The sequence below is a fragment of the Helianthus annuus genome, chromosome 4 (genome assembly GCF_002127325.2).
Source record: "Helianthus annuus cultivar XRQ/B chromosome 4, HanXRQr2.0-SUNRISE, whole genome shotgun sequence".
Lineage (NCBI taxonomy): Eukaryota > Viridiplantae > Streptophyta > Magnoliopsida > Asterales > Asteraceae > Helianthus > Helianthus annuus.
The window spans coordinates 35,668,833-35,740,921 of NC_035436.2; the positions used below are offsets into that span (position 1 = coordinate 35,668,833).

A 72,089-nucleotide genomic window follows, 5' to 3' on the forward strand; every position below is an offset into this window, starting at 1 on the left:
GTAACAGAACACCATGATGTAACCTGACATCTGTTCATGCAGTAACTTCCATCGTGCGATCCATTCGGCCTTAGAGAAACAAAAATGGTATTTTTTGGATTCAACAACACGTACCAGTAACACATGAACCACCTAAGAATTTATACACACGTACCAGTAACACATGAACCACCAAATATCCCCTGGAAGTCATTGTCCATCGAAGGAAAAATTACTGCGTTTCATTTTATTTATTCCCAAGTTACCTATACATGTGTTACCATACATGGTCCGCTATTCATATTTCACGTTACCTGCCATCCTCCTGCTGTCTGTACATGTTAACACACGTTATACACATGAACCACTAACACAAGAGCCACCAACTATCCCCTGGTACTACTGGGGAAAGTCATTTTTCCATTGAAGGAATAAATACGGCGTTTCATTTTATTTATTCCCAAGCTACCTATAAATGTGTTACAATACGTGATCCGCTAATCATATTGCACATTTATATGCCATCCTCCTGCTGGCTGCACATGTTAACACACGTTATATTTCGTGTATATCGGGAACTTAACCCATGTTAATGAAAACACGTATGTTACACACGTTATATTTTTGTTTGTGTGTACCATGTGCCATTCTCAAATGTTGCTGCTTTTGCACTCGTACTCAGTCATCCCCTACGTAATTTCGTCATTGTTGTACACTCAGCAAAATAGAAAACAAATGCAGGAATCTCTGTTTGGAAAACTACAAATAAAAGTTTTGTGTGTTTGTACCATGTTGGCGCCATGGTTCAGGATGTTTGCTTTTGAACTACTGGTTTATTTAAATGTTATAAATATACCAATTAAATGACAACCATAGATCTAGTTAATAAAACATAATCAATGGTTGATCTTTGGCTTCATAAAATTTCACAATGATTTCGAATGTCAATCTAGTCAAATGAAATAAAATACATGGTCTACATTTATCCACATGGTCAAAGAAGTAATCATGTTCTTTTTGTCCTTTGTACATACTTTTTAAATTAACAAAGGTTAACACACGCTATATATCATTCTATCAGGGGCTTAACACATGTTATACATGAACACATGTCAGGTTACATCATGGAGTTCTGTTACAGCATGAACCACTAACACATGTTATAAATGAACGAAGAGTTCCTTCCCAAAAAATGTGACCTATTGAATATCTTTTTTTTAATACATGCCCCCGCATTAGCGTCGCCTACATCCATCCAGCTTGTCGATTGAATATCTTTATTGGTCTGTTTCTGTAAATCAACACACGTTATATATCATTCTAACAGGGGATTAACACATGTTATGGGTCTGTTTCTGTACTGTAACGCAAAAAAACAGTTACTATTCAGATCAAAAGCCCAAAACAAAGCAACCTAACCAACAAAAAACAGTTACTATTCAGATCAAAAAGCACCAAACAAGGCAACCAAACCAACAAAAAAACAGTTACTGTTCAGATCAAAATCCCCAAACCAACAAACACATATTTTTAACACAAAAATAACTAATCCATGGATCAAAATCAAACGAGTTTGAAACCAAAACAAGTAATCCATGAATCAAAATCAAAATTTATAAACACCAGAAGAATGAAAACCAAACTAAAATCAATAGTATTGAAATTTATTACCTATAAACGTCATTCTTTTTTTTTTTTTGAAACAATAATCAATGGTATTGCAAAATAATTAATCTTTTGGCAACATTCTTAATTCTGGAAAAAATAAAACCAATTGTGAAGAACGAAAATCAAAGTAAATGACAATTAAAAATCAAAACCAACTTATTATTGACAGGATCTTGATTCTTCGACAGTATCTTGGTTCTTCGATTTCTTTTATTTCATTAACATGTAAAGTTGAATTAGGGGTGTAAAAAAGAAAAAAAACTCGAACCCATAAAAAAAAAGGATGATAAACCTTGATCATTCTTGTCCTCGTCAGTAGGGAGCTCGTTGCGAATGACGTTCCCGTCAGTGGGGATCTTGAAATGGAGGTTTTGAAATGGTGGATCTTGAAACCGAAATGAAGTTCATGGAAATGGATCTTGGGTAGAACTTGAAACAGATATGAAGTTAATGGAAAATGGAGGTTTTGAAAGGGTGGATCTTGAAACACAGAGATGAAGTTAATGAAAAAATGGAGGTTTTGACTGGTGGATCTTGGGTTTTGAAAGTAGATTTGGATGTGATGGGTATTAATTATTGTCAAATCAAATAGGGGAAGATATCTAAGATAGATGTGAAAATACCATAATGCCCTCAAGGACAAAAAGAATATGATATTTACTATAGACACGTGGCAAAATCTAGACCATGCATTGGGTTTGCAAAGTTTTCTTAAATTCAAGGGGTTTTTATAGAGCATTGCCCTATATATATATATATCATATAGGGTTTAGATATACACACACACATATATATAGGTACTGGATCAGGGGAAAATGCCCTAAAGTGTGAGAACGGTGAAAATGCATCCTGATGGAATACGTGACGCGGGTATAATTAGGGTGTGAGGGGCTTTTTTGTCTTTTAAATACTCTTTTTTTCCCAATTTTGTGTGTCACATGCTGCTTCATTTTTGGCGCCTAAGATTATTTTGGCGTTAATTAGATTCATTAACTACAGGGCGTTTTACTGTTTTTTTGGATCCGTCTCGTTGAATTAACTGTTTTTGTGTCACATAGATAGTTTTTTTTTGGCGTTATGGTGTTTCCCAGGTCATTTTTTGGCGTTCGTGGAGTTGTTAATAATTCATTACCATTCATTAATATTTTATAGGATTACAATAATACGAAATCAAAATAAACTAATAGTCTTCTGTGGATAGGATTACATCAGAGTTGTACCCATCGCTTTGTTCCTCACTTTCTTCAGATTCATCATTATCATATTTTAGATTGGCGTATAACGCCATCATCTCGTCTCTTCTTTGTCGCAGCTTATACTTGAATATCATTGCAACCCTGGATCTTGCATCGTTCGAAGGTGCTAAATCACAAAGTTGTTCAAGGAGATATAGCCTCTCTGTCTTCAACATTTCCTCCATCGGCAATGAATATTTCACCCCGTGTTGATAAGTCACTTCAACCGTTCCTGCTTCTTCATGCACCACCTAACTGCTAACTGTTGGTAGAGGAGTATCGTCAATATCATCATCATGTTCTTCTAATTGAAATGTTCTCTCCAATCTTCTTATTACCGTTCGAGTTCTTTCACAATCGTTGGCCATTGAAACCCCAAAAACCAGAATATCCCTCTGAACCCCTTCATCCATACTAAGTATGGCGTTGATTGTCTTGACTTTCACCCTTCTCCTATCAGAGAACTTTAGGATGAAACATCTCTCCGACCTTTCAAACCTCCATGCAATAACCTTGGCCATTTTTTAAGTTTTATGGCATTTTGGACAATATGTGGAGTTTTAGATAATGTGTAGAGTGTTTAAGTTGTGTTTACATGTTCTACTTTTATAATGATTTTTTTCCCGCGCCTGTAGGATGCAGTCTATAAAGTGACAGGTAATTATAGTGTTTTGAAAAGATATACAAATTCAACAGGTAATTATGGCATTTTGAAAAGATAAATAAATTCAATTTCCCATGCAGTGGCTGTTAATATAATAAATGTTAATAATAAAGTTTATGTCGCTTCAGTTTACCGTTTTTGTAGTTACTGTTTGTTCAGTTTCATCTGTTTATCGTCTCAGTTTACTGTTTGTAGTTACCTTTTTGAGATTTTGGCGTTTTGTATTTTTAATGGGGTTTAGATAAAGATGACACTTTGTTCTATTCTCTTGTACCTTGTTTTATACTTTTTTTGAGTTTTTAATAATACTTATCCAAAGTAATTTTATTATAGTTTGGGAGTTTTGGGCGTTTTATGGCATGAGGACGTTTCACAAGCATTTGTCTGTGTGGCGTTTTATTATATTTTTTAGAGAAATAATGTATTTTGTTCTTAGCGGAAAATTACATAACAAATAACAGAAAAAGAAAATTAAAAAAAATAGAAACAATTCATCTTCCAAATCTTCATTGTCACTAGTCTCTTTCTTCTTAGAATATCTTCACTGGCGGTTTAACTTTGGGTATGATTCATTTGTTTTTTTTTTGTTGTTGAAGTAGCTTTTTTTGTGGCCGTTTGGAAGCACAAAATGACATGGGTTTTTTGTTTGAATTTCATCTTTATCTTATCTTTATCTTTATCCCACTCTTCAGTGTCATCCGTGTCTTCATGCCATTCAAATATTCATCAAGAACAAAGCACAGAAAATGACATAAGTCTGACATCAGCATTTTTTTCTTAAAGATTTGTCAATCTCATGTAGCAAAATGATATTGAGTTACACCTCTCAACTAACAATCCATTTGGCCAAACTTCGCGTAGAACAAATTGAATATCCAAGAAATGATGTTTGCCATTTTTGAGTTTTTAACTTTTTGGCATTTTACTGAGAAAATGGTGTATCTCAAAGAAACGTCGATTTTGTAATCTTTGATGTTTAGGTTTTTTGGCGTTTCTAAAATGAATGGTATATAGTAAAATATGGCATTTTGGGTTTGGTGTGTGTAATGGAAGGTCTGAGATGTTGTTTATATAGGATGTTTAGGCGCGTATTTTAGGCGGAATTTAATTATAATAAATTCTAGTAATTAAGTTCCAACGTTTCAGTTACTGTTTGTTAAGCCAGGGAATTTAATAGCGTTTTATTCATGAGTTTGGCGTTTTGTGTCGAGAAGTCAAAAGACCTTTTTACCCTTAATGAAGCCCATCCACGTAATAAAATTGATGTTATTTACGAAAACGCCACCGGGCCAATCTAGTCCATAGATTGTTTTGATCTGACGATCCATAAGCGTTCTCACTGTTCTCACACTTTCCCACCGATATCTCATCGCGATAAACAATATCTCAAATATCGGTCCTTGACCGATAACCGATAATTTTCCGCATTAACTGCATAGATCTCTCTACAATACAATTACATCTTATCCACTGAGCTGAGCTGCTAACCTACTAAGCTCACGAGTTCCAGATGTACTACACCAGCAACTTCCAGCCTCGAGCTATGGACCTTATCACAACTACTAGCTAACCGCTGGGTCTTGACCACAACCTCCTTAAACATTCTCTATCTCCCTTATACACATATTATAGTTAATGTTTATACACTCTTATGGATAAATCACTAATGTTGAGCATTAGAGGGTGGTCCAGAGACCTCGGTCTCTGGCCCCTTCTAATGGATTCTTTCATGTTACTGGTATAGGGTAGGAGGTCACAAGGATGACCCGAGGAACGTTTATACCTGCTCCCGACCTTATCCTTGTTGTTCCAACAATCCTATTCATATTGGCATTTAACTATTCAACTTGGCAGGTATGTCACTTTGTCCAGTTGATTATTGGTTAGATTAAATGAATAGGTATTTAGCTTACTTTAAATTAGCTATTTTGCTACTATAACTTATTACAATGATCGTCCTGGAATATTGTTTATGGGTTAGGATCAAATACAAATGATAAAATAAATAAGAAGTGTAAGAAGGATTTTAGTCCATTAATCTTAGATTTGGAGGGTTGATATTAGTTGTAGGGAAAAGAAGATAATAGAAGGGCATAAAGGGAATCTTATATTTATGGATTTTCTCTCTCCACATGCAAGGCATATGCCAATTCCCCCATCGATTTAAAACGTCCATAACTTTTTCATACGACATTTTTTTTTAAAAAAATTCACCATAATAACGAGCGTTTTTTATCTTTAATATGACTACCATATTATCATATAAAAATCAAATAAAAAATTTCACTTTTACTGGTTTTTTTTTTTTTTTTTTGCATTGTGTTAAAGGTTCAGGTCATTGTGTCTTTTAGCTGAGTTTCGGTCAGTAGAGTTTCTATATATTGTGTTATTATCAAAATCTATAACATAATGTTAATTTGGGTTATATCCATTGCGTTTTTATAAGAACCTATAACACAATATATGACACAATGAAGATGATGTTATATCTGGGTTTTCTATAAATTATGTTATTAGTTCAGGTCATTGTGTTTAAGATGTTATTCATTGTGTTTTAATATGTTGTCTATTGTGTTTTAATAATTTGTTCAATTTTTTTATTATCTTTGTTCATTGTGTTTTAGTTTGTTGTGTATTGTGTTTTTAGTTTGTTTTACATTGTGTCTTCATCTGCTCTCCATTGTGTCTTTTATCTGTTGTCATTAATTGTGTCTTTTATCTGTTGTCATCAATTGTGTTTTTATTTAGTCTGATACTTATGGTGTAATATGTTATCGCCATTGTGTTATACGTTATGGTTATTGTGTTTTAGTATGTTGTCCATTGTGTCTTTATCTGTTGTCATTGATTGTGTTTTTGATCTACTTTACATTGTGTTTTACATCATGTCCATTGTGTTATAATCAAAACCTATAACACAATGTTAATTTGGGTTCTATCCATTGCGTTTTTATAAGAACCTATAACACAATATATGACACAATGAAGATGGTGTTATATCTGGGTTTTCTATAAATTGTGTTATTAGTTCAGGTCATTGTGTTTAATATGTTATTCATTGTGTTTTAATATGTTGTCCATTGTGTTCTAATTATTTGTTCAATTTTTTATTATCTTTGTTCATTGTGTTTTAGTTTGTTATATATTGTGTTTTTACTTTGTTTTCCATTGTGTATTCATCTGCTCTCCATTGTGTCTTTTATCTGTTGTCATTAATTGTGTCTTTTATCTGTTGTCATCAATTGTGTTTTTATTTAGACTGATACTTATTGTGTTATATGTTATCGCCATTGTGTTATACGTTATGGTCATTGTGTTTTAGTATGTTGTCCATTGTGTCTTTATCTGTTGTCATTGATTGTGTTTTTGATCTACTTTACATTGTGTTTTACATCATGTCCATTGTGTTATTATTAAAACCTATAACACAATGTTAATTTGGGTTCTATCCATTGCATTTTTATAAGAACCTATAACACAATATATGACACAATGAAGATGGTGTTATATCTGGGTTTTCTATAAATTGTGTTATTAGATCAGGTCATTGTGTTTAATATGTTATTCATTGTGTTTTAATATGTTGTCCATTGTGTTTTAATAATTTGTTCAATTTTTTTATTATCTTTGTTCATTGTGTTTTAGTTTGTTGTGTATTGTGTTTTTAGTTTGTTTTCCATTGTGTCTTCATCTGCTCTCCATTGTGTCTTTTATCTGTTGTCATTAATTGTGTCTTTTATCTGTTGTCATCAATTGTGTTTTTATTTAGTCTGACACTTATTGTGTTATATGTTATCGCTATTGTGTTATACGTTATGGTCATTGTGTTTTAGTATGTTGTCCATTGTGTCTTTATCTGTTGTCATTGATTGTGTTTTTGATCTACTTTACATTGTGTTTTACATCATGTCCATTGTGTTATTATCAAAACCTATAACACAATGTTAATTTGGGTTCTATCCATTGCGTTTTTATGAGAACCTATAACACAATATATGACACAATGAAGATGGTGTTTATCTAAGTTTTCTATAAATTGTGTTATTAGTTCAGCTCATTGTGTTTAATATGTTATTCATTGTGTTTTAATATGTTGTCCATTGTGTTTTAATAATTTGTTCAATTTTTTTTATTATCTTTGTTTATTGTGTTTTAGTTTGTTGTGTATTGTGTTTTTAGTTTGTTTGCCATTGTGTCTTCATCTGCTCTTGATTGTGTCTTTTATCTGTTGTCATTAATTGTGTCTGTAGGTCCCTCTCGGAGGATGACGAACCTAAACCTTGTTATACAAACCCACTAGCGAGTGCGGAATCCAAGCTAGCAAGCAAACCGAGATGAAACAAGTATAAACACAAACACACAAAGGTTCACCGATTAACACCACTTGTATTAATACGAATGAAGGTTCCGGTTACAAGCACAATGTTCACAAATGTGTTTTGCAAACTCTCAAAGTGTGTGTGTGTGTTTCGGACAGAATGCTCTCAAAGTGTCTCTCTATCCTTCTGTGTGCATCTATCTATCTTGAACACACTGCATGGGTATTTATATCCATACACAGCAGGTCTGACCGAAGGATCCGATAGATGTCACGAAGGATCATCTATCGATGTTGAACCTATCGAAGGATCAGGAATACTGATCGAAAGATCATCTTTCGATCAGACTTCCATCGAAGGGTTCACAGTGACCTCGAAGGACTATCTATCGAGGTCCATCCATCGAAGGTTCAACTTTCGAGCTCATCGAAGGATCTAACTATCCTTCGATGAGATATCCTTCGAACCAGACATGTTACATTCATAAACTAACTGTTTGGCCAAGTCAAACTAGGAGGATAGTTGACTTGGTCAAACTTACAAGACTAACATAGACACCGTTTTACATCGAGACTGAATACAGACAAAGTACAGACACAAGTGCACCAACAAACTCCCCCTTGGCTGTAGCTTTGTCTCGATCTTCGATGGATGCAGATTTGTCTCGATCTTGATCATCGTTGATCTTCATGTCTTCAAGACTCTGATGTCCTTTTACGTCTTCAATGTCGGAGGATCTTCAAAGTCTTCACGTCTTGAAAGCAGAAAGTGTATCAACAAACTACCCGTATCATGTAGGAAGTGTGTTGACAAACTCCCCCTTAACATAAGCTCCCCCTTGAGTTATGCTCGTGAAATACTTGATCTTTATGAAGTTAGATCCTTGTGGTGTTGATGATGGCCAGCGGCAACTCGATCATCTTCATCATTTGAGTGCCTTCACGTCGTGTCTTCATTCCAAAGCTTGTCATCGACCATGTTCTCCTTGCCGTTAGAATCTGCACATGCAAGAAATCTAAACGCGTAATGAGAACAACTGCTTGGAATAGTTAGCATAAACAACCGACACACGAATGACCATGTCACAATCAAACACCGTCCGACAGTTTGAAAGTTTAATAAATTTCTCAATTTTAGATTTAACTTTCAAAAACTTGCAAATTTCAACCGTTTATGAAGATTTAGTCAATTCGGTTTTCGTTCAGGTTTCAGGTAACGAAGACTCGAGTTCCAACATCGTACGATCGAAAATAAAGTATAAAAGAAAATCTTTTTGGCTTTTACAAAGTTTATATTAAAACATATTTTAGGTGTGTTTTAATATTTCGAAAGACAACAATTTTAATATCCTTTGAGTGTTATCAAGCGACATCACCGCTAATGTCGTGCTGATATGCACCAAACGACGAAACTGTTTAAAAGAAAACAATAAAAGTTAAGCAGTAAATAAATATATACAGACATTCTTTTTGCGAGTTTCGAGGGTAAGAGAATCATATCAGTGTGCGGTCATGTCAAAACACTCTTGTTGTTCAGTTAGTTAACATTAAAATAAGCATCCTATAACAATTATCGGTATTGTTGTCCACTTAAGCTCAACTTATCAGATGTAATCATGGCGAGGGGATACGTTAAGGTATGATTTATACTTACCGACCGGTGTTCATCCACATCACGACACATTCCCGTATCAAGGTATGCACGAGGGTTCATCTTACCGGTGAGTATACCGATTATCATCTGTTTGACCGTATAAAATGTGAGATACTCACTTATTTTGTTTTGAAAACAAGCCCTATGTGATATAATCACTTATTGATGAGGAACTTGATTTTCATATGCATGAGGGCACAGGAGCAAGTCCGTGAACAGGTCAGTACTTCCGTACAGCAGAGAGACGAACTTGACTCCCGGATAAATGTGATATTTTATCACTTATTTGATATGGATATGTGATTGTTTATCACTTATTGAGGTCGAATGCAGTATGTAATATGTACACGTATGTATAGTATCATGGAAGATCTAGACTTGCGTCCCCGTTATTTTTCGGTAAAAGATACAACCATGATACCCAGATGATAAGCAGCATAAAGACCGAATATCTCAGAACCTCGGCAATCTATCAAACGAAATTTCGGTACTAAGACCATATGCCAATGAATGGTTCCCACCTGATCTTCAGTCGATTTAAGATTTATATCACCCTGCACACTTTAAAATGATTGTGAGCCTACCGATACATCTTATATAGAGCTGCTTATCGTTTTTCATTTAAGGTTTAAAGAGGTTTGGATAGACCACTGATGTACTATCAGTTTCTCTTTTGCTCGCCAGGAAACTCATTTTTGTTTTTCTATTGTTTTTGTGTTTTTGAAATTTTTCGATGTTTTTGGATTTTCAGATTTTTGGATTTACTCCCCCTAAAATCAATAAACTAAGATAAATTTAAAACACAAAGGTATTAACAAAAATGATTTTCCGATGTTGGTTTACTCTTGCTTGACCTAAATGCCGTTTACCAATAATAGAAAGTCAAATCTAGATTTGTCAAATGCTTTGGTAAAAAGGTCGGCACGTTGGTCATCGGTGTGGACCTTAACAACATCGATTAGCCTTTTCTCAAAGCAATCACGTATGAAGTGATATTTGATTTCGATGTGTTTGGTCTTTGAGTGCTGCACAGGATTTCTAGTGATCTGTAATGCAGCAGAATTATCAACGTAAATAGGAGTAGTTAGGAATTCAAAACCGTAGTCCCGCAATTGTTGTTGGATCCAAAGAACTTGGGAGCAACAACTTGAGGCAGCAATGTATTCAGCTTCGCATGTTGATGTAGCGACGCACGTCTGCTTCTTGCACTGCCATGTGACTAGGCGATTTCCTAAAAACTGACATCCAGCCGTTGTGGATTTGCCGTCGATTTTGCATCCGCCATGATCAGAATCACTGAATGCGATCAAGTCAAAGTTATTATCCCTAGGGTACCATAGGCCGGTGTCAGGGTAACCCTTCAAATAACGAAAAATCCTTTTTACAGCTGCAAGATGTGAGGCCTTCGGGTTGACTTGATATCTGGCAAGCAGGCACGTTGGGTACATTATGTCTGGCCTTGATGCTGTGAGGTACATAAGAGATCCGATCATTGCGCGATAGTATGAGGGGCTAACAGCTTCACCCTTCAAGTCTGGAGTAATTCCGTGATTTTGTGGCAATGGGGTACCAATGGGCGTTGCATCGGACATCTGGAACCGGCTCAAGATGTCACCAACATATTTAGTCTGATGGATGAATATCCCAGACTCAGTTTGTTGCACTTGTAGGCCCAAGAAGAAGGTCATTTCCCCCATAGCACTCATCTCGAATTTATCCTGCATAATGCGCTCGAAATTCCTACACAAGACATCATTAGTAGAACCAAAAATAATATCATCAACGTATACCTGTACCAGAAGAAGATCTCCATCTTGTTCTTTGATGAAGAGAGTACAATCGATAAGACCTCTTCGAAAACCGTTCTCCAGCAGATATGTAGATAAGGTTGCATACCAAGCTCCTGGTGCTTGATGAAGACCATAGAGAGCTTTGTTGAGCAACCAAACCCGATCGGGATGGACAGGATCTTCAAAACCTGGAGGCTGTTCGACATATACCTCTTCTTCAACCACACCATGTAAGAATGCACTTTTGACGTCCATCTGGTAAACCTTGAATCCTTTGAATGAGGCATAAGCCAGAAAGATCCGAATAGCTTCCAGACGTGCAACAGGTGCATAGACTTCGTTGTAGTCGATTCCTTCTATCTGACGAAAACCTTGAACGACTAAGCATGCTTTGTTTTGAATAACCACTCCACGGTCGTCTTTCTTGCATTTGAAGACCCATCGAGTGCCGATTTTCTTGTAATTCTCAGGTCTTTCAACAAGCTTCCAAACACCAAGCTTTTGAAATTGCTGCAATTCTTCCTGCATGGCTTCAACCCAAGCACTGTCTTTCAACGCTTCTTTCCACGATTTTGGTTCTTCTTGTGACACGTAACACGCGAAGGACCAGTCATTTTGTTGACCAGATTCTCTTATAGCTGAATACAAACCAGCATTTCGGTTGTTTCTCAGCTGATTACGCGTCTGCACACCGCGATGGACATCTCCTATAATATTCTGCTGGGGGTGGGTATCATGAATCCTCATTTCAGGATTTTCTGGCACACGTGCATTGATACCCAAATTGTTAAGATTAAGATCAATAACCAGCTCCACACCAGGAATGTGTGTAGAAGTGGATGCATTCCCTTCAGCAGTGTCTACATTCTGCATATGAGGTGTATCACCAGAGGCACCTTGAACAGGAGCAGCTGGAGCTGAAGATCCTTCAGCTGCATCATGATATTCATCATCTTCAGAAGAATCATTATAATCAGCAGCATCTTCATAAACCTCATTTTGAACCATATTGTTGATAGACGAAGAAGCTTGAGGGTCAACAACAATAGGTCTAACCAAAGGCAAGACAGCAGCGTTGTCACTTTCCAACAACATCCTAGCCGCTGCTGATTCTTCGTCAAAGGTTGGCAGATTGAAGGAGTCAAATAGACCATCATAATCGAACATCCACGGATCACCCGGAGCCCTAACAGGACTCGTGTACCTTTGAACCCTCACTTCGCTCCAAAGCTCAATCTTTTTGGTAGCCAGATTCCAAACACGAAAATTCGGAGTAGCATATCCAAGGAAGAAACCCTCGATAGCTCTTGCTCCAAACTTTCCATCCGGCTCAATCATAGTACATGGAGCACCAAACGGTTCTAGGTAAGAAAGATCCGGTTTCCTTTTCTGAAGGAGTTCGAAGCACGTCTTGCCATGTCTCTTTACTGTAAGAACTCTGTTTAACGTGTAGCATGCAGCCGATACAGCCTCCCCCCAGAATTGAATAGGGAGTTCCGACTCTACTAACATTGTTCTTGCAGTTTCTATAATTGTTTGATTCTTCCTCTCCGCGACACCATTTTGTTGTGGAGTATAATGAGAACTGTACTCATGAAGAATGCCTTTAGAAGTACAAAACTCATCCATAACATGATTCTTGAATTCAGTACCATTGTCGCTTCGGATCCTCTTCACTTTCAACGAATAGAGATTCTCCAACATTGTAAGAAGATCCTTGAGGATGCCAGGAGTTTGCACTCTTGTGTGCCATGAAGGAAACCCAAGAAAATCTAGAATAATCATCAGTAACAACTAGACAATAAGCATCTCCGAATGTTGTCTTGTGCTTCATAGGTCCAAAAAGATCCATATGAAGACGTTCGAGAGGCATGCTGACAGTGTTGATTTTCTTCAAAGGGTGAGACTTCTTTGTTTGCTTCCCTTTTTGGCACGAGACACAGATATCTTGTAAATGAAAACTTCTCACAGGCACACCATTCACAAGATTATTTTTCACCAAATGGTTCATCTTTCTCAAGTGAATGTGTCCCATTCTTCTGTGCCAAGATATAGACTCCTTTTCCGTGGCTTTCGAGACAAAGCAAGTGACTTGTGCAGATGTTGTAATCGCTTGGCTCATGTCGAGAATATAAAGATCATTAACTCTCGGAGCCGATAAGAGAATCCATTCTTGTGGAATTTTGAATCCAGGTTTTAGCACATAACAGCCGGCATCATCAAAATGCACGGTGAACTTCTTATCGCAGATTTGCGACACACTGAGAAGATTATGATCAATTTGACGAACATAATTGATCTTATCGAAGCACACAATACCATTGGAGATACTTCCCTCTCCAGTGATGTATCCGCCTTTGTCTCCCGCAAATGCAACATACCCTCCTCTAATGTTTCTCACGTCATATAGGAGCCGTAAGTCGCCAGTCATGTGCCTGGATGCTCCACTATCAACAATCCAGTGACTATTAATAGTTCCTCCTAGAACATCCTGCACATGTCATTTAAACACATCAGTTGAGAATGGGGACCCAAGCCTTAGTGGTCTTGGGTCGTCCCTGAGCATCACGAAACGTGATATCAATCTCTTGATGGTTTTCAAGAACAACTGCTCCCCCTGAATTGTCACCCGACTTAGGTAACCAAGTTCGTTTTTGCCTACCAGTTTTTGAAGATTCTGGTTTTACAGGTTGTGACACACTTGGTTCCCTTTGAACTGTTTTAACCTCAGATTTTAAAGCTTTTTCAACAGTTTTCACGTTCTTACGCCGTTGCTTAGTTTCTTGTTCTTTTACAGTTCGTTTGTCATGTTTAGGTGAAACTGACCGACGTTGAGGATGAACTATTTCAGGTGGAGCTTTCTCAACAAATTTATTCTTTGGAGCATTTGGGCAGTTTTTGATGATGTGCCCAATTTCTCCACATTTAAAACATGTTCTCCTTTCAACAAATTTTGGAGAACTTGATTGACCACAAGATGTCGAACTCGTGGAACCCGAGGTACTCGCCTTTTCATCACACCCATTTGTGCGTTGAGTGTAATTGTTATCACTGTTACGTTTTAAGATTGTGACTTGTTTTACAAAATCAGTGTTAGATTTGTTTTCAAAAGTTTCAATCTTATCAGTACCCTTGGATGACACGAATTTGACATCTTTTGCTTTCTTTTGAAATCGAGCTCCTTTTGTTTCAGACTTCATCTGAGAAACTTTATGCTTTTGAGCTCGTTTGACTGGTTGTTTACCATTAGAAGCAGTAGGTTGTTGAGTGGTTGAAGATTTTTGATTACCAAACTGTTTTCTAATCTCAGCCTTAGGAATTGGATCACATTGTGTTACAACAATTCCCGGAAGTGTTTTTCCCAAAAATTTGTTTGTGTTGTCTTCAAAGACTTTGTCAATCAAAGATTTATTTACATTTTTAATTGGGAAAACATGATCTGAGTAGATTTTATTATCTCCAACCAATGTATACAACACGTTACTGCTTTTAACAGTAGACACACATGTCTTATCAACTTTGACAGGATCAATCACTTGCTTCTTAACAGATGGGACATCAGGAGTATCAGGATCACAAAGAATGTGATTCTCTCGTGGAATAAATACTCCTTTCATCTTGTTAAGTGATTTATCCTGTTCACATACATCCACTTCTGATTCATCATCCGATGTCTCATAGTCCTCGATAATTGGAGGACTTTGCTTCATGGATGATGAAGTTTCTTGTTCCTTAGAGGATGTGTTTGAAGAATTGTCCGGTTTGAACCCTAGGCCAGCAGCAAATTCCTCAACATCAAGAGGCACACTGGGTTCATACCGAGGCATTTCCTCCTCATCAGGCATCTTGGTATAGTTGTTCATCAAAGGGGGCGGACATTTCTTATACCCTATGCCTTTCTGATTTCCTTTCGGTTGTTGAACATCGATGATGTGATCAAGCACAAATTGGGAGTTAGAATAACTTTCCAATTTTTGTTTGATCGCATCATGCTCGCATTGGGCAATGGCTAATTGCTTCTTAGTTTCTTCCACAATGTTAATGTATTCATTTATACTTACTTGCTTGTGGTAAACTACTTTGTTGACCTCGGTCACATTCTTCTTTAATGTTTCTATTACAGATTTAAATTCTTTTTCATTCCGAGTTAAAGCCATGTTCGCCTCTTTGCATTTCGACAGTTCAATAACCAAATTCTGATTATGACTATGAAGCTTTTCTGATTCAAGCTTCATATCAGCACATGATTTACAAACACTAGGAGCAGGAGGTTCAGAATTTACCTGACTGGAAGAGGCTGAACCGTTTGCCATAAAGGCAGTTTGAAAAGAAAAAGCTCCATCTTCAGAAAATAACTTCTCCATTTCCTTTGATGCAGTAGCCGCCTTCCTAATCAGAATTGATTTCTGACATTTAAGCTCATCAGCTTCATTCAGTAGATCTTGAATATCATCACCTCCTTCCTCCTTCACATCCGACTCTGAGTGATTATCCCCAGAAACAGAGCCTTCTTCATCAGAACTTCCAGAATAACCAGAACTGTCATCACTTCCAGAGGACTCTTCTTTATGAACATTCTCGATGATCTTTGCATAACAAGCTGTTCCACTTCTCTGATCATCATCATCAAACTGCACTGACCAGTCACATCCCTCATCTGCTTGAACAGCCAAAGCCCGATTGGGATTTGAAGTTCCAGACTGGCCTTGATTGTTATTAACTGTCACCATCCTCCTCTCACGGTTTTCTTGTTAGGCATTCACATTTGTCGTACTCGTCTGGTTTCTGAAAGGGTTGTGATTGCCATGTTTTGTTGGTAGAGTGCACTCACGTTTGAAGTGCCCTTTATTACCACAGTTGAAGCATGTAACGGCGTTGATATCAAACCCATACTTCGTATCTTTCTTTCCTTCCAACGAAGTTCTACCAGTACGAGCCATGAAGTCTTTGGCCCTTCTAACTGCACTTGCAAAAGCCCACTTAATATCCATCAACTCCATTTCTTCCTTGTCGATCTGTTGATAATCTTCATTGGTCATGTTGATGTTTCCAAGCTGACCCGCTACCAAACCACAGTAAGCACTGACCATTGTATTGATAATTACCATGTGCTCCTTAGCAACTTCAATGCTGAGGTGTGAAAGGTTTGAATTATCGACTCGGATTGTGTTAGGGTTTTGAGGTTGAGGATTGCTTGTATAGTGAGCCTGCTGTTGTTGTTGTGGAGGTTGGACTTGTGGCTGTGTTGGGACAGGAATGTACGACCTCGGATCAAAAGCTGGAGCAGCAGTTGATTGAGGAAACGGAAGAGAACTTGTGTTGGACACAAATGCAGTTTGCAGTTTAGGTTGCTGTTGCTGAGCTGCAGCGGATCTTGCTAAAGCATCGAAGCCTGGAAGGTACATTTCTGTATTCTGAGGAGCGGGAGCTCGCTTTGCTTTTCTGATTTCTTCATCATTTTTATGTTCCAGCTTCTGAATGAACTCGTAGATGTTAACCGTGTCTAGAGTTCCAGTGTGCTTCAACAGCTCAATAAAAGAACTCCATTTTGGAGGTAAGGCGTCAGCAAACCTATTTACCATATCTTGTTGAGTAGAGACAACCCCGTAAGCACACATTTCACTAATCAGATGGTAGAAACGTGTTGTCATATCATTTAGAGTTTCGTTTTCCAAAAATTGAAACGATTCAAACTCTTTCTTCAACAAATCATGACGAGACTTTCGAGTAGCTGCATTGCCTTCTCCTCTAGCAACTAAGGCATCCCACAATGTTTTCGTGGTCTTGCAGTAGGAGAACTGATGATAGATATCTTTGTTGAGTGCTTGTGTAAGTGTAGCAAAGGCCTTTTTCTCCAATTCATAAGCCTTCTTGTCATTTTCCAGCATGTTGGCATAACCTTCTGAAGTGGACGCAGCAACCTCCAGATTGGCATTGAATGCATTGATGAAACACGTCCAAAGATCGGTGCTTTGCCCTTGAACATACGTGTGAAAGCGGTTTTTCCATGATGGAAAGTCGTTCATATGATTCAACTTTGGCGGACGATTGTTGCTGCCCGTTTCGCTTTCACTAATCAAAAGGTTTTGAATGCTTTGACTTTGATTGGATACCAAAGCCCATTGACTTGGACTGATTGATGGCGGAGGAAACATACTTTTAGCCCAAGCTGCAGCAGAAGTTAGTTCTTGACTAGACTGTGAGTCCAAACTCCAATCCCAAGGACTTGTACAACTCATTTTGATCAAATACTAATAGAAAACCTACACAACCACAAACTGTTAAGTTCAAACAGACAAGAATTGAAAGATACAACCTTGTTCGAAAGATCAAGATTTGTTCGAAGGATCAACAGTGTTCGAAAGATCACTGATGAGTTTCGAGCAAAGACTTCGAAAGATTCACAATTGACAGATCCTTATCTTTCGAGCAGTTATCTCGAAAGATTCATGGTTTGAAAGATCCTTATCTTTCGAGCAATTATTTCGAAAGATTCACAATTTGAAAGATCCTTATCTTTCGAATAACTATCTTTCGAAAGGATTCCCTGGATCGAAGGATAGATCTCTGACTTCGAAGGATGGGTCGAAAGATGATTATCTATCGAGCCTTCCTTGATCGAAAGATGGTCTTTCGACTTCGAAGGGTATCCTTCGATCACACTGACACAACTGACAAAAAGGTGACATGTTGGTGAGAAAGGTGATTGGTTGGTGTACCAACTTTCGGCAGAAGGGATGTTCTGCACACGACTTTTCACCAACTTTTTGACTTTCAAATAAAATTTCCCAAAAGGGCAAACCTTATCCAGAAGGTCCGGTCACCGGAACACACCGGAGATATGGCCGGAAAACACCAAGTTACTTAAAAACAGGTTTTTAAGTTACCCAACCCAACCTTGAACACTCCCGAAAGGTTTAGAACGCGTTTTTCAGTTTAAACATGCAAGAAAACCACCAAAACGGGTGCTAAACCAAGTGTCCAAACACACCAAGAACTTGAACAAACCCGGTTTTAAACAAGGTAAAGAGCCACGGCTCTGATACCGCTTGTAGGTCCCTCTCGGAGGATGACGAACCTAAACCTTGTTATACAAACCCACTAGCGAGTGCGGAATCCAAGCTAGCAAGCAAACCGAGATGAAACAAGTATAAACACAAACACACAAAGGTTCACCGATTAACACCACTTGTATTAATACGAATGAAGGTTCCGGTTACAAGCACAATGTTCACAAATGTGTTTTGCAAACTCTCAAAGTGTGTGTGTGTGTTTCGGACAGAATGCTCTCAAAGTGTCTCTCTATCCTTCTGTGTGCATCTATCTATCTTGAACACACTGCATGGGTATTTATATCCATACACAGCAGGTCTGACCGAAGGATCCGATAGATGTCACGAAGGATCATCTATCGATGTTGAACCTATCGAAGGATCAGGAATACTGATCGAAAGATCATCTTTCGATCAGACTTCCATCGAAGGGTTCACAGTGACCTCGAAGGACTATCTATCGAGGTCCATCCATCGAAGGTTCAACTTTCGAGCTCATCGAAGGATCTAACTATCCTTCGATGAGATATCCTTCGAACCAGACATGTTACATTCATAAACTAACTGTTTGGCCAAGTCAAACTAGGAGGATAGTTGACTTGGTCAAACTTACAAGACTAACATAGACACCGTTTTACATCGAGACTGAATACAGACAAAGTACAGACACAAGTGCACCAACAGTGTCACACCCCCAAATTCCACCTGTGGAGTACCATCCGCTTGAGGGCGTGAGTGACCAGGATCTAGCCACTAATTATACTGAATAATGGAATTAATAACCATAGTAATACTTACTAACCATTCGATCAGTAAATATCATGTTCAGAGTTTAAAGTTTTAAGTTCAAATAGTGGTAAGTAGCGGAAGCATAAATAAAACAGTTTAAAACAGGGTTCATAGTTCATGATTATTTAACACCCAACACAGGGGTGGACGAACACTACACTTCCCCAAGCAGCAAGCTCCTCAGTCACTGGTTACCTGCAAGGCATGCAGTAAGGTGTCAACAATAATGCTGAGTGAGTTCACTAGTTGTCCAGTTTTAGTTACCAAAAACTTGTTTCACCAGTTAATTTACTCGTTTATACATGCCATGGGGAGCTACCCCAAAAGTTAGCGACTAAACTGTTTTTCCAATACCGAACACTAGGTAACCGTTTGCGTTTCCGCAGGATGCCCCGATGTCAATGTTCTATCATCATTGACAGATGCCTGAGTACGTTAGTTCACGACCGATCCCATACCATGGCACGGTGTGAGGTTGGTAAAACCTAAATAGCGCTATCAACTAATAACCCGTTCGCCTGGCCCCGGCGACTAATCGGTATTACGTAGTAGGGACTTGAGTGATAGAGTTTCGTTTAGTGCCGTTTGTTGCATTCCGTATAAACAGCAATTAACTAAAGGTTCCCAATAACAAGGGAAGAAAAGTAAGTTGTATCCCTCATAAGGGGATTGTGTTGTTTGTATTTCCGTTTCCCAAACCACCGGGAATGCATGCTTTAGGTTGTGAACTCACCTTGGGTTGCTCGGTAGATTATTTACTTGGTCAAACACGTTGGTCACCACGTCCTAGCATGGTTACCAAATATAGGTCAAGCTGGGGTACAAGTAATCACGTATAGACACACTGAGCATGCATACAATCAAACAGTTGGGTTATTGGGCCTGCCCTAGCATTTTCACAAACAAACAGTCACAAGAACACATGCAGCCCAGTCAGCAGATATCCCAACAAGTTGTGGCCCAATAACACGTAGGCAGCCCAGTCGAGACAAGGGTGGTCTCGACTCGAGAATACACGGTCTCGAGTCACAACCGGGAGATCTCGAAGAATCATGTTTTGGTCTCGAGTGTGCTGCTTGCGAGTCGCAATCTCAGGAGCCTCGAGCCCAGTCTCGAGTCAAGATCACGTTGTCTCGAGTCGAGACTTAGTCGGTCTCGAGTCCTTGAAGCCCGTCTCGGTTCATCATGCCTTGGTCTCGAGTCGCAACCAAGGGTTCCGACTCACAACCACTGTTACGTGCACCAGAATCCTTCTAGAACCTGCCCAATGTACTAGCCAATAGAATTCTGTTTTCATGTAATTGTGTACTATCCAACCATATTGCACTAACATGTTTCCTTGTCTAATTACCAAGCAAAAAGGATCAAAACAAGCATTTTTGAATGTTCCTAACACCTTCATCTAGTTCATCATGCATATTCAAATATTCAAACAATTCAACTAACATTTAATCCTTGGTTCTTAACACAACTTTGTAACATGAGATAAGACAATCATTAAGCACCAAATTTGCCCTATTTTATCATTATAAATCGGATGGTAATAACCATCAAACATTGATTCATACACACACATGTTCATTCATCACAACCAAGCATTTATGAGCAAAAATTGCTAAGATAGAAGCACTTAACCTAATCCGAATGGTTCTAATTACCAAACCGTTTACATACAAAACATGAAGAAGCATGGTTAATCAAGCAAAACATGTTATTCATATCATCAAACAAGCATCTTTACATAACCATCATACACAACAACAATCTTTAAGCATTCAACCAAAAGAGATACTAACCGGCTAGACTTATGGTGTGAGGATATGATGAATAAGCTTCCAAGCAAGATCCGAAGCTTGAACCGGAATTCCTTGCTATCACCGGTTTTGATCCGAGAGAGAAAGGAGATGAGAGGAGGTTGATGATGATCTAGGGTTTTAGGGTTTTAGTGAAGGAGAGAGTGAGATGAGGGAGAGTGTAAGGGAAGTGTGGTAAAGGTGGATGATGGGTTTTATATCTCATGGTGTGCACTAATGGGCTTTCGGGTGGACCAAGGGGGTTGCGGCCCAACCGATGTGGGTTACTCGAGACCAGGTGGTCTCGAGTCGGGTCTTGCGGTTTCGGCTCACTAGTAATATACACACACATATATATATATATATAGCGTACATACATACAACACATAATAACAGAAAATCCATAGTTTTCATTTAATAATATACGTACACGCAATGTTACATCAAGAAAGTTGCCCGGGAAAATCCGAAGTGTCACATTATCCCCAAGTTTTAAGAACTTTCGTCCCGAAAGTTAAGGCAGCCACTGACAAGCTAGTGTAAATGAGAACGTTTCAACGGGGTGTCACATCATCCTCCCGTTAGTTTGGAATTTCGTCCCGAAATTCGGTTGTAGCTTCAGTGCCGGAGGTTTCGTTTGGGAACAACTGGGGATACTTGTGCTTCATCTGGTCTTCCCGCTCCCAGGTAAACTCTGGGCCACGTCGCGAGTTCCAACGGACTCGTACAAGAGGTATCTGGCTACGTTTGAGGATTTTGATCTCTCGATCCGTGATCTCAATCGGTTCCTCAGTAAAGTGTAGCTGTTCATCAATAGTTAGTTCCTTGAAAGGAATTACGAGCGTTTCATCTGACAGACACTTCTTCAGATTAGATATGTGAAAGACGTTGTGCACCGCACTCAGTTCTTCAGGCAGATTCAATCTATAAGTAACCTTACCGATTTTCTCGGTAATTTCGAATGGTCCAATATATCGTGGATTAAGCTTTCCCCGTTTACCAAAGCGAACCACACCCTTCCAGGGTGAGACTTTTAGTAGAACCCGGTCATCGACCTGGAATTCTAGTGGTTTCCTACGCTTATCAGCGTAGTCTTTCTGACGGTCACGAGCTGCCGCCATGCGCTGTCTGATCTGGGCAATCTTTTCCGTTGTATCTACCACCATCTCTGGGCCCGTGATTTGACTATCACCGATTTCCGCCCAGCAGAGAGGTGATCGGCATTTACGACCGTACAATGCCTCAAAAGGTGCTGCCTGAATGCTAGTGTGGTAGCTGTTATTATAGGAGAATTCCACTAGCAGTAGATGCTTCTCCCAATTCTTGCCAAAATCGATCACACATGCTCTAAGCATGTCTTCTAGGGTTTGGATGGTGCGTTCGGATTCTCCATCCGTTTGCGGGTGATAAGCGGTGCTCATGTCCAAACGTGAGCCAAAGGATTTGTGCATAGCTTGCCACAATTCCGAAGTAAAACAAGCGTCTCGGTCGGAAATAATTGAGGTTGGCACTCCGTGTCTCGAAACTACTTCCTTTAAGTAAATCTCCGCCAAGGTAGAAAACTCGTCTGTTTCCTTAATAGCCAGAAAGTGCGCGGACTTGGTCAATCGATCTACTATTACCCAAATAGTGTCATTTCCGCGTTGAGACCTAGGTAGCCCTGTAACAAAATCCATGGAAATTTGCTCCCATTTCCATTTCGGGATTTCTGGTTGTTGGAGTAGGCCTGCTGGCTTCTGGTACTCTGTCTTGACTCTTGCGCAAGTCAGACATTTGCTGACATATGTTGCTATGTGGGCCTTCATGCCAGGCCACCAGTATGTAGTTCTCAAGTCATGGTACATCTTATCCGAGCCAGGATGTACTGAGTAACGGGACTTATGGGCTTCGTCCATCACGAGTTCACGCAAATCTCCATAGAGTGGAACCCAAATGCGCCCTGTTACATAGTAAGCGCCGTCTTCCCTCTGTTCTAATCGCTGTCTCGATCCTCGCAGGGACTCAGCCCTGATGTTTTCCGGTTTCAATGCCTCAACCTGGGCATTTCGGATCTGAGTCGGGAGGTTAGACTGGATGGTAAGTTGCAATGCTCGCACGCGCCTTGGTATAGTGTCCTTTCGGCTGAGGGCGTCTGCCACGACATTGGCCTTGCCCGGATGGTACCTAATGGCGCATTCGTAATCATTCAAGAGTTCGACCCATCGTCGTTGTCGCATGTTTAATTCCTTTTGCCTAAAGATATGCTCGAGACTCCTGTGATCCGTGTAAATAGTGCACTTGGTACCGTACAGGTAATGTCTCCATATCTTAAGAGCAAAAATCACTGCTCCCAGTTCCAAGTCATGCGTAGTGTAGTTCCTTTCATGCGTCTTAAGTTGTCGAGAAGCGTAGGCAATAACTTTCTCGCGTTGCATCAACACGCAACCGAGCCCATGGATAGACGCATCGCAGTAAACCACAAAGTCGTCAGTGCATTCAGGCAACGAGAGAATAGGAGCACTACAGAGGTTATCCTTTAGCCTTCGAAAGGCCGACTCCTGAGCTTCATTCCACTTGTAAGCAATGCCTTTCTGAGTAAGAGTCGTGAGGGGTTGAGCAATCTTTGAGAATCCTTTGATGAATCTGCGGTAGTATCCTGCTAATCCCAAGAACTGGCGAACTTCGGTTGGAGTCTTGGGCGTAGGCCAATTCTTTATCGAGTCGATCTTAGCGGGGTCGACGTGAATCCCGTCCTTATTGACCACATGCGCAAGGAAATGGACCTCTCGAAGCCAAAAGTCACACTTCGAGAATTTGGCGTACAATTGCTCATTGCGTAAGAGTTCGAGGATAAGGCGTAGGTGTCGCTCATGCTCTTCTTGACTTTTCGAGTAGATCAGGATGTCGTCGATAAACACAATCACGAATTTATCGAGGTAAGGCTTGCACACTCGGTTCATGAGATCCATGAAAACCGCAGGTGCGTTAGTCATTCCAAAAGGCATGACGAGGAACTCGTAATGGCCGTAACGAGTCCTGAACGCAGTCTTAGAGATGTCTTCATTACGAACTCTCAGCTGATGATAGCCTGATCGCAGGTCAATCTTAGAATAGTAGCTCGATCCTTGCAACTGATCGAATAGGTCGTCTATGCACGGGAGAGGGTAACGATTCTTGATGGTAACCTTGTTCAGCTCACGATAGTCGATGCACATTCGGAATGTGCCATCCTTCTTCTTAACAAAGAGTACTGGTGCTCCCCAGGGTGATGAACTAGGACGGATAAATCCTTTATCCAACAGTTCCTGTAATTGCGTAGAGAGTTCCTTCAGTTCTGCAGGGGCTAGTCGATACGGCGCACGAGCTATAGGCGCTGCTCCGGGAGCTAGCTCGATTTGGAATTCGACCTGACGGTGGGGAGGGAGTCCAGGTAGTTCCTCAGGAAATACCTCGGGGTAGTCACGTACTACAGGAAAATCTTCAATCCTCTTTTCCTTTTCGTGGGTGTCGGTGACAAGTGCTAGGATAGCGGTGTGCCCCTTTTGTAAACATTTCTGGGCTTTTAGAAGCGAGATAATGCCTGTGACTTCTCCGACTTTGTTACCTTGAATGATGAGGGGTTTGCCAGAACGGCGAGGAATACAAACCGCTTTCTCTTGACAGAGGATCTCAGCGCGATGTTTGGATAACCAATCCATACCGATGACGACGTCGAAGCTTCCAAGTTTGACAGGGAAAAGGTCGATACTAAACGTCTGACCAGACAGTTCTAGTTCGCAGTCGTGGATCACGTGCGAGGCCTCGATGTTCCTACCATTGGCTATCTCGACGACGTGCTTAGAACTTAATAATGCAGGCGGGTGCTTAAGTTTCTTACTAATACGTAGGGATACATAACTAGCATCGGCTCCGGAATCAAATAACACAGAAACATAACGATCATCAAGTAGGAACTTACCCGCCCCGACGTTGGGGTCGTTCCTTGCCTCTCCAGCTCCAATCACAAAAGCTCTTCCCCTAGCACCATTCCCAGCATTGTTGTTTTGTTCATTGTTCCCAGCTCCCTGGTTGTTGTTGCGATTCTGTTTCAGTTCAGGGCAATCCTTCCGCATGTGCCCCGCTGCCCCACATTTAAAACATCCGCGGTTGTTTCCCTGCTGCTGTTGCTGTTGGGGCTGTTGCTGATTCTGCCTTGCTGGGAACTGACTTCTACAATCCTTGGCTTCATGCCCCATTTTGTTGCATCGCTGACACTGACCTTTGTTACATGCCCCATTGTGGTGCCTGTTACACTTGTTGCACTTAGGGTAGCTTCCCCGGTAGCCACCCTGTTGCTGAGGGCCTTTGTTGTTTTCAGTTTTCCTTTGCTGGGCTGGGGCCTGAGTAGAGTTAGCATCCTTGCCCTGATTTCCATCCCACTTTCGTTTGCCCTCACTAGAAATTCCTTCCGCAACACTGATCCTTTTGGGCAACCTGCCCTCTTCCACAGCCTGGTTGGTGAGTTTGTGGGCAAGACGAACCACGGGCTGTATGGTAGTGAGGTTGGCCGAAGTTACATGGCTCCTGATTTCTGGGACCAAGCCTTTGATGTACACACTATTAACTTGATTAATGATAACAAATCGCTTATTTTTTGCAATCATTTTGTGTTTCGTTCAGATAACTAGATAAGATTGTTCAGTTTGTGTTTATATAGTATGCATAGGTCAATATTGATCGTGTTAAGTTGATAAAATTTTATGCACACCATCTGTTTGATGAAATGCTTGAACCTAAACACACTTTGTTTTCAACGAGATATAGCGATAATTATCACTTGTATTGTTTGAGCCTGTTTTAAGTATGCACATTCTCAACTAAGCAAATAGGTCTAGGTTTTTAATTTTTTTCTGGAATTCTTTTAGAGATAGAAAATATATACCAGCCAAGGATGCAACTGTTTGTTCAATTTCTTACATTTACATATGCTTCTGTTTGAGGTGGGGTTTTGTGTATTCTATTAGCAGCTAATGGGGAGTTGTTTAGATCTACATTTTGAGACTGTTTCTAATCGTTATTGTTATTACTTTAACGTTAGCGACAACCTCGATAAAATCATATAGCTTTGACTCATTCTATTGTAAACATGTCAATTTTGGTGTTGTTTTATCTTAAACGAGTCCAACAAGAGTTTAACGTAAAAAAATTGCTACTAGGGAATAGGTTGAGTGGGGCAAATGGCAATGGTTCAGTCATAATGTTTTTTTTTGGTGTTTTTGTGATGTCTTTTGCAGCAACTGGTAGTATGAATCCAATGATCTGGACAATAGTTCCACCTCCGTTTCAGCAGATGGCACCTGCACCATGGTTTCCACCACTTCGATTTCATCTTAAAGGTATCAACCATTAAATTCAAAACATTAAATATTATTAATCTTGTGTTTCTTGATTTTCACCATATTTGCCCTTTGAATCTAGCGATGGATGTAGAAGACAGCTGTTTTATTACTCATGTTTAAGATAACCTCTTCCGTGTTCATGTGAGCAAGAAGAGAGGAAGACACAAAGGAGGTGTGAAACATAGTTCAGATGATACAGGTTCAGGTGTCAAATCTGTATCATGTGAACTGTGTTTGACACATCCTTTGTGTCTTTCTCTCTTCTTGCTCACATGAACACGAAAGAGGTTATCTTGAACATGATTTTATCTATTAAAGGAGCTTAGATGATGACATAGAATTGGCTACGTGTCAATCTCTCAAGGTAAGTCCAAAGAGCAGTTATTTATATATAAAAATTTTGCCTTCAAATTCTTTCTAACAAAACAATAGAAACCTTGTTGATTATTTGATTTTTTTTCATTTTTTGTAGCTATGACAAGGTTTAAAGCTATTGAATGGATTGAAAGTGTAGTTAGGCCATTGGAGATACCAAAACAGCTATCAAACTTTTTGATAGGTCAAAGCTGCATGTTTCCAACAACTAATGGTTGTTCTATCCTAAAGACTTCTGGTATGTATTTTAAGCATCAACTTTATATTGTCATTCATGGTGTTAAACAATGTGATTAGATTAGAAGTTCAACATTGCTATGTTGTAACTTAGTTTCAGTTTGAATCTGTTTGTGTGTTTCCGAGGCCTTTTTTAAGCAAGCCGCATAGTATAAACTCTAACTTTTGGGTGTTGTAGACTGTTTTAGGTTGATTTCTAGGATTATTTAGGTTGAAGGTAGCCTTTATTAGGGTTTTTATTGTCATCTTTTTACTGTAAATTAGCACGAAAATCATGTTAAATGACTACACGGTTGTTTTTCACATTTTACCTCAACATGGTTTCATAAAATTAGTTTCTTGCCTGTTATACGTCTTTTTCTAATCTCAGTGCTATAAAATTATTTTCGTGTTCACCTTCGTTTATTATCAAAATATGTTGTTAAATAAATGAACATATATTAGAAGATATAAACTTGGCTCTATAAGACTAGCATATTGAGTGCTGCTGTCACTAATGGATCTTTCGACTTTTGCCCTAGAATAATATATACAACTACCAAACAATCTTAACATAATCCAAATTCAGATAAAAGTTACTCGGGTTTGTTGAAACTGTTTGGCTTCGAGAATTGTTAAAGGAGAAAATTAAATAAAGATTAAACATTGTTAAATCGAAAAGTTTAAAAAGAAGTAAAAATAATACGATCATCCATATAAAGTATTTAAAAAGTAACAATTACATATAAAAAATAAAACTAATCAGACACTTAAACTCTAATAGCAAGAATCAAGAAACTTTAACTTTTACTCCATGGAGCACTGAACTTCATGATGTATGTCATTGATCTTTCTCATGAACTCTAGGTCTCTATCTCCACACTCTATATTACTCACAATACATAGGTCACGAACGGAAGTAGTTGGCATCGCCCTCAGTTTCTCGAAACCTGGTCTCTTGTCAGGAGACCAAGTTGTAGTCCGTTAAAACACCTCTTCAACTCTTGAAGAGTAGACCTATCAGCCAAAACTTACTCTTCGATTTGTTTAATAAAGTGTTGCTTGAAATCGTCAGAATATGACTCCATTTTAATGTATTTATAAGAACTAAAGCAAACAATAACAATTGATCTTTGGGTTTCAGTGAATGAATCTGTGTATGATGAAACAACATTTGAATTGTCAATGGTATTATATAGAATCTGTAACAGCCCAAAAGTCATTTTTAAATGCAATCATTAAATAAAAATTTATATTTAAAAACCATGTAAATTTAATGATTTAATGGGAAAACGTGTATAAATTTATATTTAAAAACATGTACATTTAATTATTTAATGGGAAAGCAAGTAAAATTAAATATCTAGAAAACCAAAGAACAAAATTTAAACCTTCAAAAAAGGTTATCATAATTAGGAAATGTCTGTTCATTTACCACATCAAACATTTTACACACTATAAAGGTTCATGATTAGTTTACTTGAAAACATCAACACTTCATTTTTAAAAAAAACCCTTCACCCTTAAACAAACTGTCCAAAAAACACTAACACTCTTTCTAAATGGCAAGCAAAAGCTTCTACCACTGGTCTGAAACTGCTGATCTTAAAATTGAATTTTCAAGATGGTCACTTGAAGAACAAAGAAAAGATGAAGAACTCAACAAAAAAGTTGCTATGGTGAGTGATAAATATTATAAGCAAACCTGGAGTAGCATTGCACTGCTGGATGAAGTGGTATGTTCTCCTCCATCAGAGTTTAAAGAAAAAGCAGAAGAGTTTATCACACATCTGCTGAAACAAGATCAAAAGACCTGTGATATGCTTGCTGATCTGCAAATTAAAACAAACAATGAAATTTCATGGAAGAAGGCGAGAGAACGAGATATCTTATTAAGTGTTAATTGTAATGTATAATTTTTAATTTTTACTATTTTTCAAAATCAGAATTTTGTAATACTAAGTAATATCGAATGAGTTGTATCGTTTTTCTTTGTATTTCTTTTATTTATACATTTAAGTATGTATTAATCATAATTCATAAATAGTTTTTAATATATGGAACTTTCTCGAGCTCGGGAAGGGTCGAGTCGGTCACAGGAAGAAGGTGACCCGTTAAGAGGAAGTGAGAGTGATATGGAAACAGATCCTTTGTGGGTTGGAAACAAATGGAATAACTCAACTTGTGAAGATGAAACAGAAGTGTACATTTTGACTTTTTGGTCATTTTTTTACTTTAGAGCTGATGTGTTTTTTGCTTTTATCAGATTATGGAATTGTAGTTACAGTTTAATATATTACCGTTAAATTACTAGCTTTACCCTTTTTCAGTTCTTAATTATGTATCTTACGTACGTTTAATAACAGGTACAATCAATTTCTCATGGCTTGCTATGATCCTGACACTGATGAATACCAAAGTGTCTGTCGTGTAATGTCCGGCTTCTCTGATGCGTTTTGTATAGAGGTTCGTTGTTTTTGAATGACATGTTTTAAGAAATAATGTATTAATATAATAAAAAAGACTAGCTTATTTAAGTAATGTTTTTATTTCTTATTTTTGGTATTGAAACACTTGAAGATGAGAAATGGTTAAATCTCTTGATGTTGAAGATGGTTATCTCCCGTCAAAGCGTTCGGATTCTTGGTTAAAGGTTTGTTTGTTTTATGAGTCGGTGTTAAATTATTTTTAATACTCAATTGGTATACTATCATTTGCAGGTGAAGTGAAATTATGTCGAAGGTTTAAATGATTTCTTGGGCTTGGTTCCTATTTGTGCTTGGTACGGGAATGGAAGGAATGTTGGATGGTAACAACTTAATATAGTACCATTAAATTAATAGCTTTACCCTTTTTAGTTCTTTATTATGTATGTTATGTATATTTAATAACAGGTACAGTCCATTTCTCATGGCTTGCTATGATCCCGACACTGATGAATATCAAAGTGTCTGTCGTGTAATGTCCGGCTTCAGGAAGGTGAAGATGGCTTCTGGTGGTCAAGATTTGATATGGCCTCTTTCTCTGTCTCCACTCTCAAAACCCTAGCGCCGCACCATATTCTTAAAAAATGAGGGTGGGATGCGACATAGATGATGAGAATCCGAGTCTAGATTCGACTTGCTAGGTTTGTATTCATCTTTTAATCATTATATATGTTTTTAGGGTTCTTACGTGTGCTTTTAATTCAGCGAGTTTATTCATATTAGAAGAAATAATGAAGAAATTGTTCTTGATTGATTTTTGGGAGCCGAAATTCAATGTCAATTTAGGGTTTGTTCTTGTGTAAAATCAACTTTGTTCATCGATCAATCATTTTGTTTTGAAATTAGTTGAAATAAGGGATTGTTTATGTGATAAATCAATGTGTGTGTAGAATATTTTGTGCAGTTGCGTGTTTCAGAAACGAAGATGAAGGAGCGGAGGTGAAATAGAACACAAATAAGATTTTAGCCGTCTTTTTTGCTGAATTTGGTATCACAAGTGATGCAGCATTGAAGGTCTGTACGTTCGAGTTGGGTCGCGTCGGGTCATTTGTTTATTAAATGTATCCCGTGTGGGAATTGAGTTTGGTTAGGATGATAAGTAGTGGAGTTCTGTTTTTCTTTAATTTCTTGATCACTAAGCTGGTTAAATTTTTCGCATTTTTATGTCATTGAATGACACTATTTACTTAAGTTGTTATTGTTAACATCTATGAAGACATTTTTTAATTTATTATTGTATTAACAATTAATCAATGTTGTCTAAAAGTTTAATGAAATAATATGTTACATTTTAACAAAAAAACATGTTTATTAATTAATAAAAATAAACAACCCGGGAAGCATTCCCGGGTGATAACATGTTACTTATTTTTTATCATTTTATTTAAGTATTTATTGCTTATAAGTAATAAGTGACATGTATAACTTTCTCGAGCCCGGGAAGCATTCCCGGGTAATAACCTAGTTGTTTATATACATAAGTTTATATTTCAGAGGTGCATATTTTTCTAGTTTGTAGTGCACGTAAAATTTTTGCAACAGCCCTAAATATTTCCAAGGTTGTAATGGACAAAAAGAAATTTAATTTATAACTTTTTTATAAAAAAAAAAGTGGGTAACATCTTAAATTCTTAACCAACCCTCAAGTTAATGAAAATCGAAATCATATAAATTCTTCCAATATACAAACAAATTGAACATCACCAATCATCTTGTAGGGGTATGGTCCCAGATCTTGCGTCAGAATGACCGCGAGTGACCATTACCCTTATCAAAACCCCCACTAGCTAAAGACTTATCTGTGTCTGTGCGGGCACGCGCGAACATAGAGGTCGAATCCAATCTGCCCAATGATGGAAGAGGACTTAACTGGAGTATGAGAATGGTATAATGATGCGGCGTGGCACCGCATCTGGTGTATGAAAACGGTGTACACATAGCGATGCGGCTTAGCACCGCATCCTGTGAACACTTCTATCAATACAAGGGATCTGAATAACAGCAACAGTCACCACAAGTGGCGATGCGGCCTGGCACCGCATCTCACAGTCTTTGCCAGAAGGACAACGCGGGAACAACGACAGTTACCGTAGGTAGCGATGCGGCGCGGCGCGGCGGGGCACCGCATCCTGCCCACAAGGCAAGTGGGACTGATGACAGTCGCCTGTCAGGCCAAATGTAAGCAACATACTAACACTGCATTAGGACGTGGCTTCACCTCCACACCGACAAGCCTGACACACCTGCATCAGGGCTGCACGTCGTCAGTCCGTCCTTTCAACTCCTCCTTCACTCCTCGGCTATAAATACCAACCCCAAACCAGGTTTGAGGTATCTCTTCACAACTCTCTCACTACTACTACTATCACACTTTGCTTCCCAAGCAAATTACTGATTCTCACGCTGGAGAGTGGTAACAAGGAGCACCCCCCACCCCATCCTCCTTGTTACGAGTCACGGGTTGTTTCCTTGTGCAGGAGACCAACCGGCGGACGACCTAGCCAGCGATCCTCGAGAGGAAGGGATTAACCCTTCTTGACGAGACCGGTGTGTTAACCCTGCCCGGTTAACCATTGTTTCATCATTGGCGCCCACCGCTACTCTTAGCACTTTTTTTAACCATCCCTCTCCCTCTCAAAAGATCATGTCTGATCGTCTAAACAACACTACCGAGGATAACCTAAATCCCGCAAACCCAGGGCCTGTGGGGACCACCCCTCCAGTCCTGAATCCTGGCCATGTTGGCACATCAACGCAAGGGGGCGCATCCCTTACGTTTGGACACAATCTTTCACAGTACGCATCTGTGATCCCCCCGGACATGGACGTTCATGCCTGGTACGACCAGCAAGCAACTCTGCTGGCCGCAACATACAACAGAGCCTGCGCGGAGGCGCAGGTACCGGTTGGTCCAACCCCGACACCACATACCCCTGCAGGTCGTATTTTACAATACGATGGCAGGGCCCCCACACACCCAGCCTCCCGGAGTAGGCGTGAAGACCGCGGATCCTCTTACTGTGAGGTCCGCACAATTGATGAGGATGATTCCTCATATGGGTCTCGTTCCAGAGGCCCAATACATAGCCGCCTGGGCCCTCAGGGCGAAAACAGGCGGCAATCCACAGCCCACAGCGGCTCCGGCATTCAAAGCCGGCTGGGACCGCAGTCCCATCACGAAGGGTATGGTCTTACCGACCCGGATGACCATACATATTACGGGGAATCTCACGCTACAAGCAGTAGACCGGGAGGACGCAATTACGTCCCTCAAAATCAACCCCGCAATACATACCTTCGCGCTGGAAAGCGCCCCCAGAGCCAACCCTAAAGGCCAAAATCTGCGGCCGAAAACTCCAAGTTTGTCCCGGAGATTGCCCACGCCGATGTCACCACCACTAAATTCCCATTAAACGTTGGGAAATATAATGGTTCGTCCGACCCGTACGATCACATGAACATCTTCAGCGGCACAGGGTGCAACGGCAGGTGGGACGAATCCACCTGGTGTCATTTTTCCCCCAGACCCTCACGGGTCTAGCCAGGGCTTGGTTCGATTCTTTGCAGTAGGATCAATGGCCTCATTTGAGGACTTAAATGCAAAGTTCCTTGCACATTTTTGCCAACAACGACGTCACGAGAATGACTCGATGGACGTCATGAACATCTGGCGCGGAGACAACGAATCTCTTGAGTCGTTTGTCGTCCGCTACAACAAAGAATGCCTGGAGAAAGGTGGCGTGGCAGACCAAATGGCACGCAACCATTTCATCGTAGCCGTTAAAGACGAACAAATGGTTATGACTATCTCCGGCAAAGAAGGCTTGCCAAAGAAATGGGAAGATGTCATGGTTGCGGTTAAGACGTATGCCCAGACTCAGCGGTCCCTCAAACCGCATATTGCAAAGGCACAGCCTCAAGCGGAAGGCCAGTCCTCCCGCCAAGAGCCTAAGCGCAATAACAAGTGCAACCGGGACACATGGAATCGCGGCAGCGATCCCAAGCCATATGTCCCGCGTAACAACCACCCGACGCAAGGGCAACAATCAACGCCCAACGTGAAAACTGGGCATCAAAGAAAGAGTCTCGGGACCGCAACTAAACCGAGATTACCCAGTCGCTAAGTGGCGTCCTCCTCACGAACGCGCAATTTCTGCGACCGGCCCAGCCGATGAAGTCCAAGAAAAACCAGGATCTCACACTCTATTGTGAGTACCACAAGGACTCGGGCCACACAACAAACAACTGCATCAGTCTCCGACTGGAGATTGAGCGGGCCCTAAAGGAGGGGAAGCCGCAACACCTGTTGCCCGGCGCGCAAAAACCAACCAAGCGCATCACCCCCCCCACAATGAGGGCACCTCCGCGAGTAAGAGGACCATGTATGTGGCCTGAACCCATATGATCAACGGAGACAAAGGAAGGCCGCGCAAGGCGGAGAGAAGACCGGACAATGACTGGAAAGACGAGCAAGTCGTCTTTCCAAAAGTCCGAGGCGGTCCGCGCGACACCGCGTCGTCGTTATTACAGGCCACCTGGCTCACTACAGCAGCGAGCGATTATTCATCGACCCGGGCAGCACTTCTGACATCATATACGAGCAGTGCTTCAACCAGTTCGATCAGGAAGACAAGGATCGGTTGCAAGCGGTGGACTACCCTTTGGCCGGGTTCGCAGGGGAAACTGTTTTCCCCTGGGCCAAATTATTTTTCCTGTGCGCCTCACCAACGGAAGGCACACAAGAACGGAGGAGGTGAAGTTCATGGTTTTACCTCACACCACCAAATATGACGTGCTTCTCGGGAGGGAATCCCAAGGCGACTTCAATAGGAGTACATCGGTACCCCACTCTGTGGTCGGTTTCCCAACCGAAACGGGGTTCGCCATAATCTATGCACGCAGAGAAGTCATGTCGTCGGACGAGCTGCGTTCGACCAAGATGGCAAGGCCTACCCCCAACACCCAACCAGAAAAATGGGTGCTCAACGCGAGACACCCAGAGCAAACGGTCACGTTGGGCCACGCCTTGTCACCCAACACCAGAGCGCACCTGAAGCAGCTACTCTTCAGGAACCAAGATATTTTCGCGTGGACGCATGCAGACATGACAGGAATCCCACGCGAAATTGCGCAACATTTCTTGAATACCTTGCCAGGTATCAAACCAGTGATCCAAGACCAACGCTACCTTGGATCCGCAAAAAACGAGGCGATGCATGAGCAGGTCAAGGAACTGCTCTCCGCAGGTATCCTGCGAGAAGTCCAATACCAGACTTGGTTGTCCAACCCAGTCATGGTAGAAAAACCATCCGGGGGCTGGCGCATGTGCTCGATTATAAAGATCTCAACAAAGCTTGCCCCAAGGATTGTTACGCACTTCCAGAGATCCACTACAAGAAAACTAGGTTTTTAGTACGCGCAAAAGCGTCCTAAAATGTTATTTTATAGGACCTTTCATTTAATAAGACCAACGGTAAAAGCGTTTCATGTAAAGGGGTCGTAATAAGTCTCGGAACTAAAAAAGCGTCCTAACATCTCAAATAAGATTATGAAACCAATTTTATGGTCACGTAATATGTCTTTGAACAACCAAAATAGTGTCCTAATAAAAACATATTAGGACACTTTTACGATGTTCTAACATGTGCTTACATACTTTTAATCTTTTGATACACTTACAAGCGTCCTTAGAAATTAATTGATATGACCCTTATGATATAATATTATAGCTAATTTAGTACCAAGAAAAGGGTCCTAATATATCAAATAAGATTATGAAACCAATTTTATGGTCGTATAATATGTCTATAGACAACTTAAATAGCGTCCTAAAAAGAACATATTAGGACACTTTTACAATGTTCTAATATGTGATTACCTACTTTTAATCTTTTGATACACATACAAGCGTCCTTAAAAATTAATTTATAGGACCCTTATGATGTAACGTTATAGCTACTTTAATATCAAGAAAATGGTCCTAATATCTCAAATAAGATTATAAAACAGATTTTATAAACAGACCATCAACATATAACATCCTAATAGTTATTGTATAACATCAACTAATGAAAGGAATAAAACTTCATTATATTTCAAATAAGCATGTTCATAACAAAAACACTAACCATAATTAAGTTATAACATTATCTAACATAAAGTCTTAACATTTAACAAAGAAATTAAAAGCAATTAAAGAAATAAGAAGCATAAAATCTTGAGTCATCATGCGTCCTCAATCCTCATGGACTACCTACAAATAAACCATCCATGTATAAGCATTAAGTTCCATGATATTAAAATTATTTGTATCACAAGTTTAACAAATACATACCGAAATGAATGAATAGGGCCATGCGATGGACGCACCAATACAATCTTGAATTGTAGAAAATAAACCATATGGTCTTACCAAGTTTTCATCTTTTTATTGGTACATGAACGTTTACGTCACACCATTCTGGTCCAATCTCTGTACCACCAACTAGATCATTTGGGTCCAAGCTCTGGACCCTTCCTCTTGCTACAATCTTGGTAGAGTTTAGAATGCTTTTGAGGAAAACTTCATCTTCGACATAGATTTTAGTTTTCAACATATATTTATTAAACTCTAGTCATAATAGTGCAAAAAATCATTTTACAAAAAAAAAAAAATTAATAAAGTTTTACACTAGCAGGCTAACATTTTTATAGAAAAACTAAGGAAAATTGGTTTTTAATAATCTCACGTTTACAATCTTGTACACAATAATCCCACCTTTACTCTTGGTACATAATAATCCTACGTTTACAATCTTGTACACAATAATCTCACCTTTACTCTTGGACATAATGCCCAATACATATTAGGATCAATGCTATAAGTAGACCTGGCAAAAGGGTCGAGTTGGGTCATGGGCCAAAACGGGTAAATTATAAAAAAGGGTTGTTTTTTTTCGGGTCGAAACGGGTCCGGGTTAGAACGGGTTTCTGGTCGGGTCCTTTTTTTTATATACTAAAATCTTACATTGATACATATTAGTATATTAATTATAAAAGGAAGGACATGTTCACAGATTTCAAGTAGGCTACTTCAATAGACTTGAGTATTTAACAAAAGAAAGCGAAGGGACTGTAATTGAACAAGAGACAAAAGAAGCTCAAGAGCTGAATTTAGGGCTAATCAGATTCGAACAAGGGTCCTATGAATTTAGGGTTTTCGTTTTCTGCACACATGCTTCACAAGGTAAGTAGCTTTTAACAAACAACCTTCACCAAACAAGTTATAAGCTCAAACAAAGTTTAAGAGTATATATGTAATTCAATATTATCACATATATACGTTCATATCATCTTCAAAGTTTATCCAAACCCAGCTTAAGGCCTCTCGGTCTCTCCATTACCGAAATGTATAATCAAGAAATTGTAACAAAAAAAGAGGGCAAGTAAAATAGAATGGGAATGTGATATTACCTTTCATAGTTGTGGGCTTCAGATTTGGCTCTTGTAACAATCTGTCTCCCATCTGAAGCTAATCCAGCTACACCTTGTGTTATGTAATATAAATTAAAACATTTTAAGTAGCATATGTTCAGCAAATTATAAAAGTCTAACAACAAAAAAACTAAATGAAGAATAAATGTAAATACTTTTAGTTGGCTATTAGTAGTACTTCAAAAACCTACATGATAACATATTTTATTTATATTTTTTTTCTCTATGTGCGCTTTTCATAAAAAAGCCCACACTTTTTTTGCGCCTTGCGCCTAGGCTCCGGGCGAGGCCGCCTTGCATCTTTGACAACATAGCAAAAAACAGTGTCAAATAACTGCAACACATACCAGCAATCGTGGGTCATGGGTTCTGCCTTCATTATATCCCAAATTGCAAATATCGTGATCTGCGTTTCACCAATAACTGTCTTGAAGAGATCATTTATATTACACAACGGTTCTTCCACCTCGTCCGAGAACTTGTATAGAGAAGGATTTCCCGCGGCGCAGCAGTTCTTCCATACCAACTTAGCTGCCCGGCGCTGCTATTGATAGAGTGGTATTCTCCGCCCCTGTCAAATAAAGTAGAGGAAGAGTCTTTCTCCAATGAGAATAAAGAAAGTTTTTGGGCAAGACAAGAAAGGAACTCGCCCTTTGACACCAAGGGATAAGAGCGGATTGCTGGCGATGACTTGGTGAAGGGAATCTATGAGAGAAGGTTCTCGACGAACCGGGTTCCGACCGAATAGAGCGCGGAGCCAATGAGTTCAGTCGAACAACGTAACGAGTCTAAGGGCGCTTGAAAGGAATGGACGGGCGAAGGAAAATGAAATATGAAAAAAAATCTGCTTTGGGAGTGTGAGATAGGCGGACGGGGAGTACGCAGCCGAACAACCGCAGGGGCTTCCAGCAGTGATAGCTGAACTAACCAGACGGGCCGCCCAAAACCTGGAGCTGACATTGAAATCGGAAATCAAAGTCGGACCCCGGCTATCCGAAGAAGGCAGACTGAAGCGGAGGAGCAGAAAATGCAACACAACAAGGGGCGAATCAATCAGAATGGAGACAGGGAGGAGAGGTAAAAGATAGATTTTCGAGCCTGAACATATAAGCAACCTTCTATCTGGCCTCTGTACCAGTAGTGGAGTTTTAAATCTTAATGCAGGCATTCCTCCCTCACATGCATTTGCAACAGATTCTTACCAAGACCGGTAATCCCCATAGACACACGGCCATTCTCGGCATCTTCACTTCTTATTGGTGCTGCTGGGAAATCTGCACAGATAGGATCGCATACTTGGTCACCCGATGCTATGGAGGGTCCCACTCCAGTATCCGCTTTGATTCATGCAGCTACTATGGTAACAGCTGGCGTTTTCATGATAGCGGCGCGTTCGTGGAGGCAACCCGAAGGAAGAGCAAAAAGAAGGTTTAACCTTGCCTTTGCCAGCTATCTTAGCAGGAGCCTTTTTCCCCTGCTTTTCTAAAAGATCAAAGATTCTGTTATTAGTTTATAAGTGATACCAATGAGCTTCAGCAGCCATAACCATTACAACAATTAATTAGTTTTCTATGAATTGTTGTAGCAATCGCATTATGATATAAGATGGCAGGTAATGAGAATAACATACTAAAGCTCATAAAATTAATGTATTAAATAAAAAATGGTGCAAGATGACACCTGGTTTACATAGGATGGCAAATATATTCATCTCCATGCTAAAGGAACCTTATTACCTGGAAGTCTGGAACAATATTCCAAAAGTGAAGACAATACTTACATATTTGATGAAGAACATTATAAGAAGGAATGTATTACCTCTGTTACTAATCTTCAAAGTCACCTGCAGGCTCTAATATCTTCAAAGTCACCTGCAGACTATAATAAATTTAGAGATATGACATGTAGGATTGCCTGAAATTTCCTCATAAAAATGCAAAGCCACTAGTAAATAACACAAACTCCATTAGTTTAACACTTAATTCCAACATAATCGATTATTTTAAGTTACACATATGTGAGTGGGTGTGTTGTATAATGTATTCGATGAATACTACCATAAAATTGAATATAAAAGATTAGCTGCTTTGTTTTTCAAATTCCAATAATTTATACAAATTCATAAATTCAAAAAAAAATGCCATAGTATATAAAAACAAAAGTACCTGTACGGCTATACAAACACTTCGAACAGATTCTCAAATTTCTACAAGAAGATTGCGCTTTCTTCAATGGCACCCAAAAAAAATATAGTACTGTCATTGAGAAGAATGAACCATGTCTGCTCAAAAGAAGAGGAATAATCCTTAAAGTATGCGTCCGACCACTAATTTTTTTTTCTAGCAACTCTACATTTACTCTAGAAGTCGATTAGAAAACAATTAAAAGTTTTAAACCCTAGTATGTCATCATATCGTTTCTCATTTCGAATCAAACTATGTGAACCAATATCGTATATTACATTTCTTAAAATAGTAGCATGTGTGTCAAAAATTAAAGACTAAAAAATTAGACCTTAATTCTTTCATATACAAAATGCGTTCAAGAGTCAAGACTTAATACTCCTGATTTTCAACTTATATTACATTTCTTAAAATAGTAGCATGTGTGTCAAAAATTAAAGACTAAAAAATTAGACCTTAATTCTTTCATATACAAAATGCGTTCAAGAGTCAAGACTTAATATTAGTCTTTAATTTGATATATTTTGGGTGTGTTAATTTGATATATTTTCCTACTTTATTAGAGACGGAAGATTTAGTCCCTTACACATTTGTGTTATTTTTTTTACATTGTAAGTGTATTTGGGACTGAAATTCAGTTGCTAACAAGTTTCCCTCTAAACTCTTGTATTATCCGGACAAATTTGTGACTAAAAGTTAGTCTCAAATAAGGTGCCAAAATATTAGCGACTGATTATCAGTCACTAACATCAGTCACATAAAAATCAGTCCTAAAAATTATCTGTAACTGATAAATCAGTCCCAAATATTATGTATTGGAAACTGATATACCAATCCCAAATAGTTTAATCTCTAATGATCACTTTTTTTTTGTAGTGTCACCACCACCACTCACCGGCCACCACCACCACTCACTGGCCACCACCACTACTCACAACTACCACCACTCACTGGCCACCACCACCACCACCACTCACCGGCCACCACCACCACTCACCGGCCATGATTAGGGTCAATAACCTAGTGTTATTATAAAACTCTAGCGAATAAACGTCCTACAAAACTTATGTTTTACGACTCAAATATCAAGTGTCATATTACGGTGCATTATAATAACACCATAATGATTAAATGTCCTATAAAGGTTAAAGATATAAGACCCTAGTGTCAAGTGTCCTATTAAGTTATGTATAATAAAACTCTAGCGAATAAGCGTCCCATAAAACTGAAGTTTTATGACTCAAATATCAGGTGTCCTATTAAAGTGTATTATAATAACACCATAATGATTAAGCGTCCTATAAAGGTTAAATTTATAAGACCCAAGTGTCAAGTGTCTTTTTAAGTTATATTATAATAAAACTCTAGCGAATAAGCATCCTATAAAACTCATGTTTTATGACTCAAATATCAAGTGTCCTATTACGGTGTATTATAATAACACCACAATGATTAAGCGTTCTATAAAGTTTAAAGTTATAAGACCCAAGTGTCAAGTGTGCTATTAAGTTAAGTTCTAATATGACTTCGACTAGAAAGGGTCCTATAACACTGAACATTTATGACTTAACTACAACGTGTCCTATCAAGTTATGTTATAATAGGACCCCAGATGATCAAGTGTTCTAATACAGTACCGCATAATGGGACACTAACAATTAAATGTCTTATAAAATACTTTATTAGGATCTACATTTTAAGTGTCCTATTAAATTATATGATAATAGGACCCCAAAAAATTATCCATCCTATTAAATAGTTTTTTAGGACACCGGTTTAGTAGAGTATATCATAAAAGGACCCCAAAAGTTCATTAGTCCTACTAAATAGTTTTTTAGGACCCTCTTTTACAAGCGTCCCACATAAAAGGTCCTAAAAATCCATTTTTGTTGTAGTGATCGATGAAAAAGTCGATAACCTCGCAGCTTTTCGATGGAAGTGTTTCCTTGATTGTTACAAAGGCTACCACCAGGTACAAATGGCAATCGAAGACTAAGATAAAACGGCATTCCGTACGCCCACCGGAAATTACTGCTACACAAAAATGCCGTTCGGGTTACGTAATGCAGGCGCAACCTATCAAAAATTGATGAACGACACTTTTCACGGCCAAATCAGCAAAAGTGTCGAGATCTATATGGACGACCTGGTCGTCATGAGCATGGAGGAGGATACCATGCTCACCGATATTGAAAGAACATTCCAAACTCAGCGAAGCGTCAACATGAAGCTCAATCCCGGGAAATGATCGTTTGGAATGGAGGAAGGCAAGTTCCTTGGATTCATCGTAAGAAAAGATGGATTCAGGGTAAACCCGGAAAAAGTTCAGGCGATCGAGCGCATGCCATCGCCTTCCACGATGAAAGAAATGCAACGACTAGCCGACAGGCTAGCCGCACTAAATAGGTTCTTAGCCAACCACGCAGCTAAGTCATATCCTTTCATCAAAACCTTTCGGAACTGTTTAAAAAAGGAACAATTCCAATGGACCGCAGAGGCCGAAAATGCTTTCCGGGAGATGAAAGAGTGTTTGATACAACTCCCAACTCTAACCGCACCACGCAAGAAAGAACCACTTATCTTGTACCTATCCGCCGCAGACAACGCGGTAGGCGCGGTACTCATAGTGGAGCGAGAGGGAGTTCAAACACCCATCTACTACATCAGCAAAATGCTTAACGACCCAGAGATAAGATACTTCGTCATGGAGAAGTTGGTGCTCGCACTGGTACATGCGTCAAGACGGTTGTGACGTTACTTCGCAACCACGTCATTACGGTGCTAACCAACTATAGGATCGGCCCGATCCTATCCAAACCTGACATCTCTGTGAGATTAGCAAAATGGGCAATTGAACTGGGCGCACACACGCTGAACTATAAGTCGCGCCCCGCAATCAAAGGCCAAGTTCTGGCAGATTTCGTTGCCGAAGTACCAACAAATCGCATCCCAGAATGCAAAAAAGAACAAAACCCTGCACCACCACCATCCTCTTCAGAAACCTGGGCACTATATACCAATGGTGCATCGAATGAAGAAGGTGCAGGCGCGGGTCTGCGACTCGTCAGCCCCGATGGCCAAGAGCATACCTATGCAATCCGCCTCGATTTCAAAAGCACAAATAACGAGGCAGAATATGAGGCTCTATTGGCAGGGCTACGTCTGGCAGTTAAGCTCGGCGTACAACATCTAGAAGCACACGTCGACTCCTTGTTAGTTGCAGGGCAGGTGCGCGGTGACTATGCCGCAAAAGGGGATATCATGATCCTCTACCTCGAGCAAGCCTTGCAACTGAAATCAAAATTCACTTCCTTTAATATCCATCATATCAACAGAAGAGAAAACAAATCCGCGGATGCACTGTCAAAACTCGCATCCACCAGCTTCCAACACCTGGCAAAGGAGATACGCATTAAGATTCTGCAAAATCCCCCAGTACCCCTGCGCTAAGTCAATGTCATCCAGTACAGAGCAACATCCTGGATGACACCAATCATTGCATACTTGCAATCAGGTGTTACTCCCGAAAGCAAGTCAGAGGCACGTAAGTTGCAATACAACGCGTGCCATTATCAAATGGGAGACGGTATCCTATACCGTAAATCATACATGGGGCCACTCCTACGCTGCGTTGATCCACAAGATGCTACATACCTTATCAGAGAGATACATGAGGGAATATGTGGCATACACGCAGGCACACGCATGGTAGTGGCCAAAATTATGAACGTTGGGTATTACTGGCCCGGTATGCACCTGGATGCAGTCAAAGTCTTGCGCAAGTGTTTTAATTGTCAGCATCACGCTCCCAAGACCTTGCATCCCAAAAACAACTAGATCCTTGTCACCACCGCATGGCCCTTCCAAAAATGGGCAATTGTCGTGGTAGGACCATTTCCAGACGCACCAGGTGCGGTGAAATTTATCATAGTAGTTGTGGATTACTTCACAAAATGGGTAGAGGCAAAACCACTCGCCTCAACCACCGCTATGATAACAAGGAAATTCATCTGGGAACACATCATCTGCCGTTTCGGTCTACCAATGTGCATCGTTACCGACAACGGCACCAACTTCGCTGCCGACGACTTTCAAAAATGGCTAGAAGAACTACACACTGAACACATATTCTCCTCAGTGGCACATTCGCAAGGGAATGGCCAAGTTGAGAGTATCAATAAAAGTCTAGTCGAAGGCATCAAAGCACGGTTGGGAACAGCCAGACGCGGCTGGGTCGATGAACTCCCAAGTATCTTATGGGCCCACAGGACAAGCCCAAAAACAAGTCACGACGAGACACCCTTCAGCGTGGTCTATGGCTCGGAAGCGATGATCCCCGCGGATGTAGGTCTTCCCTCACCTCGGATGTTGGCTATCAATAAAATAGCCAACAATGAGGAACACAGGCTTGACTTGGACCTCCTAGAAGAAAGGCGTGAAAACGCTGCCATCAACGAGGCCAAGTACAAAACCAAGCTTGAAAAATACTACAATTCACGTGTGCGCGTTTGTACTTTTAACCCGGGAGACTACATCCTTCCCGATAACGAAGCATCTAACGCTGAACGCCAAGGAAAACTTGACCCCAAGTGGGAAGGACCCTACTTCATCTAGGAGGTCTTGGGCAAAGGCGCGTATAAACTACAAACGTTAGAGGGCGAAGCTATCGCACGCACATGGAATGCACAACAGCTCCGACACTGTTACATGTAAGCAATGTTTTTACATTTTCCATGTAACCTATCGGGCCGCAGGCCATTTGCAAATAAATAAACGAACGATTAATACAATATTGCTTATTACTACTATTACAAATGCGTGTTCCACTTTGCGGTATCTGCAAAAACAGATTGGCAAAATCTTCATTGGCGATACCCACACAAAGTGGTGACCACACACAAATATTGTAATAGGCCAGCAAAGGCAAAACATTAAGTGTCTATCCGGCCGGATACACACATACGGTTTTTACAAAATCTACACAATTCCTAAACCTTAGCGGGACAAACACAGGAATTGACTATACTCATACGACAAAGGTATAGAGTATACCCAACCGCGCTTCACAGCTGGTAGAGTTCTTCATACTTGCATATCACCTAGATATGCAAAAGGCAAATTCAGACTTAGTGTTATTCACAATAACATTAACTCATACGAGTTCAAACATGCAAGTAATAACAACGCTTGTACAAATTGAACAAAAACGGTTAAACTTTATATTCAAAAAAATTTCTACACCCACGCGGTGTATAAGAAATTTACATAAAGTCTTTAACATTTACATTAAGGAAACAAAAAAGGGCACGCAGGCCAACCTAGTCCTTCTTTGTACCGCTGGTACCCGCGCCACCCTTGCCGTCACCAGCAGTCTCTTCCTCTTCCGACTCTTCAGCATCAGCATACAACATCCGTAAATGGTCTACATAGTTTTCCGCATCCAAACATTCGTCATGCTTCTCAAGGGCGGAAATATACATGTTGTGGTATGCGGCAAGAGCGGCAGGAAGAAGCCCTTCTGTATCAACGCCATGGAACCCGGACCTTTCATCAGTATATCCGCCTCGGGATAGAACGCTGATATGACTGATGCATCGATTATAACCAGCTTTTAAACCAGCATCCCGCGCGCGCTGCCTAATCTGGTCTACACCAGTTGCGTTCTCAGGGGCATCAAAGATAGCCTTAACAATCTGCAAAGCACATGCAATAAGGTTATCATAAGCAAACATAAACAAAAACAAAGACATCGGATACTTACATGCCCGATACCGTGATCACACATCCAGTCGCGATCGTCCTTGAGCTGGTTAAATGAAGAAACAAGGCTACTCTAGCCTCATCAACCTCCCTTGCCCGCGCTTCAGCCTCGGCCGCGCGAGCAGTGACCTCAGCAACAATGGTCACCTGGTTCTGCACTTCAGCCTTTCAACAAACAAATAAAACAAGTATATAAACATACTTATGAAAGAGAAATACAAGAGCAAAAATAACTCATACCTGGAGGCCCTCAACAGTCTTGTTTAAGTTGGCACGGTCAGCATTTGCCTCCTCAAGCGCCCTGGCAGCGCGAGCTTCCACTCCCTTTGCATCTTCAAGAGCCTTGGCAATGCGGGACTCAGCCTCCTTAGCCTTTTGGGCAACCGCCTCAGCTGCGGCCTTCTCCTTGACCAAAGCAGTATTCGCTGCCTTGGCATTAGTCAGATCCTGACGAACACGAAACAACGTTTCATTCTGTTTTGCCCATGATTCCTTCCAGCTCTTGCGCTCATTAGAGAGTGTTTCTTTCCAACTCTTGCACTCATCAGAAAGTAACTTGGCGAGAGTACGGACCTGTTTAAGGCCAGCAGTTGCAGCCCACTCCTCAGTCTGCTTATGCTGCTCAAAGGCAGCCTTATCCCTTTTGAGCCGCTCCGCACCCTCACGAGCAGCCTTCACCAACTCTTCTGCCTCAGCCCGCAAGCGAGCAGTTTCCTCCTCCCTGCGCCCCAACACCTTGTAATCTTCCATAATGGCATTCGCCACTATGGAACTCCCCACAAGCATGGAGGAGAGTTGGTTGATACGGAGCTCACGGGGTAAGGCGCGGGTACGGTTAACTTCAAATGGAGTGCCCAAGCCACCCAAAATCTCCTTACAAGCAGAAGGATCACTTGAAATGCCATCCCCCTGCATAACACTCCAGGGGGGGTCGGTGGTAGGTTGTACCCCGATCCTCCGTGTAGGTGCGGAAATAAAACTCCAATTCAGACTCTCCAGGCTGAATGGGAGGTCCTTCATAACCCGCACCCCCAGAAGCCTTCTCGGCAGCAGGAGTCTGGTGCTTTTCAGCATCAGACTATTGCTTCTCCCCATCAGACTTTTGCTTATCAGCATCCGAAAATTTTAGGTTCAGATCACCGGTATCGTTCGGGGAGATAAGATTATCAGAGGAATCAACCGTGTCAAAGATATGAGCCACGGTCTTCCTCCCAGTATCCTCTGCCCGCACAGAGGGCTCACTCACCACCTTGACGAAAGGGTTTGAAAATTCCTTGTTAATCCCCGCATCCGCAGCCGTGTCATGCGGGGGAGAGTGGGGAGCATCAAAGATAGAGAACCCTTCGTCTTGCGGTTCTACGAATAAAGCAACAATAACCATCAAATAAGTTACCGCGGCAAATACTTACAAAGGTTATAGGTCACTTACCAGCCGCAACCAAAGGCTTTGCCTGAGAAACAGCAGTGGTCCGCTTGGTCTGTATCCGTGAACGCTTTTTCTCACAAGCATCAGCAGCCTTCTCTGGTTTTCTCTTCCTCTCATTTACAGGTTTGGAACCCGCAGAGGTCCCACCTGCAGCCGCACCACCACCTGGAACACCCAAACCCTTAAGGGTGTCAGATACTACCACGTAATCGGTATGTCTGCGGTAACAAGAACGAGAGATACATGCCGCATGCGGCACCAAAGAAGGCACAGCAGTAGCCTCAGGTTTTTTATTCTGGCGGCCCCGCACAAGTTTTTCTGCATGCTTCGTCGGGACAGTCTTCGTTTCAAACTTTCCCAGAGCCCCAAGATTACCTGTGTTTAAACAATCAAGCAATCAAATCACAAGGGTGAACTTCTTTACAAAGCAGTTACGAAGGTTATGGATTATACCTTTGCCTTGCGGCAGGGGTGCATTCAGCGCATCACACTTGGGAACGCGAAAGTTGCCAACAATGTCCAGATTAAAACCATCACCTTCCGTGCACGGAAGTAGCTCAACCTTGCCCTTGAAGTCCGGATCAACTATCCTCCATAGGGCAGCATCCTCTGATAATACATTTACAATTCAGTAACATACAAGGGAATAAGAAAAACCGCACAAAACAGATGGTACTTACCACCACTCTTTTCCCGCACAACGGGCCTTGCCCTCCTATCAGGCCGGCTCAACATCATCCGCAGCACCCACAACTCAGAGTTGTCCAATTTTTTGAGTTCAATGGGTCTCAACCTGGGAAACCAATCCACCGTCTTTGCTGTGGGGAGAGCAATATCCTCCATCGGAATGGCCTCATTCACATTCCGCAGCGTCATGTTAGCAACGACCGCGATAGCCTTAACGTAGAAAAATTTCTTCTTCCACTTCGTGATACCCTTGGGAGGGGTCATCAGCTTGGTGCTCCCATACTGTTGATTGAAGGAAAAGAATCCGGTGTTCACCGTCAGCTGGTAGAACCGCCGGAAATTTTCAACGGAAATCTCCAAACCAAGAGCACGAAAGGTGTACTCGAAATTTCTGATTCGAAACATCACAAACGGACTCAGTTGGGAGATATGAATATGATAGTATTCCAACACCCGGCAACAAACACTGTCAATGGCAGTCGAAGGTTGCTATCATAGAAGAAGTCAGCCCACAGGGTGATGAACCCCGCCGGAGCATCGGCACCGGTGTCACCCTCTAGTGGGTACATAGCCCCAAACTCTCTGGGCATTTGAATACTGGTCATCAGGTCTCAAATTGACCCTTTGACCACTTTAATACCAGTAGGCCACCGTCGGGTGCACCACCATCATCTTCATCTTCTTCAGCTGCCGCCGGTGACGAATGCTCAGGGTTCTCACACTCCATATTGTGAGGATTAGATGGTTAAGCCATAGAGCTATTGAAAACAGAGAAAAGAAAACGAGTTCTCCAAGAACTTGGAAACCTCACCGGAAACTTCAAGCAATTGATCGGAGAAGACGAAGGAACTTTCTTTCTCTCACCGGGAAATTTTTGAAATTTTGAACAAGTGAGGGGAAACCACGAACGGTTTCCCCTTATATACTCATCTCAATAAATGCGGAGGGGTAACTGAATCATCATGATCAAAAAGAACGAGTTACGCGGCGACACGTGTCAGGCGACAGTCCCGCTGACGGTTACCACACGCGTGTGGCCGCCCACGCGCCTGACAAAGGAGACGTTTACACTCCTGCTACAGTGCATTAATGACCTTGGGCAGTGCAAACATCCTTTACTATCAGCACATGCAGAAAATCCTACCAACTTTCACCAACTCACACGTGCGTTCAGCCACGTATGCAACAAAAAAGCGACAACATTATCCAAAAATAAGCGGCATGCGGTTTCTCTGGTATAACCGCGCCATAACCCATACCGCATGTCGTTTTTTACATACCCCTAAAAAAAGGCAAAAAATATATATCTCTACATTATGTAAAGGGGTATAAATAATATCCTCATATTCCCACGAGCACACGTGGAATATGTGGAGATGACACACACGAGCCCGCACAGGTGTGTCAGATACTCAGAACTAGTGTTGTTCTTTAGACTGCGAAAGCCGCATCTCAGGAACAGGTAAACCGCATCACCTTGAAGTTCTTCAAGCTTCAAATCCCTCGTGTCCAGTTCACAACCACAGAGGGTACGCAAACAGTTTCTCCATAGGGAAAAAGGATGGGAATGTACGCGACCGCACATCAGCAACCCTGACTCTTGATCCTTCAAGAGCTACATCAAAGAGAAACCTTCCTTCAGAGCGAGTCTTCTGAAAGAAACCGCAGACATTCATGAGTCACTGCGGTCATATATCCAGCTACGTGAATGGTAGCTACGGAAGAGCCACGACTAAGTCGTCACACAGATGAACGAAGCTACCTCAAGGAAAACTGATTCCCAATGAAGCGTGAAGGAAAGTGGCTACAGAACGAGCGCGAACGAGATATCCAATCATCTCGAGAACCCTCGTTGAGCAACAACCGAATGAATAGTGGTAACAAGTCTGCTTATGACTTTGTTTGCCAGCTTGTGAGATGGATAGAATAAACAATGGTAGGCGTAACCATGCCTATGACCATGTTTATTTGACCATTATCCAAATTCAAATTGTTCGACCAAACACGGCCAACAATAACGCAAGTACCCCATATTGTTCGACCAAACATGGCCAACAATCCAAAGGAACGAGGTAACCGCAAAGGACGTGCGGTTACTTGAGAGCTAATTGGAAGAACAAAGGTTGGTTCGAAGTTTGTGGACATCTTCAGCCACAATCTCAGAGGTTGGTTCGACACACCAACATGTGGCACCCAACCCTGATGACATCAGAAACAGGTAGCCCACGCTACCAGATCAAAACCCTAGGCTGAGAATTTCGCATCAGACGAAACTTGCTCACCGGTACGGAAGAGGTGTCACACGACTCTACCGGGTCCCCGGCTTGATTTTCTAGAAGCAGGAGCCATCTACATGGCCTAGAATCTTCTACAACATACGCACTACCTTCTAGACACCATAGTCCAGTACTCCTCCCACATGCAACTTGCATACGGAAACAGCACTAGACTGGGGGACTTGAAGGGGTATGGTCCCAGATCTCGCGTCAGCATGACCACGAGTGACCATTACCCTTATCAAAACCCCTACTAGCTAAAGACTTATCTGTGTCCGTGCGGGCACGCGCGAACACAGTGGTCGAATCCAATCTGCCCAATGATGGAAGAGGACTTACCTGGAGTATGAGAATGGTATAGTGATGCGGCGTGGCACCGCATCTGGTGTATGAAAACGGTGTACACATAGCGATGCAGCCTAGCACCGCATCCTGTGAACACTTCTATCAATACAAGGGATCTGGATAACAGCAACAGTCACCACAAGTGGCGATGCGGCCTGGCACCGCATCCCACAGTCTTCGCCAGAAGGACAACGCGGGAACAACGGCAGTTACCGCAGGTAGCGATGCGGCGCGGCACCGCATCTTGCCCACAAGGCAAGTGGGACTGACAGTATAGAGCAAGTGGCACCAATGACAGTCGCCTGTCAGGCCATACGTAAACAACAGACTGACACTGCAGTAGGACGTGGCTTCACCTCCACAACCGACAAGCTTGACACACCTGCATAAGGGCTGCACGTCGTCAGTCCGTCCTTTCAACTCCTCCTTCACTCCTCGGCTATAAATACCAACCCCAAACCAGGTTTGTGGTATCTCTTCACAACTCTCTCACTACTACTACTTTCACACTTTGCTTCCCAAGCAAATTACTAATTCTCACGCCGGAGAGTGGTAACAAGGAGCACCCCGGCCACACCCCATCATCCTTGTTATGAGTCACGGCTTGTTTCCTTGTGCAGGAGACCAACCGGCGAACGACCTAGCCAGCGATCCTCGAGAGGAAGTGATTAACCTTTTTTGACGAGACCAGTGTCTTAACCATGCCCGGTTAACCATTGTTTCATCACATCTAGAATAAATTCAACGTAGATCCTATCACATACAAGACTAATAATAATAACAATAAAAATAATAATAATAATAATAATAATAATAATAATAATAATAATAATTGAGATTTTATTTAAATTTAAGAGAGAGATTAGAAAGATAAAAAAGTACACTTGGCAATGATTTCAAAACTGGTTTATACCTAGTATAACCGGCTGTTGGGTTCAAGGCCGGTATGATTCAGTCCAGTAAAATGGGCAAACGGCATGTTATTCAAACCGCTCTGCTGGTTCCCGTAATTTTGGTTATATCGGTTAACACCGGTACCGGCTCAAAAGTAGTTTTATTGGCCCATTCATATATTCAATTTACCTCCCAACTAAGGGTTTTAACCTATCGGCCTTTTAGTTTCCCAGTTCGTATACCATGGTGGAACCGATTTCACTCTTCCAGTTAGTTTCAGTTTCATACACAGTATTCCATCGATCAAATTTTCAATACTCAAACACGATTTCACTCTTCCAGTTTGATCGGTACATTATGTTGTTTATTGTTTTATTTGAATTGTTATGGTTTGGTTAACTTTAGAGAAAGGGTGTGTAATTTACATCATGCAGTTCATGTACAAGTTCTTTTAGTCTGTCCATCATAATGTATACAGTTCATGTGTTCTTTAGTTTGTTATGGTTTTGTTAGGTTTTTTGATTTAAAACTTAAAGTTTTATATTAATGAATTAAAGGATTAACAATTCAATCTGGTTAGACCGTCCGATACAACCTGGTTCAATCATTTCTAAGCCAGAACTAGTCTAATTTTTAAAATATTGCTAAGAGGTCATGATTATCCTCAATAATACAAGACAACAAAATATAAAAATCACAAGAAAAGACAAAGTCTATTACGCTCATTATTCATCGTCACCTTAAGTTTATTCTAATCCACAGCTAAGAGGTCATGATTATCCTTAAGTTTATTCAATGAATTCTCCAAACATTGAAATCATCTCGGATTGCTTCGTGAAGCCCAAATTCATCTCTGAAGAACCAAAGAAACCCATTTACTTCTCTCCATGGGATCTCATCATGATTTCTTTGAATTACATTCAAAAGGGTCTCCTTTTCCGGTTACCAGAAAATCAAGATTTCTCCATTACCACCTTCTTGGATGACCTCAAACACTCTCTTTCCGCCACCCTTACTCATTTCCACCCGCTCGCTGCCCGTTTAGCCACCGTCAAACACGAAAACCCGCCTTCTTTAACCGTCTTTCTGAACCCTGAGAATAGCCCCGGAGCTAGATTTATCCATTCGTCTGTTAATTTAACCGTGGCGGATATCCTTAAACCCACGGACGTGCCGTTGGTTGTTCAGACGTTTTTCGATCATCACCAAGCTGTCAATAACGACGGTCACGAGCTCTCGTTGTTGTCCGTAAAAGTGACAGAACTTGTAGACGGTATCTTTATAGGATGCTCCGTCAACCACATGTTAGTTGATGGAACCTCGTATTGGCATTTCATCAACTCCTGGTCGGAAAATTTCAATTCCAAAAGTCAAAACATCTCACGTCCACCGATTCTGGACAGGTGGATTCCGGTAGGATCCGACCCGGTTGTTAGCCTACCGTTTACCCATGAAGACCAATTCATTGATAGATCGGACTACCCATTGTTAAGGGAAAGAATCTTCCGGTTCTCGTCGGATGCACTCTCTAAACTCAAAGCAAAAGTGAATTCCGAGTGTGGTACGACAAAGATTTCCACTTTACAATCGCTCTCCTCCCTTTTGTGGAGGTGCGTGACGCGCGCCCGGCGGATTCCTGCTGATCAAAAAACCAGTTTTAAGATGGCAGTGAACAACAGAAGAAGACTATCCCCACCTCTGCCTGAAAATTACTTTGGTTAACTTAAAGTTTTCTTCATGTTCTTCTTCTTATTATTATTATCTTTTATATATGATTGGTTTATTAGATTTTAATAATCTTAAGTTTCACCTGGCCCATAATAATCCCAACTTTAAAATTTTCCTCCAACGATCTCAACTTGTAATAATTTGGTCAGCATTGATCCTTTCATAACATATAAGAATTTGGCCTCCTTAATAGATTCAAGTGCACCTATAGCCTCCTTAATTGAATTAAGTGCACCTACAGTTTGAAAAGGACCAATGTGGGCCAAATTCTTACAAGTTGGGATCGTTGGAGGTAATTTATAGAGTTGAGATTATTATCGGCCAATAAGTGAAACTTTGGATTATTAAATTCCAATAACCCTATATGATATGATATGATTGATAGGATATTTTAGACAGATATAAATTAGCGTGACATAGATCCACTGAATTTCAGGTAATATGATACAGACGGTGAGGGCAATAACAACGGTAGGGGAGTTGCTTGATCATGGTGTAGGGTGGGCCGCATTACGGTTGCATGAAGCAGTGGTGAGTCATGGTGATAAAGAAATAAAGCAATTTATGGATGTGTGGGTTAAGAGTCCGTTTGTGTCGAAATTGGGGGTCCATTTTGATAGAAATGGTGTACTTGCGGGGAGCTCGCCAAGATTTGACATGTATGGAAATGAATTTGGATTGGGGAAACCATTAGCGGTTTTGAGTGGGTATGCTAATAAGTTTGACGGGATGGTGACGTTTTATCCTGGAAGGGAGGGTGGAGGAAGCATAGATCTGGGAATTTGTCTACTTCCGGTAAATATGGTGGCTTTTGAATCTGATGAAGAATTCATGAGTGTTGTTAACTAAGAATTCCTAAATTAAATGTATTGCTTTAAATTTCTTTACATAAGGCCATGGATGTACTCTAGTATTTGGGTTGTTAACGTTAACATGGCATGTTAACTAAGATTGTAAACCACTCCCTCGTTGTGTTAAGGGGCATTAAATGGGTTGTATGTTAACATGTTAACTGGGTGTTAAGAGATTAAACCATTTCCTTTTATTCTTTTATTTTTTAAGCCAAAAACTAGAGTTATATGAAGTTAAAGAGATTAAACCATTTTCTTTTAATGAGGTAAAATAGGGCCGGCTCTTGGGCCGGCGAACTCGTGTCGTCGCCGGAGGCTCAAATTATCAAAGGGCCCGAAAGGTTTTTATATGTATATTAAATTATATATTTGGTATATGCATCCATTCATTATACAAAAAAGTGTTTGTGGTGGAGTGGAAAAAACCATCTAAAGATAATGTTTTAAGTCTCAAGTTTAAGTCTTCGCTTCAGCACTAAGGTTTTATCCTTTTGATTCATTTCCTCTTAACCACAATTTTGGGCCCAATTCATTTTGTCGCCCGATACCTAAATTTTTTTGAGAGTTCTCGTAGATGGCTCTGAGGTAAAATGAAAGGGGGTAGAATGATTGATGTGGCACTTAGGTGGAGTTTGTGATGAGTTAAAGAATAGAATGAACTTGATATCAAATATTTGTATTAATCGGAAAGAATTACCAGTGAATGTCTATATAATTGTTTCTGTCATGAATGTCTATATAATTGTTTCTGTCATTGGTTTGAGAATCTAAACCTTTCATTCACAATAATTTTGCTCAAACATAACACAGATGGCACTTAAAGTGGATGGCACATACCGCGTATTAACCCAATATCTATAACGACCATTTTGTGCCCTTTATTTAGATTTTCAACTAGTGTAACCAAGTTTCTGGTGACACTTTTGATTGTATCCTTGCACCCGTGAAACTTTCTACTATCCTTCTTGCTTCTGATTTAAACCGCTACCCTGGAGGAGGGTCAACAAAGGTAAGAGAGTCCATATTTTTGTGTGCAATGTTCCTATATCTGAATAATGATGATATGCTTTTCATTCGTCTGATTCTATTCACGCCAAAGCTGACCCGCATGCATAACGTTAATGCCCTAAAAGTTGAAAATCTAAAACAATAATTAACGTAGCAGCAACGAAATATTATTTCGGATATTCTTTTTTGGACAGGCAAACCAAGCGAAATATATTACCACAAAAACACCCAATGTGGCAAGACACTACAAGGGCAGAAAACAAAACTACATTCACCAAAAGTTACGTTGATTGAAACAAACTATAGATTAAAACTATAACTCTATAACTTCTCCACTCGCTCCATGTGATGCCTATAAACTTTGGATATTCAGCGATTTATTATGGCGTCAAGTTCATTAACCATGTATGACAAAGTAAGCAAATACCCAACATAATATTGTAATAATATTTATTAACAACTATGAAGCCATCCATTAAACATGTAAATTCAATAAATAGGGACTGACGTAATCTAATTTTGTAACCTTGCACCACACTCAGTTCGGAGGTGACCACCAAACCTTGTAATAAATATATAAGTAATTAAATAATAAAAATAATAATAAAGTAAATGTATAAGTAACTGAATAGTTAACAAAATAATCTAAAGACTCATAATAGTGCCACATATCATTCTCTCCTTTAAACTCATAAATTTTATTTATATTTATTTAATAAATTTCTTTTAATATTAATATTAATTAATAACCAATATATAAATATCACTTATTTTTATCCACATCTTTATCTAAAATTAATAAATAATATCAATTTTAAAATTTAGACCCTTTATTTTTTTTTTACTTTTAACCCAAAGTCTTTCATCTTTTGCAATTTAATCCCAACTCTTTTTTATTTTCAATTTTGGTCCACCATACTTTTCATCTTTCCCAATTTTTTCATTTCATTCTAAATTTTGTGAGTTAACGCACCACAACGTGCGTGTGGGGTTCAACATTTTGTCGTATATTTTTTTCCCCTTTAACTGGCCCGTCGCGTCACATCTGGTTTTCTGCGTTTGAGAAGTTCGTCCAACACGCGGGTCCTGGATGGACTTAGTTATTTTTTTCTATGTTTTACGTTTCGATTTAGTTTCCCAGCAACGAGCGTGCGTGATTCAAAGATTTTATGTCTGCTTTTCGCTCGGCGTTATTTTTTCCTGTTTTTATTTATTTTGTTTTTACGAGCTTTTCCGGTGTTGATCGCTGACAATAGTATAGTATTGCTACTATAATAAAGTTAGATTAGTTTTAATTTGTTTAGGAAACTACATGTTTTCTTTAAAACTAAACTCAAATCACAAGGGTCAAATGGTAAAGTGTATGATATCAAAATGTTAATCAATGTTAGAAACTGATAGTGATAATTAGTGGTTAATTGACCAGCATTAGATAATTAAACTTGGGTGGTTAATGTCGAATACCCAACCCTCGGATGACGTTGGCTGGATCTTCGGTGACGTCCAGAGCTCTTATCCTTGCGTGCTACAAAAGAATAAACCGTTAGCCTCGCCACGGAGGACCCCGGGAGGGGGATCCGTGACCAAGCTCCGGCGTGAGAGTAAGTAAACTTGCCGGATGAGATAAGGAGTATTTTCCGATGAAGATATTCACCGGAAAGTTCCTCTCTTGGTGTGAATCTAATAAATGAGTTGTGTGTAGTAAATACAAGGAATATTGGTAGGACTTTAATGAGGATGAGAGTTAATGAGAGTAGTAAATGAGAAGTTGGCCGGAGATTATACCTGCTCTTGCTCTATCCTTTCTCTTCCTTATATAATGACATGCCCTTATCTCTTAGAGGAGTGTCCTCCATGTTATCCGACGGTAATCATGGTATCTTGGGAAGGTCAGACACGTGTCTGACCCCCAACGGTGCGATATCTTTCCTCATTAATGTATAGCCGGATAAGTACAGTGATGGTGACCGGATGCTCCTTTTATCAAACATTTAATGAACCTGCTATCCCTTAGCTGTTCTCCCGCTTAAACAAAGGAGGAACCTTAGCAAGCAAGGGTACATTATTTAGTGGACTTTTAAATAATTGGGCTTCCAAAGGGAAAGGCCCAATGCGGGTAAATTGGGCTTCTCCACTGGCCCGTCGTCAAGTCATCTTTAGTCCCTGGTTCTGAGACCCGAGGCTCATGATCCAGGGCTGAGTCACAACCGCTTAAGAGAGAGATGGTTTTTCCTTTGGTGGGCCCACTCCTGATTGGCTGCCGCTTACTGTATTTGTTAATCATGACATCGCCGATTTTACTGGGGCGGGAATTAATTCCCTAGTAGCACGTGCCTTCTTTTTAAATTTCGAAGAGACCGCTGATGTGACGGTTACCTGCATGTCAGCGGTTATCTTCTTTAAATACCCCCCCCCCCTTTCAACTTCTTCCGAATTCATACTCAAATTCTCCATCTTCCTTTCTTTCCCTGTAATCACCTTCCCCATTCACCGTCTCTTCACATTATGAGTCGTGGTGGCCGATCGTCGATAAGGTCTGTCTTAACGGCGAAGGACCTGAAGTCTTTCATCGAGGCATATAATATACCGGATCGGTTTTCTCCTTCCTTACCCGGCCCCAATGAATCGGCAGAATGCACGCCGGATAGGATACCCATTTATACTCTTGCCTTCTCTTCTTGTGGGGTCCGATACCCCTTTTATGCCTTCAAGCTTGCTCTGCTTCGTCATTTCGGTGTACATTTCTCATAGATTCACCCTTTGGGGTTCATGAGGGTAGTTCATTTTGAACTGTCCTGTGCCGCTATCTCAGGGGAACCCTCCGTCCCCTTGTTCTGTATGTTTTACCGGCTTATTTCCGATGGTGACTGGTTTACCTTTGCTAAACGTCCGAACAGTGTCTCGAGGCCTTGCTACAACTTTATGCCGACTTCTACTTATCCAAAGGACTGGAAGTGCCGGTTCATCTTTGTCTCTGCGGCTATGTTACCGGAGTCCCCTGTGCCAAAGGATCTTGACGCCGCTATTGAGGATGTTGTCCCCACCCTTTCTGCAAGCGAGACCGTCCAGTGGAAGAGGATGTGTGACAATCCAACGAGGGCTTTTACTTTCTCTGAGGGGATGCTTGCTATGGGTGGTTTGAGTCCTTCCTACCCAGTTCGTCCAAGAGCCTTTTTTGGCAAGAAAGGTATTTCCTTGTTCCTAGTTTGCTTCTTACAATCATTTCCCTTTTTTATGCCTTTGGGGACCCATAGTCATCTTTGGTGTCTTGTGCAGAGATAACTTTGTGGCGGCTTCTCCAGGGTGATTCTAAGGATGTGAAATACGTGGTTGATGATGAGGTTGATCCCCGGTTGAACGCGGAGGTACAGGTCACGGGGGGATTCGTCCAGGCGGGAGGTTCTGCTGCCCTAGGTGGATCTGAGGAGGATCCTTCTGGTGGGGATGAAAGTTCTCCCGACCTTCCTCCTGTTCATCCCTCCGGTCAGAGCGACGATGAAGAAGTGGAGATACAGCTAGTTCGTAAAAGGAGGTCTGCCAGTCCCCAGCCGGCTCCCGCACCTCCCAACATTCGTCAGAGGCTTCGGAGTGCTAGTGGTCAGAAACTTCCTCCTTCTTCCAAGGCTGTTTCTGACCTTCCTCCTGCCGGGGTCAAAGGTTCCTGTCCAAGCATTTAAGGTCCTCAAGCTTAGTGAGTGCTCCATTACTAGTAAGTCATCTTTTTTCTTCTTCTTTCCTTCCGTGTCATTTCTGATTGTCCTTTTTTCTTGCTTCTTAGGGAAGCTCCCGGGAGCCTATAGAAATTCCAACTGGTCCTTCTCCTTCCCGCATCCGGGACAAAACCTCTGAGGTGGGGGTAGCTCGTTTTTCTTCGGCCTATGAACTTTCTTCGTTACATGCTACTGGGACTAGCAAACCTACTTTTCAGGAAGCCCTTGCTTGTCGATCTCCCCTTGCCCCTCTGTTTGCTGATGCCATCCCCAGCACTTATGTTCCCAAATGGAAGGTAACTAGTTCTTCCGTAATAGGGACTCCTGAAGCTGCCAGGGACTTTCTGAGTCATGCTGTCCCTCCCTCACATAAATTTGTAAACTCCGCCCTGAGGGATGATCTCTTTGAAGATCAATACAGCATGTCTTTATGTGAAAGCTTCTTTAGGGGTGCTGGGATGCTGCAAAGGATTGACGATTTGAGGAAAGCAAACGAGGGACTCAAGGCTGAACTTAAGGCTTCCCAGTTGGTTGTTGCTGGGCTTAGAGGCCAGGTGGTTGATGCTGAGAGGAGGTTACAGGAGGAGAAGGTGCATAGTCTTCTCCCCCCCCCCCTTTTTTTTCTTTATATATACATACGTATTTACTGATCCTTTGTCTAGGGAGCTGGGGCTATGCTTGAGAGGAAGGAACGGGCTTGGGAGCAGGAGATGGCGTCGTTGATCGCGGAGAAGGAAGAGCTTGCTGCAGAGCTGAAGCATGTGAGGGAAGTCGGTTCCGTTTCCCAGGAGCAGCTTAATACTATGTATGCAGATTATGGGATAACTTCAGATGATAATCAACGATTGGCGGGGGAGAAGCACTGGTTGATTACTGAAGGTTTTGGGGCTTTCCTTACTGCTGTTGCTCAATCAGAAGACTTTAAAAGCGGTTTGGAGGAGGTTTATAGGGCCTATAGGAATGTTGGCTATCAGGCGGGATTGAAGGATGGCTATGTTTATTCTGCCCAAGGCCTGGGCAGGAAAGAGACTCCTCTTTATAATTCCAAAGCGAAGAAGAGGTTGTCCAAATTGAACGAGGAGTTTGGGCGTAAAACCCCGGCCATCCTTGCCAAGATCCTTGAGCATCCCTTGATTTCAATTGATGAACTGAAGGCCCTGTTCTCCTCCGCTGGTCCTTCGTCTCCGCCGTCCCTTTCCGGGGGTGATCCCCAGTGAATTCTGAACACTTGACAAACTTCGATATGGTTGTAATAACTCTAACTTACTTTGGGATATTTGTATGTTTTGCTTGACTTTTTGGATGGTCCTTTGTGTTGGGGACCATCTTGACCGCTAATCGTATGGCCTATGGTTATGTATAGCTCCCCCTCCGCTTTGTTGCCTGTTCCTTGTCTTGTTTGTCTTGTTTTGCAGGGGTTTTCATCGAAGGCTAGCTTGGTGATTCCCTGGGGATTTTCAAGCTGCTTTAGCGAGGAGCTACGTTTTCATTTTGCCTTGCTGTGTTTGTAATCTTGTATATTGTTAATTTTTGCCCAAGTTCTCGGGGCTTCTCTTTGTATGTATATTTTGTATTAAATAAAGCAGATTCCCCTTCGTAGCTTTGTATACACGGGTGTGTTTGCATTATTTGTTTTTGCTGTTTGTTTCGTTAAACTGTGATTGTCTGTTCGAGGCCAATCGGTGGACAAGTTTATAATGCGGTGTTATGTTTTTAACTTGTTTTTGTCCGTTTTAGGTTAGCTAGACCTTTATTAGCCCCACGGCCAGGCTTTTGGCATGCTTTGAATGCCTCATACACGTGTGTTTGTTTGCTCTATTTTAGATTTAAAGGGTGTTCATAGGCACGTCTGCCCAGGTATGGTTACCCATAGTTTCCAAAATGGGACGTTTTCGTCCGGCTTTCATTTAATCTTCGGGGGATTTATGCTTCCCAACATAGACTGTTTACAAAGGGTTTACTTTCTGAGGGGAAAGTCCCCGTACACATAGTTTACCTACTACAAAAGTGGCTCTTGGCCGTTTTCTCCTGGGGGTATGCCCCTTACACGTAATACTTCCTGAGCTGCATGAGGTTCCAAGTCTTGGGGACCTCTTTTCCCTCTAATGTCTCCAACTTGCATGTTCCCTTACCGTTTGCCCATGTGACTCTGTATGGTCCCTCCCAGTTGGGGCCCAACTTCCTGGTGTTTTCCTGCAGACTGGCCTCGTTGGCTCTGAGAACCAGGTCCCCTGGGACGATGTTGAGTTTCCTCATCCGGGTGTTGTAGTAACTCGCTAGGAGTTTTTTGTAGTGAGCTTCTTTCACCGCTGCTATCTCTCTTCTCTCTTCCAACAAGTTCAGGTTCATCCTTAGATCCTGCTCGTTCTCCTCATCCCGCAGCTTCATCTGGGCGGTTTGGGATCCGATCTCAGCAGGGATCATAGCCTCCGTTCCGTAGGTAAGGCTGAACGGGGTTTCCCTGTTGCAGCTTTTGGGAGTGGTTCGGTATGCCCATAACACAAATGGAAGTTCCTCCAGCCAGCCTTTCTGTTTCCTTCCAAGCCTGCCCTTCATTCCTTTGATAACGCTTTGGTTGGCTCTCTCTACCAACCCGTTGCTCTGGGCATGGGTAACAGAGGTGAACACTTGTTGAATCCTCATATGCTCGCACCATGGCTTGAAGGGTCTTCTGGCGAATTGAACCCCGTTGTCACTCACCAGTTCTTTCGGAACCCCGTATCTGCACACGATGTTATCCAGCATAAACCGTCTCATTTGATCCCCAGTGATCTTTGCCAGGGGTTTCGCTTCGATCCACTTAGTGAAGTAATCAATGGCCACCACCACGTATTTGACCCCTCCTGGGCCCTCCGGGAAAGGCCCAATTATGTCGATGGCCCATTTCTGGAATGGCCAAGATGTCGATACCGGGACCATAGGGTGTTTGTGCTGGTGGGTCATTGGTGCATGTACTTGGCAGTTATCACATTTCTTGATTTCTTCAGATGCCGTTTCGTACATTCGTGGCCAGTAGAACCCTGCGTTCATTGCCCTTCTTACTACCGTTCTTGGTCCTGAGTGCATTCCACAGATCCCCTCGTGCATCTCCCTGACCACATATTCGGCCTCTTCCATATCAATGCATTTCAGGGACGGACCCAGGTACGACCTTCGGTATAGCTCCCCCCCCCCCAATCAGTTCATAGGGCTTTGACTCTTATTTTTCCGGCCGCCCATTCCCCCTCGGGTAGAGTCCCGTCTCGGAGGAATTTTATGATTGGGGTCATCCATGTTTCCTGGGAACTTTCGATCGTGGCCACTTCCGTTGTGTCAAGGGAGGGGATGTCAGGACCTCTACTTTGACCTCCTTCGCGAGATGGTCGAATGCTACTGAAGCTAACTTGCTGAGTGCATCAGACTTCCTGTTCCTCCCTCGAGGGATGTATTCTAGTTTGAAGGTTCTGAATGCCTTAGCTGTCTCCTTAACTTTCGCCACATATCGAGCCATGATGTTATCCTTGGCTTCATATTCCCCCTGGTACTGCTTTACTACCAACTGTGAATCGGTACTAGCCTTCACGGGTTTTGCTTTCATCTTCTGTGCAACCTCATCCCTGCCAAGAGGGCTTCATACTCGGCGGTATTGTTGGTGTTTTCGAAATCCAACCTTATAGCATACGTCAACTCGACCCCTTCGGGGCTTACCAGTGTGATGCCTGCACCATTCCCTTCCTCACTAGATACTCCATCAGTGAACAACTTCCACACGGCCTCGTCTTCCCTTTTCTTTTCTTCTTCCTCCAAAGCTTCCCACCTAAGTAGTTCCCTCTTTTCGTCCTCGGGGACTTCTGCTAGGAAGTCAGCCAGTATTTGTCCCTTCATGGCTGTCCTGGGCTTGAACTCCAGAGAATGTTCCCCCAATTCTACAGCCCACTTAGCCAGTCGTCCCGACTGTTCTGGCTTTCTAAGCACTTTCTGGAGGGGTTGATCAGTTACTAAGGTGACCTTATGCCCTTGGAAGTACCTCCTGAGCCTCCGAGATGCAAAAACCAGGGCCAACGCAAGTTTCTCTAAAGGCATGTACCGTTCCTCGGGCCCCTTAAGTGTTCTGCGGATGAAATATATGGGGATCTGTTTCCCCTCCCGTTCCACCATCATGACCGCACTTATGGTCGTCTTAGAGGCAGATAGGTAAAGGAGCAGTGGGTCTCCGGGCACTGGGGTGGTTAACGTCGGGAGCTTACAGATGTAGGTTTTCATTTCTTGAAAGGCGGCTTCGGCCTCGGTGGTCCAGTTAAACTTGCTGGTCTGGAGGCAGTCTTTTAATACTTTCATGAAAGGGAGGGTTTTGTCAGCCACTTTTGATAAGAATCGATTTAGCGCTATCAGCCTTCCGTTTAACTGCTGGATGTCCTTCAGGGACCTGGGAGAGCGCATTTCGGCCACAGCCTGGGTTTTCTCAGGGTTTGCTTTTATCCCTCCTTTAGTCACCACTACCCCCAGGAAGTTTCCTTCCTCTACCCTGAAACAGCACTTCCCGAGGTTCAGCTTCATGTTTACATCCTGCATTGTGTTGAGAGTTTCAGCTATGTCGTCTATCATGGCCGCTTCTGTCAAACTCTTGATGACGATGTCGTCAACGTACACCTCTAGATTCCTTCCCCTTTGTTCCCTAAACAAGGTGTTCATAAACCTTTGGTATGTCGCCCCCGCGTTTTTGAGGCCAAAGGGCATCTTGGTATAGCAAAATGTCCCTTCGTCGGTGATAAAAGCAGTTTTCTCCTCATCTTCTATTGACATCTGTATTTGGTGGTATCCCTTGTAGGCATCTAGGAAGCACTTCAGCGGGTATTGGGACAGGGAGTCCACCTGGGTGTCTATCTCCGGGAGGGGATAACAGTCCTTGGGGCATGCTTTGTTTAGGTCTTGGAAATCAATGCACATCCTCCATCCCCCATCTTTTTTCTGAACCATAACTGGGTTAGCAACCCAGGATGGGTACTTAACTTCTCTGACTATCCCCGCTCTGAGTAACTTTCGGGTCTCTTCACAAGCAGCCCTTCTTTTGTTAGGCCCCATGCTCCGCTTCTTTTGCTTCACCGGTTTTGCCCATGTGAAGGTGTTGAGCCGGTGCTCTGTCAGGCTTCTGGGAATTCCTGTCATGTCTCCGTGTTGGAATGCAAACACATCTAGGTTGTGGAGAAGCAACTCCTTCAGGGCACTCTTGCACTTGTCGCTTAGGTGTCTCCCCACCTTGACTGTCTGCTCTGGGAACTTGTCACAGAGGACCCATTCTTCCACCTTTTTCCCTTGGGACTTCCCAGGTTCCTCCCCTTTGGATACTGAAGAGACCACCTCGTAGGCTGACTTAACCCATGCCAGGCCCTTTGGTATTTGGAATACCAAAGCCCCGTGGGGAGTAGATGCATGTGCCCGCAGGTCTCCAATCCCAGGTCTTCCCAAAATCGCGTTGTACTTGGATGGTGCCCTGACTACTGTGAAGGTTAAATTGATCGTCCGGACCCTATCCCCCACACCAACTGTGAATGGGAGCTTGATCTTTCCCAGGGGGTGTGACACGCTGTTGTTGAATCCTACCAATGGGATAGAGTCTTCCTCCAGCCTGTCTCTTATGTCTCTGTCGAATCTGAGGAAGCAATGTTCATATATTACCTCGACGCCTGACCCTCCGTCCACATGTATTCTAGACACTTTGTGTCCAGCTATAACTGCCGAGATATTCAGCGGGAGTCGTTGCACTTCGCTTTCTTCCAAGTATGGCATAAGGATGGGAGTTTTCATGCAATTCGGAGAGCGTAGGATCCTGGCCTTAACACTTCGGGTAACATCAAATTCATCTCTCCTCCTTATCATATCAACATCTGCCCTCCCAGGCTCCCTTGCATCTCTTCCCTTACGATCCCCTCCCCCTTCCTTGATTTCCTTGACCAGGTGGGCCAGTCTTCCCGTTTTCACCGCAGCCTCTATTTCCCTCTTGAGGTACATGCAGTCATCGGTCTTGTGCCCGAAGCCCTTATGGAATTCACAGTATTCGTTCGGCTATGCTTTGGGTCCTGGCTTTATGGGGGGTGGCCTTTGGAAAGAATTCTTCACCCTCTCCGTGGCCAGTATCTCACTTGGAGTCTTGACGAGAGGGGTGAAGCTGTCGGAGTAAGGGGGAGGGCCTCTCCCTCGGGGTCTATAGGGGGATTATGAGGGCCTTGCCCTGTCATGCAACATTCTATCAAAGGTGGGTTTCCGGGAATAGGGTGTACCTTTCTCAAGGGGTCTTGCTGCTGGGGCAACCCTTCGGGGTGTGGCCTCCGTCTCTTTAGCTTTGCTGACCGTATCCTTTCCCCGGAAGAAAGCCCTGACCCTGTCCATAAGATTGTCAAAGGAAGGTGGGAATTCCTCTCCCAGCTTTTCACACAGTTGTGCGTGCTTCAGCCCATTATCCCTTTGTACTGGTCTATCCGTTCATTATCCCTTTGCCTGATGTGAAGGATTTCGTTGGGATTTTTGACCACCTTCCTTTGCTGGCCAAAATTCCTGAGGAATTTTTCGCTTAACTCTTCGTAGCTGTCTATGCTCCCCGGAGGGAGACTATCAAACCACAGCCGGGCCCCTTCCGTTAAGGTTTGCACAAACATGTGGCACCATACTGGCATGGGCCACCTCCCTAATTGCCCCGCTCCTCGGAAGGCATGCAGATGATCTTCTGGATCTCTCGTTCCATCGTAGCGATCGAAGCCTGGGGGCAGCTTCGTCTTGGGAGGCATGGGTGCCTCTGATATTCTCCTTGTGAATTTTGAGACCTCGGCCAAGTCTCGTGGCAGGTATGGTTGGTCCAAACCACCGCCACCCAAATCGTCTTTCTCCTTTTCCTTGTGTTTCTGACCTGTGATCAAGTCTTCTCTTTCTTCTGAAGACATCTGCCTCAGGGCAGACATGAACGTTTCCAGCTGGTCCCCGTTGTTGCTCTTGTTCTGGATGTTCGTTCCTTCCTGATTAGAGGGTGTGTCAAAAGAGAGTCTGGCCCTGAGGCTGTCTAACTTTTCCTGTCTCTTCAAATCTTCAAGATACTTAGTTAGCTTCTCCCTGTGCATGGCCACGAAGCCAGGAGTGACATGCTCCGTTTCTTCCAGATTTTCTACCAGGTTCTCGTTACCCTCTTCATGAGTAATATCCTCCACAATGACCGTATCCGGATCGTTGTGTGCCGTTTGGGTGACACGCGAGCTATGTGGGGTTGCCATGTTGTTTTTGGAAGGGTAAGTTGCTCTCTGAACGTCGAGTGTTGATGTGGGAACACCGGTCAAGCCTGGGTCCCACGGATGGCGCCAATGTCGAATACCCAACCCTCGGATGACGTTGGCTGGATCTTCGGTGACGTCCAGAGCTCTTATCCTTGCGTGCTACAAAAGAGTAAACCGTTAGCCTCGCCACGGAGGACCCCGGGAGGGGGATCCGTGACCAAGCTCCGGCGTGAGAGTAAGTAAACTTGCCGGATGAGATAAGGAGTATTTTCCGATGAAGATATTCACCGGAAAGTTCCTCTCTTGGTGTGAATCTAATAAATGAACTGTGTGTAGTAAATACAAGGAATATTGGTCGGACTTTAATGAGGATGAGAGTTAATGAGAGTAGTAAATGAGAAGTTGGCCGGAGATTATACCTGCTCTTGCTCTATCCTTTCTCTTCCTTATATAATGACCTGCCCTTATCTCTTAGAGGAGTGTCCTCCATGTTATAAGACGGTAATCATGGTATCTTGGGAAGGTCAGACACGTGTCTGACCCCCAACGGTGCGATATCTTTCCTCATTAATGTATAGCCGGATAAGTACAGTGATGGTGACCAGATGCTCCTTTTATCAAACATTTAATGAACCTGCTATCCCTTAGCTATTCTCCCGCTCAAACAAAGGAGGAACCTTAGCAAGCAAGGGTACATTATTTAGTGGACTTTTAAATAATTGGGCTTCCAAAGGGAAAGGCCCAATGCGGGTAAAGTGGGCTTCCCCACTGGCCCGTCGTCAGTTAACTTAATCAATCACCTAATATCAATATCAAACCAAAATTAAATCGATCAAAATCCTCAAAGCATCACTCTTTGCACCTTTGCCAATTCTTTCTATCAATTCCATTACGAAACACCCGACTGCTAGCCACCACCGTCGTTGGTAGTTGAGCCGGTGACCAGGTCGCTGGAACAGAAATATACCGCCGCTGGAGCATTCGTCTTTGGTCGCCGTCGGAATCACGCAGGGACGCCGTCATTAAAGAAGTCGCCACAGACGTAGCCATCTAACTGCCATCTTCAGTTTAATCTAGATTTGAGGTAAGAAATATTATTCAATGCCTGAAATGCGATTTTAAATTCTATATTTTTGTGGAACGTATGATTGTTAAATTTTAGCATTTATTATGGAACCTATGACTGTTAATGTTTTTAAAAAAAGTTGCAAGAGATAACAAAGATGATATGGATTGAACTCGATCAAATAATACATGACCTATTAGGTTAAATGGTTCAAGGGTCTCGATTAGTCTAACGCAGGTCGTGAGTTCCCCCACGTTTACAGTACGTGGAGTTGGATCAAGTTGTGTTATTGTTCTTGAATCATGGATTGAAGGATATTCAACCCATAATATTTATGTATTAATGTACTATTGTTATTTGAAGTTTGATGTGAAGAATAGATCATGCGAAGTATAATATCTAGAGAGAGGAGAATGTGGAGTGTAACATCCCAGATTGATGTTTGTTTGATTCCATCTCTTGTAACTACTCTCGGTTCCTGGAAGGACCGATTTTTCTAGGTTTCTGAGTCGATTGTTCCCTTTAAACTCGTTTGGAGGCATCCTAATGCCGTTGTAAATGAACTTGAACCATCCGAATCTGAGTTAGATGGCTGGACGTTAAAAGCCCTTAGGGAATGTCCTTCACGGCTTCGTCCTTTCCCTGAACATCTTTTAGTTTTGACTGGTATAAGTGTCTTATGGGACAAGCCAGATCGAGACCCTGTGCTTATGAGGGATGATCAGGGTATGATGTTTTGCTTTCGTCTTTTATGTTTTCTTGCATGTTCATATTTTTCTTATGTCTTTGTTCATCTTTTACAGTTATGTCTGCTTTGGATTTTAATCAAGTCGGATGACACTACCTATGTTGTTCTTGGAGATGCTGAGGCTATAGAAGGGGAGGATGTTGTTACTAGAACGACAAAATGTATGTCGGATGCTGGTGGTAAATATGTTAATGTTCCAAATGTGAAGGGTTTCACCAAGGCCGGTTCATCCAAGCCTTCTACCCGACGTTCAAGTCGTCGTTTGTTGAAAGGACCCAACGATTCGTCTGATTCTGAACTGGTTGACCATAGTGATGACATTGAGGTTTATGATGAACAGGAAGTTGAAGCCGAGGGAAAGTCGAAGAAGGGTAAGGAGCTGCCCTTGGTGGTTGGTAAGAAGGGAAAGTCTGAGGGTAAAAAGGTTGTTGTTTCTTCTGCAAAGGGTTCTCCGGGGAAGGGTAGGGAAGGTTCAACTGATGTCAACCCTGGGGATGTGTATGTTGCCGATTGGAGTGTTAAGGTTGGAGATAATTTCAGGTATTCAGCTGTTTGTGAAGATGTTTTAACCCACTTCGCCCCTCCAATGATTCGGGGTTCTTTGTCAGCGATGGCTGATGATTCAATGATTTCCCGCATATTGATGAGTGCTTGTAGTTTTGCTTCCTAAGGGGGTGTCTCGTTTTCGTTAGAGGACACAAGAGTATGAAGAGTTTTCAAAGAAGAAAGATAAGATGAAGGATTCTATGGCAACCTTGAAGAAGGAAAACGAGAGTTTTGCTGAGAAGGAGAAGACTTTGCTGTCGAAGGTTGTTGATCTCACCTCTAAGCATGAGGTTGATATGAAGGAGTTGAAGATGCATAAGGAGGCGGACAAGTTGCAAGTCAAAGCTGATAGGGAGGCCTTGGACGTTCAGAGGAAAGCCTTCCTGGAGGACAAGGAAGGGTTGAAGGCTTCCCTTGCCCAAGCGACCAGTGACAACCAGTGGCTTATCGAGCATGGGTTCCAGCAAGTGGTTGCTTACCTTCTTCATTCCACCGAGTTTAACTCGGACCTAGGTGATGTATATACCAAACTTCTTAACCATGGAAAACATCAGGGATTTGTTGCTGGATACAAGGCTCACGAGTCCAGGCAGCCTCAAGAACAATCTTCCTTCTTCCAACCTCAAGCTTTTGATGTCTTCAAGGAATCCGTTTCTCAAGATGGAACGGTTGACTTACCCTTATGTGGGTGAGGTCTCTAACTTCTTTGGTAAGCCTTTTTCTGTGTTGTAGAAGTTGAAACCCTCTGGCCTCAATGAGGTTGTGTGTGCTGAAGTGTTAAAATCTCTGTCCAAGAAGCGTTCTCACTCTGGTGATAGCGAAGAGACCTTCTCGGATGGTGCTGAGGGTTCTATAGAGGCAAGTCTTGAAGCTTTAGAGATAGCAGGTGATGGTGAGAAGAAAACTAAGAAGGTGAAGAAGGCCAAGGAGGCTAAGGCAGGTGATGCAGAATTGAAAGATGGTGGAGCTTCAAAACCTACTTCTTCTGATGTTGCTCCTTGAACAATTTATTCGTAACTTTCTTAGCAAGTTTAAACAATGTTATGTTATGGTTTTTTAACATTTTATCGTTTAGGGAACCATTTAGGTCCCTTGGGTGGTTGCAGACTTTAAGGCTTATGAACAATTTGTAGGTTAATGGCCTTTATGGCCCTATGGTACGTTTAAAACTTTATGTTTGTGTTATTTTGTTCTGTTGTCCCCTTGTGTTTTAGTAACTTTGTGGTCGCCTTTGTTTTTTGTTATGCATTTTTTGCTACTTATACCATGAAGGGTTCAGTGTTGTAGTCACTTAGCCGTAAAGTATTTTTAAACAATAAGACACATAGCCTATCCTATTTATGGCACTATTTGGTGTCCTTTTATTTCATAAGCCGTTGTTGAGGCTTAAGGAACAGTTGGTGTAGGTTGTTCAAAACTGTCTATGAGACATGTTAAAGATTTATGATTTATCTAAGTCCCGTGGAGTTCTATTGATTTAGGAACTCACCCGTTATATAGGTTCAGTCAACCCTTAAACCTATTGAGTGATATGTCCTGGGAGCTCATCCCCTTACATGGCCACTGTCATAGAGTTTTTTGCTAGATTCTCAACCTGATTATAGGATCAAAAGACAAGTTTTGATAGAAAATGTCATCATTCATTCATTGAAAGGTGCTTCGATTACAAGGGAAAGATAGAATAATTTTTTAACACTTAAGACATTTTATCTACACATGGAACCTTTTAAGGTTTTTGCCATTCCAATGGCGAGGAAGATTTTTGCCTTATGCATCGGCTAGCTTGTATGACCCTCCTTTGTAAGCTTCGAGAATTGTGTACAGTCCTTCCCATTTAGGACCAAATTTGCCTTAATTTTCTTTCTTGCGTGCTTCATTGTTTCGAAGAACCAAGTCCCCGGGCTTAAATCGTTCATGTTTCACCCGAGTGTTGTAGTAAGATTCCATCTTTTGCTTGTATTCGGCTTCTATTATAGCAGCTTGGTCATGAGCTTCTTCTAGGAGATCCAGGTTCAACATGGTTTCGGTCTTGTTTGTCTCAAGGTCGAAGTTGAACGTTCATTGTGTGGTGACTCCTATCTCCGCCGGGATGACAACCTCTGATCTAAACACTAAGCTATATGGTGTTTTCTTGTGACTTGTCTTTTCGGTTGTTCGGATTGCCCATAAGATGTTGGGAAGTTCTTCGAGTCAGTTGTTACCATATCTTCCCAACCTAGCTTTTATCCCTTCCACGATGCTTAGATTTTTTATTTCAACCTGGCCATTCGACTGAGGGTAAGCAACTGAGCTGAATACTTGTGTTATTCGGAATTCTTTGCACCATGATCTGAAAGGCTTCTCAGCAAATTGTTTACTATTATCTGTGACCAGCACCCTTGGAAGCTCGAAGCGGAAAATGATGCTTTCCCACACAAAGTTAATGACCTGTTTCCCTGAAATCTTTGCCAATGGCTTGACTTCTGGACACTTTGTGAAGAAATCCACTTCGACCAATGAAAATTTGACTCCCTCTTTGGCTGGTGGGGATGGACCAACAATGTCCATTCCCCACTTGAGAAATGGCCAAGCTGAGATGATGGGAACGAGATCATATTTGGGGCTTTTAGGTACTGAGGCATGTAGCTGACAAGCTTCACACTTTCGTAATCACTCAGATGTATCACGGTGCATTGAAGGCCAGAATTATCCAAGGTTCATTAGTTTTGCAACTACCGACCTTGGGCCGTAATGGGCCCCACATATTCCCTCATGGACTTCCTTGATCAGATATTGACTTTGTTCTAGGCAACACATTGGAGTAGTGGTGCGAGGTAAGCTTTTTTGTAAAGGGTTTCCCCTTGCAACATATATTGCTTTGCTTGATACGAACCCTTTCAACCTTTGTCTGATAATCTGGTAATTTACCATTTCTTAGGAATTTGATAAAAGGAGTCAGCCAGTTTGGCCCTTCTTCGGTGATTACATCTTGAATTTCAAGTTCTTGAATAGATGGTGCTTTCAACACTTCAACTAATACCTTCTTGGTGAGATGAGCGAATGTAAGGGATGCTAGTTTGCTTAGTGCATCAGCCTTCTTGTTTTGAGATCTTGGAACATGTTTGATAACACATGTTTGAAATGTACTCATAAGTTCCTTTGATTTCTCTTTTTACTTCTTCATGTTGGGCTCTTTTGCTGTGTAGTTGTCATTCACTTGGCTTGAAACAAGTAGGGAGTCTGTGAAGACTTGAAGCTTTTGAACACCCATTTCCTTAGCCAGCTTGAGCCCAGCAATCAATGCTTCATACTCGGCTTCGTTATTAGTTGTCTGAAATTCAAGTCGGAGAGCATATGTAAATTCTAAACCTTCAGGGTTTAGTTAACACTAGCCCAGCCCCTGACCCTTCAATGCTGGAAGTTCCATCGGTAAAAGGCTTCCAGGTATTAGGGTTAGATGATTCAGCGGTAGTGATGTTAACTTCCGTTGCAGTTTCTTTAGGAGCTTCTAAGATAAAATTGGCCAAGATTTGGGCTTTGACGGCCTTTATTGGAATATAGGTGATGTTATATTCACCTAGTTCCACAGCCTATTTGGTTAGTCGTCCGAAAGTTTCTGGTTTTTCAAGCACACTCTTGATGGGTTGGTCAGTGACCACTTGTATAGCCGTTTTGACTAGGGCTAGGGCAAGTTTTTCCAAAGGATGATACTTGATCTCTGCTAATTTTAGAGTTTTACTGAAGAAGTAAACGGGTACCTGAGCCTTGTTTCGTTCACTGGTCAAAACCGCACTTATAGCTTCCTCAGCAACCGAAAGATAGACAGAGATCAGTTCTCCTGTTTCTGGAACAGCAATTTCTAGGAGTGAAGCCAAGTGTTGCTTCATTTGGTTGAAGGCTTCCTCTGCTTCTTCAGTCCATCAGAAGTCTTTCTTGTTGTGCACCCTTGAAGGGTTTTAAAGAAAGGTAGCGACTTTTTGCTAACTTTGACGTGAAACGCTTCAAGGCTGCAAGCTTTCCATTTAAGCTATTCACTTCCTTTTTGCTTTGTGGGGATTTCGTGTAAATGATGGCTTTAACCTTGTTGGGATTGACTTTGATGCTTTGCTTCCCCACAATATGCCCTAGAAACTTGCCTTCTTTGAAACCAAACGAACACTTGACTGGATTAAGCTTCATGTTAATCTTTCACAGGTTCCGAAAAGTTTCTAATATGTCATCAAGCATTTGACCTTCTGTCTTGCTCTTAATTACCAAATCATCAACGTAGGCTTCGATGTTCCTGCCAATTTTCCCAGCATACGCTTTGTCCACCAGACGTTGATAAGTGGCACCTGCATTTTTTAACCCAAAAGGCATTTTTTGATAACAGAAGATACCTTTATTGGTGTGGAATGCAGTTTTCTTTTCGTCATCTTTTTTAATTTGGATCTGATGGTAACCCTTGTAAGCATTCATGAAGCATTTGAATGGGAAGCCTATGAGTCAACCTTAAGGTCTATTTCAGGCAACGGGTAGCAATTCTTTAGCCATGCTTTATTTAGATCTTTGAAGTCAATGCACATTCTCCAATACCCATCAGGTTTACGAACCATTACCGGATTGGCTATCCAAAATGATATTTGACTTCTTAGAGGATTCCGGCTTGAACAAGCCCTTCAACCTCCTGATAAGCTGCAAGGCTTCTATCTGGGGCCAAGCTTCTCTTTTGTTGGACAATGGGTTTCACATTAGGGGGAATCTTAAGCTCATGTTCAACGATGTCTCGAGGGATGTGGGTCATGTCTCCGGGACA

General features: G+C 41.6%; 1 protein-coding gene and 3 long non-coding RNA genes across 4 annotated transcripts; 3 read left to right on the plus strand and 1 right to left on the minus strand.

Annotated features, from left to right (window-relative positions):
• The first annotated feature begins 29,256 nt into the window (after window positions 1–29,256).
• On the plus strand, window positions 29,257–29,699 carry LOC110934539. Its single transcript, XR_002588420.2, has 3 exons — window positions 29,257–29,356; window positions 29,471–29,543; window positions 29,611–29,699. It is a non-coding gene; the product is annotated as an uncharacterized LOC110934539 (long non-coding RNA).
• Window positions 29,700–30,422: 723 nt separating this feature from the next.
• On the plus strand, window positions 30,423–30,607 carry LOC110934540. The gene is made up of 2 exons (XR_002588421.1): window positions 30,423–30,478; window positions 30,517–30,607. It is a non-coding gene; the product is annotated as an uncharacterized LOC110934540 (long non-coding RNA).
• A 2,367-nt stretch (window positions 30,608–32,974) lies between these two features.
• Window positions 32,975–37,399, minus strand: LOC110936121. The gene is made up of 4 exons (XR_002589742.1): window positions 37,316–37,399; window positions 37,028–37,036; window positions 34,611–34,612; window positions 32,975–32,984 (listed from the first exon to the last, which is right to left on the minus strand). It is a non-coding gene; the product is annotated as an uncharacterized LOC110936121 (long non-coding RNA).
• Window positions 37,400–51,179: 13,780 nt separating this feature from the next.
• Window positions 51,180–53,193, plus strand: LOC110936122 (uncharacterized acetyltransferase At3g50280). Its single transcript, XM_022178454.2, has 2 exons — window positions 51,180–52,137; window positions 52,585–53,193. The coding sequence occupies exons 1-2, from the start codon at window positions 51,216–51,218 to the stop codon at window positions 52,995–52,997; spliced, it is 1,335 nt and encodes a 444-aa protein (XP_022034146.1). The 5' UTR covers window positions 51,180–51,215; the 3' UTR covers window positions 52,998–53,193.
• The last annotated feature ends 18,896 nt before the right edge of the window (window positions 53,194–72,089 follow it).

Bases quoted from the DNA above. Each gene is read 5' to 3' on its own strand.
- LOC110936122 (XM_022178454.2), top strand. From the start codon at position 51,216: ATGAATTCTCCAAACATTGAAATCATCTCGGATTGCTTCGTGAAGCCC. The intron at 52,138-52,584 runs GTTAACTTAAAG...ACTGAATTTCAG, and splicing joins TCTGCCTGAAAATTACTTTG to GTAATATGATACAGACGGTG.